Source organism: Salmo salar, chromosome ssa03, assembly GCF_905237065.1.
Source record: "Salmo salar chromosome ssa03, Ssal_v3.1, whole genome shotgun sequence".
In the NCBI taxonomy this organism is placed as follows: domain Eukaryota; kingdom Metazoa; phylum Chordata; class Actinopteri; order Salmoniformes; family Salmonidae; genus Salmo; species Salmo salar.
Genome location: NC_059444.1, coordinates 102,638,893 through 102,710,981, shown reverse-complemented (window position 1 = coordinate 102,710,981; position 72,089 = coordinate 102,638,893). Strand labels below are relative to the sequence as shown.

At 37.8% G+C, this 72,089-nt stretch overlaps 2 protein-coding genes across 2 annotated transcripts in view; both read left to right on the top strand.

The window, feature by feature from the left end:
- Positions 1 to 28,699: 28,699 nt before the first annotated feature.
- Positions 28,700 to 49,316, top strand: LOC123741869 (zinc finger protein 271-like; the record flags this gene model as incomplete). The annotated part of the gene is made up of 4 exons (XM_045716098.1): positions 28,700 to 29,426; positions 37,211 to 37,891; positions 48,223 to 49,043; positions 49,113 to 49,316. Coding segments are annotated over exons 1-4 (2,085 nt in total), but the record flags the coding sequence as incomplete, so codon positions are not given.
- A 17,956-nt stretch (positions 49,317 to 67,272) lies between these two features.
- LOC123741868 (zinc finger protein 239-like) overlaps positions 67,273 to 72,089 on the top strand; it is a 7,958-nt gene continuing 3,141 nt past the window's right edge. The window contains exon 1 of the mRNA XM_045716097.1: positions 67,273 to 67,322. Within this exon, the coding sequence (XP_045572053.1) occupies positions 67,273 to 67,322 (50 nt within the window). The remainder of the gene's footprint in view (positions 67,323 to 72,089) is intronic.

Sequence of the window (72,089 nt, the reverse complement as noted above, 5' to 3'; positions counted from 1 at the left end):
AACCACTAGTTATGGATGTAGTATATCTGGTAATGAGGAAACCACTAGTTATGGATGTAGTATATCTGCTAATGAGGAAACCACTAGTTATGGATGTAGTATATCTGGTAATGAGGAAACCACTAGTTATGGATGTAGTATATCTGCTAATGAGGAAACCACTAGTTATGGATGTAGTATATCTGGTAATGAGGAAACCACTAGTTATGGATGTAGTATATCTGCTAATGAGGAAACCACTAGTTATGGATGTAGTATATCTGCTAATGAGGAAACCACTAGTTATGGATGTAGTATATCTGCTAATGAGGAAACCACTAGTTATGGATGTAGTATATCTGCTAATGAGGAAACCACTAGTTATGGATGTAGTATATCTGCTAATGAGGAAACCACTAGTTATGGATGTAGTATATCTGCTAATGAGGAAACCACTAGTTATGGATGTAGTATATCTGGTAATGAGGAAACCAATAGTTATGGATGTAGTATATCTGGTAATGAGGAAACCACTAGTTATGGATGTAGTATATCTGCTAATGAGGAAACCACTAGTTATGGATGTAGTATATCTGGTAATGAGGAAACCACTAGTTATGGATGTAGTATATCTGGTAATGAGGAAACCACTAGTTATGGATGTAGTATATCTGGTAATGAGGAAACCACTAGTTATGGATGTAGTATATCTGGTAATGAGGAAACCACTAGTTATGGATGTAGTATATCTGGTAATGAGGAAACCACTAGTTATGGATGTAGTATATCTGGTAATGAGGAAACCACTAGTTATGGATGTAGTATATCTGGTAATGAGGAAACCACTAGTTATGGATGTAGTATATCTGGTAATGAGGAAACCACTAGTTATGGATGTAGTATATCTGGTAATGAGGAAACCACTAGTTATGGATGTAGTATATCTGGTAATGAGGAAACCACTAGTTATGGATGTAGTATATCTGCTAATGAGGAAACCACTAGTTATGGATGTAGTATATCTGGTAATGAGGAAACCAATAGTTATGGATGTAGTATATCTGGTAATGAGGAAACCACTAGTTATGGATGTAGTATATCTGCTAATGAGGAAACCACTAGTTATGGATGTAGTATATCTGGTAATGAGGAAACCACTAGTTATGGATGTAGTATATCTGGTAATGAGGAAACCACTAGTTATGGATGTAGTATATCTGGTAATGAGGAAACCACTAGTTATGGATGTAGTATATCTGGTAATGAGGAAACCACTAGTTATGGATGTAGTATATCTGGTAATGAGGAAACCACTAGTTATGGATGTAGTATATCTGCTAATGAGGAAACCACTAGTTATGGATGTAGTATATCTGGTAATGAGGAAACCACTAGTTATGGATGTAGTATATCTGGTAATGAGGAAACCACTAGTTATGGATGTAGTATATCTGGTAATGAGGAAACCACTAGTTATGGATGTAGTATATCTGGTAATGAGGAAACCACTAGTTATGGATGTAGTATATCTGGTAATGAGGAAACCACTAGTTATGGATGTAGTATATCTGGTAATGAGGAAACCACTAGTTATGGATGTAGTATATCTGATAATGAGGAAACCACTAGTTATGGATGTAGTATATCTGGTAATGAGGAAACCACTAGTTATGGATGTAGTATATCTGGTAATGAGGAAACCACTAGTTATGGATGTAGTATATCTGGTAATGAGGAAACCACTAGTTATGGATGTAGTATATCTGCTAATGAGGAAACCACTAGTTATGGATGTAGTATATCTGCTAATGAGGAAACCACTAGTTATGGATGTAGTATATCTGGTAATGAGGAAACCACTAGTTATGGATGTAGTATATATGCCTGGAGCAAAAAATAGTGAGCAAAGATTTTAGTTTTCACAATGTATTCTGAATAATACAGCGCAAGATCAGGAGTGCTACTCAAGGAAACTCACATTAAGCTCTGTGTCTATTCACTACTTCACCACCATGGGGGAAAACTCAGGGGAGTTCTCATAGGCTGACAGTAAAAATAGCCTCCATTTACAGGTTGCTTATGAGTGCATTTCACATTAAATATGGATTATAATTGTAAGACTCGCTTGAATCACCTGCTTAATATGTTTGTGTTATTGTCGCATATCAACTGATTTATACTTAAAAAACACTTCAACCAGTAAAATGCTCTTTGGCTAGCTTTAACATCAGCCTGACAATGAGGGTTTGTACACTAAGTGTTTAACAAATTGGCCCATAACTTCACCTAACAATAACATAGACCAACTGTAAGACCCATAACTTCACCTAACAACATAGACCTACTGTAGGACCCATAACTTCACCTAACAACAACATAGACCTACTTCACCTAAGACTATATATAATTTAATATTTCAGGTGAAACATGGAAACTAAAATGTCTTTGTCATGACATTTCATAACCTGATCACCAGATAATTTTGTGAATAATCCCACTAGGCTACTCTGTAATGTGTTGTCATTCTAAATGTCCTGAATAAAGGAAAATAGCTCTGTGTGTTGTACAATAGCCTATCCATCAAGGAACAGTTCTCTACACATTATGAGCTAAGTATCTCCGTTTCCAAACGGACTAACAAGACCCTACTGTAAATCAAGCAGACAATAACACATTATAAACATCAATTTGTTAGGGATGTTGGATCCAACATGGAGAACGTCTTTACCAGAGTAATGAATGAAGAAGCACTTTGGTTGTTGTTGCATGTCGTGATGTTTGTCATGTGACTGTCATTCAGAAAATGATTTCCTGGATCAGCTGATGATAGTTGAACATGTGACTGTAACTAAACAGCTACAGTATTAAGTATTATGTGTAATTATTGAAGAACGACGTTAATGACAGTATCTATTTGGGTGTTGTCAATAAAGTTAAGGTGACTCTCGGTTAGAACCATTGGATTTAGCAAACTCTGAAATTATTTAGGATTTCTGTGCCCATAAAAACTGTTTTGCCAGCGTAACATAAGGAGACACTAAATGTTACGTAGGTAGAGTGCATTTCAGAGATCTGAATACAGAAAAACGTCCTAACAGGACAATAACCTAAACCACAAGGCCAAATCTACACTGGAGGAGCTTACCAAGATGACATTGAATGTTCCTGAGTGGCCTAGTTACAGTTTGGACTTAAATCATCTTGAAAGTCAATGCAAGACTTGAAAACGGCTTTCTAGCAATGATCAACAACCAACTTGACAGAACAGGAAGGATTTTAAAAAGAATAATGAATATTCACATGAAGATCAGTCTCCTATTGGATGACATCACGACTTCCCATCAAGCCAACTCCTTGGAGGCCTTACTATGACATCACTAACTCCTTCTAGTTTGCAGTTGTTAAAAAAACACTATTTTGCTCAAAACATTTATTTGTTTCCCATTAGTGTGTTTATACTTTACTGCATTTATATCACTTTTCAACAGGAAAAGTTTAAAAATCCCTGGAGGACGTCATGAACAATTCATACAGTACAAAAACATATTTGAGTGTAGAATGCCCTTTTAAAAATCACACATTAGTTCAACAACTGCAGAGTTTGTGTCCCTGTTTTATAAGATAGCACTCACTGTATTTACTGGTGTTAATCAGATCAATGTCCCTGTTTTATTAGATAGTACTCACTGTATTTACTGGTGTTAATCAGATCAAGGTCCCTGTTTTATTAGATAGTACTCACTGTATTTACTGGTGTTAATCAGATCAATGTCCCTGTTTTATTAGATAGTACTCACTGTATTTACTGGTGTTAATCAGATCAATGTCCCTGTTTTATTAGATAGTACTCACTGTATTTACTGGTGTTAATCAGATCAATGTCCCTGTTTTATAAGATAGTACTCACTGTATTTACTGGTGTTAATCAGATCAATGTCCCTGTTTTATTAGATAGTACTCACTGTATTTACTGGTGTTAATCAGATCAATGTCCCTGTTTTATTAGATAGTACTCACTGTATTTACTGGTGTTAATCAGATCAATGTCCCTGTTTTATTAGATAGTACTCACTGTATTTACTGGTGTTAACCAGATCAATGTCCCTGTTTTATTAGATAGTACTCACTGTATTTACTGGTGTTAATCAGATCAATGTTCCTGTTTTATTAGATAGTACTCACTGTATTTACTGGTATTAACCAGATCAATGTCCCTGTTTTATTAGATAGTACTCACTGTATTTACTGGTGTTAATCAGATCAATGTCCCTGTTTTATTAGATAGTACTCACTGTATTTACTGGTGTTAATCAGATCAATGTTCCTGTTTTATTAGATAGTACTCACTGTATTTACTAGTGTTAATCAGTTCTCCAGTCTTCTCTTCTTCGTCCTCCTCTAATGTGACAGTAATCTCCCCCTCTTCATCTTTCACTCCAAAAACTGCATCTTCCTCCTTTTCTTTCACAGTAACATCCTCCTCCTCTTTCACTCTGAAGGCGTCTTCCTCTTCTTTCACTGTAACGTCTTTCTCTTCTTCTTTCACGGTAACAGCCTCACCCTCTACTTGTTTTTGTATTGTAACAGCCTCCTCTTCCTCCTCCTCTTTCACGAGAGCTTCTTTCTCAGTCCAACAGACCTCTTCTTTAGCAGGAGGAGAGTAGATTAGTGAACTCATGGTCGGGGATGTTAGCTAGCTAGGCTAGTGCTAACTTAACCAGCCAGCTAGTTGACTTACAACGTAAATATTAAATTAAATGGGGTAGCTAGTTGTTTCCACATAAGTATGTTTAAATCATAGTGACAAATAAACCACGAAATTGTCCAAAGAACTTGAATGTTCAGACTTTGTCGGCTAGCGAGCTACCGAGGTGGCTGCAGTTGTTGAAGAAGCGTTCCGTCCACTAGATTATACGTCACACTAGAAACATCGCCTGAAAGACACATATCGCCATCTGCTGTCTGGAGGGAGGAAACGCAGTTGAGGAGGGAAAACTATTTTTATTCTTCATTGAATTATAATATTATAAAGCAGTTTAGGGAAACGTTTTTTTCTCTCCATTAAATATTAATATTATATCAACACGTCCAAAGAGCAACAAGTGTTATTTGATTAGTTCAGATTTTCTATGAGAATTTTAAACAAACTTAACCTCTACTCCACATCTGTATTTCTGATTCGGTCAAATAACTAGATATCAAAATAAGCACCTAGTTATTGATACCCTTGATAATGATGAGCTAAAATTACTGTATGAAATAAATAAATAAACTTTACCCACAACCAGGATATTTTAGCCCAAAACCTGGTTACCTCTCTGCTAGGAGGCTGAGACTTGGCCATAAGAGGATCTTCCAGCAAGACACATCAACATCCACAAAGAAATGGTTAATTGGGCACAAAATCAACATTTTCAATGGCCATCTCAGTCTTTGGACTTGAACTCCATTGAAAACCTGTGGTTTGAATTGAACAGGGCAGTCCATAAGACAGACTAAATAAATCAAGGACCTGGAGAGATTCTGTATGGAGGAAGGGTCTAAGATCCCACCCAATGTGTTCTCTAATCTCATAAAACATTTCAGTGTCGTTATTCTCCCAAGGGGAAGGTGCTGGAGTATTGAAAACATGGGTGGCAATAATTCAGACCCCTACCTTTTGAGAATTACATTTTAAACTAAATCTCTTTCTCTGAGCAATTGTATTAGTATAAAATAATATAATTTCTTTATTTTTTACATACAATATAGCTCAGTATTTTAATTATTTATTTAATAGAGTCGTTTATCTCATCTTTATCAAGGGTGTCAACAATTTTGTCCCCCACTGACCTCCATACTGCTGCTACATGGTGTAACAATACATCATGTAGATGTATATAATGAACAGACTAGGTCTATACTGCTCCTACATGGTGTAACAATACATCATGTAGATGTATATAATGAACAGACTAGGTCTATACTGCTCCTACATGGTGTAACAATACATCATGTAGATGTATATAATGAACAGACTAGGTCTATAATGCTCCTACATGGTGTAACAATACATCATGTAGATATATATAATGAACAGACTAGGTCTATACTGCTCCTACATGGTGTAACAATACATCATGTAGATGTATATAATGAACAGACTAGGTCTATACTGCTGCTACATGGTGTAACAATACATCATGTAGATGTATATAATGAACAGACTAGGTCTATACTGCTGCTACGTGGTGTAACAATACATCATGTAGATGTATATAATGAACAGACTAGGTCTATACCACTCCTACATGGTGTAACAATACATCATGTAGATGTATATAATGAACAGACTAGGACTATACTGCTCCTACATGGTGTAACAATACATCATGTAGATATATATAATGAACAGACTAGGTCTATACTGCTCCTACATGGTGTAACAATACATCATGTAGATGTATATAATGAACAGACTAGGTCTATACTGCTCCTACATGGTGTAACAATACATCATGTAGATGTATATAATGAACAGACTAGGTCTATAATGCTCCTACATGGTGTAACAATACATCATGTAGATATATATAATGAACAGACTAGGTCTATACTGCTGCTACATGGTGTAACAATACATCATGTAGATGTATATAATGAACAGACTAGGTCTATACTGCTCCTACATGGTGTAACAATACATCATGTAGATATATATAATGAACAGACTAGGTCTATACTGCTCCTACGTGGTGTAACAATACATCATGTAGATGTATATAATGAACAGACTAGGTCTATACTGCTCCTACACGGTGTAACAATACATCATGTAGATGTATACTACCGTTCAAAAGTTTGGGGTCACTTAGAAATGTCCTTGTTTTTGAAAGAAAAGCACATTTTTGTAGACAGTGTGGTGGCTTTCTTGTTCTTTAACAAAGCTTTTGTAAACAGTGTTTTTGCATGCAGCAATTCAACCATGAAGGCCTGATTCAAGCAGTCTCTGAACAGTTGATGTTGATATGTGTCTGTTACTTGAACTCTGTGAAGCATTTATTTGGGCTGCAATCTGAGGTGCAGTTAACTCTAATGAACGTATCTTCTGCAGCAGAGGGAACTCTGGGTCTTCCTTTCCTGTGGCAATCCTCATGAGAGCCACCCATACCTTGTCACAACACAACTGATTGGCTCAAATGCATTAAGATGGAAAGAAATTCCACAATTAACATTTAACAAGGCACACCTGTTAATTGAAATGAATTCCAGGTGACCACCTCATGAAGCTGGTTGAGAGAATGCCAAGAGTGTGCAAAGCTGTCATCAAGGCAAAGGGTGACTGCTTTAAAATATCTCAAATATAAAATACATTTTGATTTGTTTAACCCTTTTTTGCTTACTACATGATTCCATATGTGTTATTTCATAGTTTTGATGTCTTCATTATTATTCTACAATGTAGAAAATAGTAAAAATAAAAACCCTTGAATGAGTAGGTGTGTCCATACCCTTGAATGGTACTGTATGTAAATGTGATATTTCAGTTGATGTTTTTGTTACATTTGAAACATTTATAAAAACCAGTTTTTGCTTTGTCATTATGGGGTATTGTGATGTCATTCTGGGGTATTGTCATGTCATTATGGGCTATTGTGATGTCATTATGGGCTATTGTGATGTCATTATGGGGTATTGTGTGTAGATTGAGGGTAAAATATTGATTTAATTCATTTTCGAATAACGGAGCAAAATGTGGAAAAAGTGAAGGGGTCTGAATACTTTCCGACTGCACTGTATATATAGGGGCAGTACTTAGTGACATCACTTCCTGAAACAGGAGGTGCAAATATATAACAGGTTCACAATATCAACATTCAATGTATCAAAATATATGACCAAGCTGGAAGTGTAAACGCCAGCCCAGCCACAATCCTAGAGGTTCACTGATGATCAACCTCCTCCTTCACATCTGACTCCTGATGATCAACCTCCTCCTTCACATCTGACTCCTGATGATCAACCTCCTCCTTCACATCTGACTCCTGATGATCAACCTCCTCCTTCACATCTGACTCCTGATGATCAACCTCCTCCTTCACATCTGACTCCAGTGATCAATCCAGAGCATCTTCGTTTTGGGGGGAATCCCGATAGAGGACGTAATCCAATAGGCCGTCATCACCACCACCGCCCACTAGTTAATTGTCATTCAGGTTATCAATGGGAAGAGCATTAGCAATATGTCCTGTCTGGTAACTTGTCTCGTTCAAAGGATTTACATTGGCAGGTGCACAGGGAGAAACCCCATTAAAACACTTTTGGAAGTCTTTAACTGTATCAAAGTCTGTTGCCTGTGATGTTGGGACAGATGATAGTCCCTTATTATACAAGAGACAAAATCCCCTAATTCTACAGCACAACGGCAGAGTCATGTCTTCAGTGTAAAACTAACAATGACTCAATAATCCTTCTGGGAATGTGATGATGTCATAAAGTTATGGGAGGAGTTAGAAAGTTGTCTGTCAGAAGTACAGGATTATAATGTAAACTTACTTTTAATCCGTCTGTCTGCATATTTCAAGACATGGCATTTGAGGGTGCAGTGAGATACCCCCAGAGTTGGACGATACTTTTCTCGTCAATCATCCTAAATATTATACTTAATTAAAACCTGGAAATCAACCAATCCTCTGTTGTTAATTCAATAGAAAGGTATAATGCTTTATTATCTAAAAGATGAAAGTGACGGAGAGAAATAAAATGGTGCTGATTCGGGCGCTGGAGATGGGGGTGTTCTAGTGGGTCTGGGCAGGTGTGATGTAGTTAATGGAGATGGAGGTGTGTTCTAGTGGGTCTGGGCAGGTGTGATGTAGTTAATGGAGATGGAGGTGTGTTCTAGTGGACAGGTGTGATGTAGTTAATGGAGATGGAGGTGTGTTCTAGTGGGTCTGGACAGGTGTGATGTAGTTAATGGAGATGGAGGTGTGTTCTAGTGGGTCTGGGCAGGTGTGATGTAGTTAATGGAGATGGAGATGTGTTCTAGTGGGTCTGGACAGGTGTGATGTAGTTAATGGAGATGGAGGTGTGTTCTAGTGGACAGGTGTGATGTAGTTAATGGAGATGGAGGTGTGTTCTAGTGGGTCTGGGCAGGTGTGATGTAGTTAATGGAGATGGAGATGTGTTCTAGTGGACAGGTGTGATGTAGTTAATGGAGATGGAGATGTGTTCTAGTGGGTCTGGACAGGTGTGATGTAGTTAATGGAGATGGAGGTGTGTTCTAGTGGACAGGTGTGATGTAGTTAATGGAGATGGAGATGTGTTCTAGTGGACAGGTGTGATGTAGTTAATGGAGATGGAGATGTGTTCTAGTGGACAGGTGTGATGTAGTTAATGGAGATGGAGGTGTGTTCTAGTGGACAGGTGTGATGTAGTTAATGGAGATGGAGATGTGTTCTAGTGGACAGGTGTGATGTAGTTAATGGAGATGGAGATGTGTTCTAGTGGACAGGTGTGATGTAGTTAATGGAGATGGAGATGTGTTCTAGTGGACAGGTGTGATGTAGTTAATGGAGATGGAGGTGTGTTCTAGTGGGTCTGGGCAGGTGTGATGTAGTTAATGGAGATGGAGGTGTGTTCTAGTGGGTCTGGACAGGTGTGATGTAGTTAATGGAGATGGGGGTGTGTTCTAGTGGACAGGTGTGATGTAGTTAATGGAGATGGAGATGTGTTCTAGTGGACAGGTGTGATGTAGTTAATGGAGATGGAGGTGTGTTCTAGTGGACAGGTGTGATGTAGTTAATGGAGATGGAGATGTGTTCTAGTGGGTCTGGGCAGGTGTGATGTAGTTAATGGAGATGGAGGTGTGTTCTAGTGGACAGGTGTGATGTAGTTAATGGAGATGGAGGTGTGTTCTAGTGGACAGGTGTGATGTAGTTAATGGAGATGGAGGTGTGTTCTAGTGGGTCTGGGCAGGTGTGATGTAGTTGATGGAGATGTGTTCTAGTGGACAGGTGTGATGTAGTTAATGGAGATGGAGGTGTGTTCTAGTGGGTCTGGGCAGGTGTGATGTAGTTAATGGAGATGGAGGTGTGTTCTAGTGGACAGGTGTGATGTAGTTAATGGAGATGGAGGTGTGTTCTAGTGGACAGGTGTGATGTAGTTAATGGAGATGGAGGTGTGTTCTAGTGGGTCTGGGCAGGTGTGATGTAGTTAATAGAGATGGAGGTGTGTTCTAGTGGGTCTGGACAGGTGTGATGTAGTTAATGGAGATGGAGGTGTGTTCTAGTGGACAGGTGTGATGTAGTTAATGGAGATGGAGGTGTGTTCTAGTGGACAGGTGTGATGTAGTTAATGGAGATGGAGATGTGTTCTAGTGGACAGGTGTGATGTAGTTAATGGAGATGGAGGTGTGTTCTAGTGGACAGGTGTGATGTAGTTAATGGAGATGGAGGTGTGTTCTAGTGGACAGGTGTGATGTAGTTAATGGAGATGGAGGTGTGTTCTAGTGGGTCTGGACAGGTGTGATGTAGTTAATGGAGATGGAGGTGTGTTCTAGTGGGTCTGGGCAGGTGTGATGTAGTTAATGGAGATGGAGGTGTGTTCTAGTGGGTCTGGACAGGTGTGATGTAGTTAATGGAGATGGAGGTGTGTTCTAGTGGACAGGTGTGATGTAGTTAATGGAGATGGAGGTGTGTTCTAGTGGGTCTGGGCAGGTGTGATGTAGTTAATGGAGATGGAGATGTGTTCTAGTGGACAGGTGTGATGTAGTTAATGGAGATGTGTTCTAGTGGACAGGTGTGATGTAGTTAATGGAGATGTGTTCTAGTGGACAGGTGTGATGTAGTTAATGGAGATGGAGATGTGTTCTAGTGGACAGGTGTGATGTAGTTAATGGAGATGGGGTGTGTTCTAGTGGGTCTGGGCAGGTGTGATGTAGTTAATGGAGATGGAGATGTGTTTAACGTTTGCAAGCTTGAGCTAGATATCGACCTAGTGTGACCTTCCTGGTCCCTCAAGTCAGTGAGTCAACACAGGAAGGAGCAATGGATGGATAGTTCATTTATTTCCAAAGCTGCAATGATGGGACACACACAGTATGGATGAATGATCAGTAGTGACGGGATATAAATAGCACTCCCATAGCAATTCTCCACAAATCTGCCCTATAATATACTAACAAAAAACAATCAAGATGTCTGTCAAAGTTATTATGATCATATAGTGGATTTAACAGTTCCTAATAATTCCTAATTTACTATAATAAAATAAATACATTGTTTCCATGTGTAATCTCATATTCACAACATCAGAATAAACTGTCATCCATTTTAGTATTAAAATATATCAAATTAACCTGGAATATTACTCAACGTCCCCCTCTGGTGGTGAAGAAGTATAATCCACCTAAACTAACAGAACCGGGCTGATAAACTGGCTGGTGTTCATGAGTTTATAAAACACATACTTTATACATGTCATAAATTAACTGCATTGATGAGACACACAGTGTGGATGAATGATCAGTAGTGACAGGATATAAATAGCACTCCTAAAGAAGATGCAGTATGGATGAATGATCAGAATATAAATAGCACTCCTAAAGAAGATGCAGTGTGGATGAATGATCAGGATATAAATAGCACTCCTAAGGAAGATGCAGTGTGGATGAATGATCAGGATATAAATAGCACTCCTAAAGAAGATGCAGTGTGGATGAATGATCAGTAGTGACAGGATATAAATAGCACTCCTAAAGAAGATGCAGTGTGGATGAATGATCAGGATATAAATAGCACTCCTAAAGAAGATGCAGTGTGGATGAATGATCAGGATATAAATAGCACTCCTAAAGAAGATGCAGTGTGGATGAATGATCAGGATATAAATAGCACTCCTAAAGAAGATGCAGTGTGGATGAATGATCAGTAGTGACAGGATATAAATAGCACTCCTAAAGAAGATGCAGTGTGGATGAATGATCAGGATATAAATAGCACTCCTAAAGAAGATGCAGTGTGGATGAATGATCAGGATATAAATAGCACTCCTAAAGAAGATGCAGTGAGGATGAATGATCAGGATATAAATAGCACTCCTAAAGAAGATGCAGTGTGGATGAATGATCAGGATATAAATAGCACTCCTAAAGAAGATGCAGTGTGGATGAATGATCAGGATATAAATAGCACTCCTAAAGAAGATGCAGTGAGGATGAATGATCAGGATATAAATAGCACTCCTAAAGAAGATGCAGTGTGGATGAATGATCAGGATATAAATAGCACTCCTAAAGAAGATGCAGTGTGGATAAATGATCAGGATATAAATAGCACTCCTAAAGAAGATGCAGTGTGGATGAATGATCAGGATATAAATAGCACTCCTAAAGAAGATGCAGTGTGGATGAATGATCAGTAATGACAGGTTTTAAATAGCACTCCTAAAGAAGATGCAGTGTGGATGAATGATCAGGATATAAATAGCACTCCTAAAGAAGATGTAGTGTGGATGAATGATCAGTAGTCGACAGGATATAAATAGCACTCCTAAAGAAGATGCAGTGTGGATGAATGATCAGGATATAAATAGCACTCCTAAAGAAGATGCAGTGTGGATGAATGATCAAGATATAAATAGCTCTCCTAAAGAAGATGCAGTGTGGATGAATGATCAGTAGTGACAGGATATAAATAGCACTCCTAAAGAAGATGCAGTGTGGATGAATGATCAGGATATAAATAGCACTCGTAAAGAAGATGCAGTGTGGATGAATGATCAGTAGTCGGCAGGATATAAATAGCACTCCTAAAGAAGATGCAGTGTGGATGAATGATCAGGATATAAATAGCACTGCTAAAGAAGATGCAGTGTGGATGAATGATCAGGATATAAATAGCACTCCTAAAGAAGATGCAGTGTGGATGAATGATCAGTAGTGACAGGATATAAATAGCACTCCTAAAGAAGATGCAGTGAGGATGAATGATCAGGATATAAATAGCACTGCTAAAGAAGATGCAGTGTGGATGAATGATCAGGATATAAATAGCACTTCTAAAGAAGATACAGTGTGGATGAATGATCAGGATATAAATAGCACTCCTAAAGAAGATGCAGTGTGGATGAATGATCAGGATATAAATAGCACTCCTAAAGAAGATGCAGTGTGGATGAATGATCAGTAGTGACAGGATATAAATAGCACTCCTAACGAAGATGCAGTGTGGATGAATGATCAGGATATAAATAGCACTCCTAAAGAAGATGTAGTGTGGATGAATGATCAGGATATAAATAGCACTCCTAAAGAAGATGCAGTGTGGATGAATGATCAGGATATAAATAGCACTCCTAAAGAAGATGCAGTGTGGATGAATGATCAGGATATAAATAGCACTCCTAAGAAGATGCAGTGTGGATGAATGATCAGGATATAAATAGCACTCCTAAAGAAGATGCAGTGAGGATGAATGATCAGGATATAAATAGCACTCCTATAGAAGATGCAGTGTGGATGAATGATCAGGATATAAATAGCACTCCTAAAGAAGATGCAGTGTGGATGAATGATCAGGATATAAATAGCACTCCTAAAGAAGATGCAGTGTGGATGAATGATCAGGATATAAATAGCACTCCTAAAGAAGATGCAGTGTGGATGAATGATCAGTAGTAACAGGATATAAATAGCACTCCTAAAGAAGATGCAGTGTGGATGAATGATCAGGATATAAATAGCACTCCTAAAGAAGATGCAGTGTGGATGAATGATCAGGATATAAATAGCACTCCTAAAGAAGATGCAGTGAGGATGAATGATCAGGATATAAATAGCACTCCTAAAGAAGATGCAGTGTGGATGAATGATCAGGATATAAATAGCACTCCTAAAGAAGATGCAGTGTGGATGAATGATCAGGATATAAATAGCACTCCTAAAGAAGATGCAGTGTGGATGAATGATCAGGATATAAAGAGCACTCCTAAAGAAGATGCAGTGTGGATGAATGATCAGTAGTGACAGGATATAAATAGCACTCCTAAAGAAGATGCAGTGTGGATGAATGATCAGGATATAAATAGCACTCCTAAAGAAGATGCAGTGTGGATGAATGATCAGGATATAAATAGCACTCCTAAAGAAGATGCAGTGAGGATGAATGATCAGGATATAAATAGCACTCCTAAAGAAGATGCAGTGTGGATGAATGATCAGGATATAAATAGCACTCCTAAAGAAGATGCAGTGTGGATGAATGATCAGGATATAAATAGCACTCCTAAAGAAGATGCAGTGAGGATGAATGATCAGGATATAAATAGCACTCCTAAAGAAGATGCAGTGTGGATGAATGATCAGGATATAAATAGCACTCCTAAAGAAGATGCAGTGTGGATGAATGATCAGGATATAAATAGCACTCCTAAAGAAGATGCAGTGTGGATGAATGATCAGGATATAAATAGCACTCCTAAAGAAGATGCAGTGTGGATGAATGATCAGTAATGACAGGTTTTAAATAGCACTCCTAAAGAAGATGCAGTGTGGATGAATGATCAGGATATAAATAGCACTCCTAAAGAAGATGTAGTGTGGATGAATGATCAGTAGTCGACAGGATATAAATAGCACTCCTAAAGAAGATGCAGTGTGGATGAATGATCAGGATATAAATAGCACTCCTAAAGAAGATGCAGTGTGGATGAATGATCAGGATATAAATAGCACTCCTAAAGAAGATGCAGTGTGGATGAATGATCAAGATATAAATAGCTCTCCTAAAGAAGATGCAGTGTGGATGAATGATCAGTAGTGACAGGATATAAATAGCACTCCTAAAGAAGATGCAGTGTGGATGAATGATCAGGATATAAATAGCACTCCTAAAGAAGATGCAGTGTGGATGAATGATCAGTAGTCGGCAGGATATAAATAGCACTCCTAAAGAAGATGCAGTGTGGATGAATGATCAGGATATAAATAGCACTGCTAAAGAAGATGCAGTGTGGATGAATGATCAGGATATAAATAGCACTCCTAAAGAAGATGCAGTGTGGATGAATGATCAGTAGTGACAGGATATAAATAGCACTCCTAAAGAAGATGCAGTGAGGATGAATGATCAGGATATAAATAGCACTGCTAAAGAAGATGCAGTGTGGATGAATGATCAGGATATAAATAGCACTCCTAAAGAAGATGCAGTGTGGATGAATGATCAGGATATAAATAGCACTCCTAAAGAAGATGCAGTGTGGATGAATGATCAGTAGTGACAGGATATAAATAGCACTCCTAAAGAAGATGCAGTGTGGATGAATGATCAGGATATAAATAGCACTCCTAAAGAAGATGCAGTGTGGATGAATGATCAGGATATAAATAGCACTCCTAAAGAAGATGCAGTGTGGATGAATGATCAGGATATAAATAGCACTCCTAAAGAAGATGCAGTGTGGATGAATGATCAGGATATAAATAGCACTCCTAAAGAAGATGCAGTGTGGATGAATGATCAGGATATAAATAGCACTCCTAAAGAAGATGCAGTGAGGATGAATGATCAGGATATAAATAGCACTCCTATAGAAGATGCAGTGTGGATGAATGATCAGGATATAAATAGCACTCCTAAAGAAGATGCAGTGTGGATGAATGATCAGGATATAAATAGCACTCCTAAAGAAGATGCAGTGTGGATGAATGATCAGGATATAAATAGCACTCCTAAAGAAGATGCAGTGTGGATGAATGATCAGTAGTAACAGGATATAAATAGCACTCCTAAAGAAGATGCAGTGTGGATGAATGATCAGGATATAAATAGCACTCCTAAAGAAGATGCAGTGTGGATGAATGATCAGGATATAAATAGCACTCCTAAAGAAGATGCAGTGAGGATGAATGATCAGGATATAAATAGCACTCCTAAAGAAGATGCAGTGTGGATGAATGATCAGGATATAAATAGCACTCCTAAAGAAGATGCAGTGTGGATGAATGATCAGGATATAAATAGCACTCCTAAAGAAGATGCAGTGAGGATGAATGATCAGGATATAAATAGCACTCCTAAAGAAGATGCAGTGTGGATGAATGATCAGTAATGACAGGTTTTAAATAGCACTCCTAAAGAAGATGCAGTGTGGATGAATGATCAGGATATAAATAGCACTCCTAAAGAAGATGTAGTGTGGATGAATGATCAGTAGTCGACAGGATATAAATAGCACTCCTAAAGAAGATGCAGTGTGGATGAATGATCAGGATATAAATAGCACTCCTAAAGAAGATGCAGTGTGGATGAATGATCAGGATATAAATAGCACTCCTAAAGAAGATGCAGTGTGGATGAATGATCAAGATATAAATAGCTCTCCTAAAGAAGATGCAGTGTGGATGAATGATCAGTAGTGACAGGATATAAATAGCACTCCTAAAGAAGATGCAGTGTGGATGAATGATCAGGATATAAATAGCACTCCTAAAGAAGATGCAGTGTGGATGAATGATCAGTAGTCGACAGGATATAAATAGCACTCCTAAAGAAGATGCAGTGTGGATGAATGATCAGGATATAAATAGCACTGCTAAAGAAGATGCAGTGTGGATGAATGATCAGGATATAAATAGCACTCCTAAAGAAGATGCAGTGTGGATGAATGATCAGTAGTGACAGGATATAAATAGCACTCCTAAAGAAGATGCAGTGAGGATGAATGATCAGGATATAAATAGCACTGCTAAAGAAGATGCAGTGTGGATGAATGATCAGGATATAAATAGCACTTCTAAAGAAGATGCAGTGTGGATGAATGATCAGGATATAAATAGCACTACTAAAGAAGATGCAGTGTGGATGAATGATCAGGATATAAATAGCACTCCTAAAGAAGATGCAGTGTGGATGAATGATCAGGATATAAATAGCACTCCTAAAGAAGATGCAGTGTGGATGAATGATCAGGATATAAATAGCACTCCTAAAGAAGATGTAGTGTGGATGAATGATCAGGATATAAATAGCACTCCTAAAGAAGATGCAGTGTGGATGAATGATCAGTAGTAACAGGATATAAATAGCACTCCTAAAGAAGATGCAGTGTGGATGAATGATCAGGATATAAATAGCACTCCTAAAGAAGATGCAGTGTGGATGAATGATCAGGATATAAATAGCACTCCTAAAGAAGATGCAGTGAGGATGAATGATCAGGATATAAATAGCACTCCTAAAGAAGATGCAGTGTGGATGAATGATCAGGATATAAATAGCACTCCTAAAGAAGATGCAGTGTGGATGAATGATCAGGATATAAATAGCACTCCTAAAGAAGATGCAGTGAGGATGAATGATCAGGATATAAATAGCACTCCTAAAGAAGATGCAGTGTGGATGAATGATCAGTAATGACAGGTTTTAAATAGCACTCCTAAAGAAGATGCAGTGTGGATGAATGATCAGGATATAAATAGCACTCCTAAAGAAGATGTAGTGTGGATGAATGATCAGTAGTCGACAGGATATAAATAGCACTCCTAAAGAAGATGCAGTGTGGATGAATGATCAGGATATAAATAGCACTCCTAAAGAAGATGCAGTGTGGATGAATGATCAGGATATAAATAGCACTCCTAAAGAAGATGCAGTGTGGATGAATGATCAAGATATAAATAGCTCTCCTAAAGAAGATGCAGTGTGGATGAATGATCAGTAGTGACAGGATATAAATAGCACTCCTAAAGAAGATGCAGTGTGGATGAATGATCAGGATATAAATAGCACTCCTAAAGAAGATGCAGTGTGGATGAATGATCAGTAGTCGACAGGATATAAATAGCACTCCTAAAGAAGATGCAGTGTGGATGAATGATCAGGATATAAATAGCACTGCTAAAGAAGATGCAGTGTGGATGAATGATCAGGATATAAATAGCACTCCTAAAGAAGATGCAGTGTGGATGAATGATCAGTAGTGACAGGATATAAATAGCACTCCTAAAGAAGATGCAGTGAGGATGAATGATCAGGATATAAATAGCACTGCTAAAGAAGATGCAGTGTGGATGAATGATCAGGATATAAATAGCACTTCTAAAGAAGATGCAGTGTGGATGAATGATCAGGATATAAATAGCACTCCTAAAGAAGATGCAGTGTGGATGAATGATCAGGATATAAATAGCACTCCTAAAGAAGATGCAGTGTGGATGAATGATCAGGATATAAATAGCACTCCTAAAGAAGATGCAGTGTGGATGAATGATCAGGATATAAATAGCACTCCTAAAGAAGATGCAGTGTGGATGAATGATCAGGATATAAATAGCACTCCTAAAGAAGATGCAGTGAGGATGAATGATCAGGATATAAATAGCACTCCTAAAGAAGATGCAGTGTGGATGAATGATCAGGATATAAATAGCACTCCTAAAGAAGATGCAGTGTGGATGAATGATCAGGATATAAATAGCACTCCTAAAGAAGATGCAGTGAGGATGAATGATCAGGATATAAATAGCACTCCTAAAGAAGATGCAGTGTGGATGAATGATCAGTAATGACAGGTTTTAAATAGCACTCCTAAAGAAGATGCAGTGTGGATGAATGATCAGGATATAAATAGCACTCCTAAAGAAGATGTAGTGTGGATGAATGATCAGTAGTCGACAGGATATAAATAGCACTCCTAAAGAAGATGCAGTGTGGATGAATGATCAGGATATAAATAGCACTCCTAAAGAAGATGCAGTGTGGATGAATGATCAGGATATAAATAGCACTCCTAAAGAAGATGCAGTGTGGATGAATGATCAAGATATAAATAGCTCTCCTAAAGAAGATGCAGTGTGGATGAATGATCAGTAGTGACAGGATATAAATAGCACTCCTAAAGAAGATGCAGTGTGGATGAATGATCAGGATATAAATAGCACTCCTAAAGAAGATGCAGTGTGGATGAATGATCAGTAGTCGACAGGATATAAATAGCACTCCTAAAGAAGATGCAGTGTGGATGAATGATCAGGATATAAATAGCACTCCTAAAGAAGATGCAGTGAGGATGAATGATCAGGATATAAATAGCACTCCTATAGAAGATGCAGTGTGGATGAATGATCAGGATATAAATAGCACTCCTAAAGAAGATGCAGTGTGGATGAATGATCAGGATATAAATAGCACTCCTAAAGAAGATGCAGTGTGGATGAATGATCAGGATATAAATAGCACTCCTAAAGAAGATGCAGTGTGGATGAATGATCAGTAGTAACAGGATATAAATAGCACTCCTAAAGAAGATGCAGTGTGGATGAATGATCAGGATATAAATAGCACTCCTAAAGAAGATGCAGTGTGGATGAATGATCAGGATATAAATAGCACTCCTAAAGAAGATGCAGTGAGGATGAATGATCAGGATATAAATAGCACTCCTAAAGAAGATGCAGTGTGGATGAATGATCAGGATATAAATAGCACTCCTAAAGAAGATGCAGTGTGGATAAATGATCAGGATATAAATAGCACTCCTAAAGAAGATGCAGTGAGGATGAATGATCAGGATATAAATAGCACTCCTAAAGAAGATGCAGTGTGGATGAATGATCAGTAATGACAGGTTTTAAATAGCACTCCTAAAGAAGATGCAGTGTGGATGAATGATCAGGATATAAATAGCACTCCTAAAGAAGATGTAGTGTGGATGAATGATCAGTAGTCGACAGGATATAAATAGCACTCCTAAAGAAGATGCAGTGTGGATGAATGATCAGGATATAAATAGCACTCCTAAAGAAGATGCAGTGTGGATGAATGATCAGGATATAAATAGCACTCCTAAAGAAGATGCAGTGTGGATGAATGATCAAGATATAAATAGCTCTCCTAAAGAAGATGCAGTGTGGATGAATGATCAGTAGTGACAGGATATAAATAGCACTCCTAAAGAAGATGCAGTGTGGATGAATGATCAGGATATAAATAGCACTCCTAAAGAAGATGCAGTGTGGATGAATGATCAGTAGTCGACAGGATATAAATAGCACTCCTAAAGAAGATGCAGTGTGGATGAATGATCAGGATATAAATAGCACTGCTAAAGAAGATGCAGTGTGGATGAATGATCAGGATATAAATAGCACTCCTAAAGAAGATGCAGTGTGGATGAATGATCAGTAGTGACAGGATATAAATAGCACTCCTAAAGAAGATGCAGTGAGGATGAATGATCAGGATATAAATAGCACTGCTAAAGAAGATGCAGTGTGGATGAATGATCAGGATATAAATAGCACTTCTAAAGAAGATGCAGTGTGGATGAATGATCAGGATATAAATAGCACTCCTAAAGAAGATGCAGTGTGGATGAATGATCAGGATATAAATAGCACTCCTAAAGAAGATGCAGTGTGGATGAATGATCAGTAGTGACAGGATATAAATAGCACTCCTAAAGAAGATGCAGTGTGGATGAATGATCAGGATATAAATAGCACTCCTAAAGAAGATGCAGTGTGGATGAATGATCAGGATATAAATAGCACTCCTAAAGAAGATGCAGTGTGGATGAATGATCAGGATATAAATAGCACTCCTAAAGAAGATGCAGTGTGGATGAATGATCAGGATATAAATAGCACTCCTAAAGAAGATGCAGTGTGGATGAATGATCAGGATATAAATAGCACTCCTAAAGAAGATGCAGTGAGGATGAATGATCAGGATATAAATAGCACTCCTAAAGAAGATGCAGTGTGGATGAATGATCAGGATATAAATAGCACTCCTAAAGAAGATGCAGTGTGGATGAATGATCAGGATATAAATAGCACTCCTAAAGAAGATGCAGTGAGGATGAATGATCAGGATATAAATAGCACTCCTAAAGAAGATGCAGTGTGGATGAATGATCAGTAATGACAGGTTTTAAATAGCACTCCTAAAGAAGATGCAGTGTGGATGAATGATCAGGATATAAATAGCACTCCTAAAGAAGATGTAGTGTGGATGAATGATCAGTAGTCGACAGGATATAAATAGCACTCCTAAAGAAGATGCAGTGTGGATGAATGATCAGGATATAAATAGCACTCCTAAAGAAGATGCAGTGTGGATGAATGATCAGGATATAAATAGCACTCCTAAAGAAGATGCAGTGTGGATGAATGATCAAGATATAAATAGCTCTCCTAAAGAAGATGCAGTGTGGATGAATGATCAGTAGTGACAGGATATAAATAGCACTCCTAAAGAAGATGCAGTGTGGATGAATGATCAGGATATAAATAGCACTCCTAAAGAAGATGCAGTGTGGATGAATGATCAGTAGTCGACAGGATATAAATAGCACTCCTAAAGAAGATGCAGTGTGGATGAATGATCAGGATATAAATAGCACTGCTAAAGAAGATGCAGTGTGGATGAATGATCAGGATATAAATAGCACTCCTAAAGAAGATGCAGTGTGGATGAATGATCAGTAGTGACAGGATATAAATAGCACTCCTAAAGAAGATGCAGTGAGGATGAATGATCAGGATATAAATAGCACTGCTAAAGAAGATGCAGTGTGGATGAATGATCAGGATATAAATAGCACTTCTAAAGAAGATGCAGTGTGGATGAATGATCAGGATATAAATAGCACTCCTAAAGAAGATGCAGTGTGGATGAATGATCAGGATATAAATAGCACTCCTAAAGAAGATGCAGTGTGGATGAATGATCAGGATATAAATAGCACTCCTAAAGAAGATGCAGTGTGGATGAATGATCAGGATATAAATAGCACTCCTAAAGAAGATGCAGTGTGGATGAATGATCAGGATATAAATAGCACTCCTAAAGAAGATGCAGTGAGGATGAATGATCAGGATATAAATAGCACTCCTAAAGAAGATGCAGTGTGGATGAATGATCAGGATATAAATAGCACTCCTAAAGAAGATGCAGTGTGGATGAATGATCAGGATATAAATAGCACTCCTAAAGAAGATGCAGTGAGGATGAATGATCAGGATATAAATAGCACTCCTAAAGAAGATGCAGTGTGGATGAATGATCAGTAATGACAGGTTTTAAATAGCACTCCTAAAGAAGATGCAGTGTGGATGAATGATCAGGATATAAATAGCACTCCTAAAGAAGATGTAGTGTGGATGAATGATCAGTAGTCGACAGGATATAAATAGCACTCCTAAAGAAGATGCAGTGTGGATGAATGATCAGGATATAAATAGCACTCCTAAAGAAGATGCAGTGTGGATGAATGATCAGGATATAAATAGCACTCCTAAAGAAGATGCAGTGTGGATGAATGATCAAGATATAAATAGCTCTCCTAAAGAAGATGCAGTGTGGATGAATGATCAGTAGTGACAGGATATAAATAGCACTCCTAAAGAAGATGCAGTGTGGATGAATGATCAGGATATAAATAGCACTCCTAAAGAAGATGCAGTGTGGATGAATGATCAGTAGTCGACAGGATATAAATAGCACTCCTAAAGAAGATGCAGTGTGGATGAATGATCAGGATATAAATAGCACTCCTAAAGAAGATGCAGTGAGGATGAATGATCAGGATATAAATAGCACTCCTATAGAAGATGCAGTGTGGATGAATGATCAGGATATAAATAGCACTCCTAAAGAAGATGCAGTGTGGATGAATGATCAGGATATAAATAGCACTCCTAAAGAAGATGCAGTGTGGATGAATGATCAGGATATAAATAGCACTCCTAAAGAAGATGCAGTGTGGATGAATGATCAGTAGTAACAGGATATAAATAGCACTCCTAAAGAAGATGCAGTGTGGATGAATGATCAGGATATAAATAGCACTCCTAAAGAAGATGCAGTGTGGATGAATGATCAGGATATAAATAGCACTCCTAAAGAAGATGCAGTGAGGATGAATGATCAGGATATAAATAGCACTCCTAAAGAAGATGCAGTGTGGATGAATGATCAGGATATAAATAGCACTCCTAAAGAAGATGCAGTGTGGATGAATGATCAGGATATAAATAGCACTCCTAAAGAAGATGCAGTGAGGATGAATGATCAGGATATAAATAGCACTCCTAAAGAAGATGCAGTGTGGATGAATGATCAGTAATGACAGGTTTTAAATAGCACTCCTAAAGAAGATGCAGTGTGGATGAATGATCAGGATATAAATAGCACTCCTAAAGAAGATGTAGTGTGGATGAATGATCAGTAGTCGACAGGATATAAATAGCACTCCTAAAGAAGATGCAGTGTGGATGAATGATCAGGATATAAATAGCACTCCTAAAGAAGATGCAGTGTGGATGAATGATCAGGATATAAATAGCACTCCTAAAGAAGATGCAGTGTGGATGAATGATCAAGATATAAATAGCTCTCCTAAAGAAGATGCAGTGTGGATGAATGATCAGTAGTGACAGGATATAAATAGCACTCCTAAAGAAGATGCAGTGTGGATGAATGATCAGGATATAAATAGCACTCCTAAAGAAGATGCAGTGTGGATGAATGATCAGTAGTCGACAGGATATAAATAGCACTCCTAAAGAAGATGCAGTGTGGATGAATGATCAGGATATAAATAGCACTGCTAAAGAAGATGCAGTGTGGATGAATGATCAGGATATAAATAGCACTCCTAAAGAAGATGCAGTGTGGATGAATGATCAGTAGTGACAGGATATAAATAGCACTCCTAAAGAAGATGCAGTGAGGATGAATGATCAGGATATAAATAGCACTGCTAAAGAAGATGCAGTGTGGATGAATGATCAGGATATAAATAGCACTTCTAAAGAAGATGCAGTGTGGATGAATGATCAGGATATAAATAGCACTCCTAAAGAAGATGCAGTGTGGATGAATGATCAGGATATAAATAGCACTCCTAAAGAAGATGCAGTGTGGATGAATGATCAGTAGTGACAGGATATAAATAGCACTCCTAAAGAAGATGCAGTGTGGATGAATGATCAGGATATAAATAGCACTCCTAAAGAAGATGCAGTGTGGATGAATGATCAGGATATAAATAGCACTCCTAAAGAAGATGCAGTGTGGATGAATGATCAGGATATAAATAGCACTCCTAAAGAAGATGCAGTGTGGATGAATGATCAGTAATGACAGGTTATAAATAGCACTCCTAAAGAAGATGCAGTGTGGATGAATGATCAGGATATAAATAGCACTCCTAAAGAAGATGTAGTGTGGATGAATGATCAGTAGTCAACAGGATATAAATAGCACTCCTAAAGAAGATGCAGTGTGGATGAATGATCAGGATATAAATAGCACTCCTAAAGAAGATGCAGTGTGGATGAATTATCAGGATGTAAATAGCACTCCTAAAGAAGATGCAGTGTGGATGAATGATCAGGATATAAATAGCACTCCTAAAGAAGATGCAGTGTGGATGAATGATCAGGATATAAATAGCACTCCTAAAGAAGATGCAGTGTGGATGAATGATCAGTAGTGACAGGATATAAATAGCACTCCTAAAGAAGATGCAGTGAGGATGAATGATCAGGATATAAATAGCACTGCTAAAGAAGATGCAGTGTGGATGAATGATCAGGATATAAATAGCACTTCTAAAGAAGATGCAGTGTGGATGAATGATCAGGATATAAATAGCACTCCTAAAGAAGATGCAGTGTGGATGAATGATCAGGATATAAATAGCACTCCTAAAGAAGATGCAGTGTGGATGAATGATCAGTAGTGACAGGATATAAATAGCACTCCTAAAGAAGATGCAGTGTGGATGAATGATCAGGATATAAATAGCACTCCTAAAGAAGATGCAGTGTGGATGAATGATCAGGATATAAATAGCACTCCTAAAGAAGATGCAGTGTGGATGAATGATCAGGATATAAATAGCACTCCTAAAGAAGATGCAGTGTGGATGAATGATCAGTAATGACAGGTTATAAATAGCACTCCTAAAGAAGATGCAGTGTGGATGAATGATCAGGATATAAATAGCACTCCTAAAGAAGATGTAGTGTGGATGAATGATCAGTAGTCAACAGGATATAAATAGCACTCCTAAAGAAGATGCAGTGTGGATGAATGATCAGGATATAAATAGCACTCCTAAAGAAGATGCAGTGTGGATGAATGATCAGGATATAAATAGCACTCCTAAAGAAGATGCAGTGTGGATGAATGATCAGGATATAAATAGCACTCCTAATGAAGATGCAGTGTGGATGAATGATCAAGATATAAATAGCACTCCTAAAGAAGATGCAGTGTGGATGAATGATCAGGATATAAATAGCACTCCTAAAGAAGATGCAGTGTGGATGAATAATCAGGATATAAATACACTCCTATAGAAGATGCAGTGTGGATGAATGATCAGGATATAAATAGCACTCCTAAAGAAGATGCAGTGTGGATGAATGATCAGGATATAAATAGCACTCCTAAAGAAGATGCAGTGTGGATGAATGATCAAGATATAAATAGCTCTCCTAAAGAAGATGCAGTGTGGATGAATGATCAGTAGTGACAGGATATAAATAGCACTCCTAAAGAAGATGCAGTGTGGATGAATGATCAGGATATAAATAGCACTCCTAAAGAAGATGCAGTGTGGATGAATGATCAGTAGTCGACAGGATATAAATAGCACTCCTAAAGAAGATGCAGTGTGGATGAATGATCAGGATATAAATAGCACTGCTAAAGAAGATGCAGTGTGGATGAATGATCAGGATATAAATAGCACTCCTAAAGAAGATGCAGTGTGGATGAATGATCAGTAGTGACAGGATGTAAATAGCACTCCTAAAGAAGATGCAGTGTGGATGAATGATCAGGATATAAATAGCACTCCTAAAGAAGATGCAGTGTGGATGAATGATCAGGATATAAATAGCACTCCTAAAGAAGATGCAGTGTGGATGAATGATCAGGATATAAATAGCACTCCTAAAGAAGATGCAGTGTGGATGAATGATCAGGATATAAATAGCACTCCTAAAGAAGATGCAGTGTGGATGAATGATCAGTAATGACAGGTTATAAATAGCACTCCTAAAGAAGATGCAGTGTGGATGAATGATCAGGATATAAATAGCACTCCTAAAGAAGATGTAGTGTGGATGAATGATCAGTAGTCAACAGGATATAAATAGCACTCCTAAAGAAGATGCAGTGTGGATGAATGATCAGGATATAAATAGCACTCCTAAAGAAGATGCAGTGTGGATGAATGATCAGGATATAAATAGCACTCCTAAAGAAGATGCAGTGTGGATGAATGATCAGGATATAAATAGCACTCCTAAAGAAGATGCAGTGTGGATGAATGATCAGGATATAAATAGCACTCCTAAAGAAGATGCAGTGTGGATGAATGATCAGTAGTGACAGGATATAAATAGCACTCCTAAAGAAGATGCAGTGAGGATGAATGATCAGGATATAAATAGCACTGCTAAAGAAGATGCAGTGTGGATGAATGTTCAGGATATAAATAGCACTCCTAAAGATGATGCATTTTCCAGTTTGCTACCAACTTGAAAGAGGGAACTTTAGCATAAAACCCACATGGAAAACTGAGATTCGGCAAATAACATATAAAGAGAGGCCAAACCAACAACAGAAGTTACTAAAACATAAATTGCTAATTTATGATGTAAAAGGTGGATTTTATGATGTAATGTCAACTTTATACATTTGTATCCCAGGACCACTCAATTTCCAATTTCTCCAGAAATCTGCTGTGGGTTACCCAGAATCACATTGGGTTACCCAGAATAACATCCTTTATCACTGACTGTAATGTAAACACACGAGCAGCGCTCTAAGGTACTGCATCTCAGTGCTAGAGGCGTCACTACAGACCCTGGTTCAAAACTAGGCTGTATCATAACAGGCCGTGATAGGGAGTCCCATAGGGCAACGCACAGTGGCCCAGCATCGTCTGGGTTAGGGTTTGGCCGGGGTTTGGCAGTGGTTTGGCCGTCATTGTAAATAATAATTTGTTCTTAGCTGGCTTGCCTGGTTAAATAATGGTTAAATACATTTTTTAAATGTAACTTCATTACACCGTTACACTGGCATACAAACTCGGTAGCATAGAGTTGATAATACATATGACGTTAAGAAATAGTGCATTGTGGGTAGTTTAGAAGATTTCCATAAATAAGTGAATAAATATGTAATAACACAAAAACATAACTGTTTGTACTTATAGGTAACCATATCGTGACTACAACTAGCTTACTAAGTCTTTAACCACACTGTGTTGTTACACTGGTGAGTAAAAACTTATGCTTCCTACAATTAAACTTGTCTGAAACTAAAATAAACATTTTACTCTACTGCGTTACCCACTCCAGTCAGCAGATGGCGGTCTGGGAATTTAAGGCGATGCTGTTGGTGTGACGTATAATCTAGTGGACGGAACGCTTCTTTCAACAGCAACAACAGTTATTCACAAGCAGGCTTTAATGTGCTGGGCTTTGTTGTATAAACACAACTTTTCACCTCATAAATGTTTTATTTGGAACAATGGGTCAATATTACATAGAAATAAGATGTTATTTAACCATAAATGGTTCTCGAAAAACATTGTTCTTGTCAGCCAATTGGTTAATAACAGTGGGAATCTATTTACACAGAGAGAATTTATGGAAATATACAACTTTGAGGTTTCAAGCAAGGAATATGACACTGTTATTAAAGCTATACCTAGTGGGATAAAAACTTTACTTCAGAATAATGCATATTTTGGAATATCTCCGATTGTAAGCGATATTCAGGTGAATGGCATTGGTCTACTAGATACGGAAATTCAACAATCGTTTAATAAGGGATATTTTCTACAGGAAGTCTATTCCCTCTGCTATATTTTGTTGGGCTTCATCGTTTGATGTAAACTGGCGCCGTGCTTGGCTCACTCCACACAGATTTATGGTGACCAATAAAGTAAAGGAGATCTCCTTTAAGATAATCCATAGATGCTATCCGTGTAATAGCATGATTTCTAAATATATATTTGACGTTACCAGTGAATGCAGTTTTTGTGAACTAGAAACTGAATCTATTGAACACTTATTCTGTAATTGTTTATATAGTGAAGTGTTTTGGACTGATGTAAAACTATATCTTAGCCGCAAATTGCATACAACCATTGATATTACTAAGTTTGACATATTATTTTACTACACTGATTCCACAATTGAACGTGAGTATGTCATAAATCTCTTTATTTTATTAGGAAAATCTTTTATCCACAAATCAAAATTTATGAAGAAAAAGCCCCTTTTCTTAATTTTTTTATCTGATTTGGAACAGTACGTAGAATCTTTAAAACGTATACAAAACAATATGTCAAAAAAATGTATTCGATATATGTCTGTATTTGATTTGATATAATAGTTTTTATTTATTTTTCTCTAATTTCTTTGGATTCCCTCTGGCTGTTATGTTATGTTATGTTTATGTTTTGCATGTTACTGTTATTTACAACAAGTTAAATAAAGATCTGTGCAAACTAAAAAACTACAAAAAAAAATAATAATAGTTAGCGAATACATTACTGTAAACTAAAAAAAAAAAAAAAAATTTAATAATAATCAAATAAAAATAAATATGAATATGAAACTGCCTTAAATACAATGATAGTATGTTTTAAATTCTCACTTAAAATATGCAGTGCTCTATTTGAACGTCTCAATATAATATTATTATTTCATGAAAGGAATGAAAAATAAATTTGTGTGCAACAACAATTGCGTTTCCCTCCAGTCAGCAGACGGCGATGTGCGTCTTTCAGGCGATGCTGCAGCGTGACGTATAATCTAGTGGACGGAACGGATCAACAACAGCGAGTCAGCCACCTTGGTAGCCAACAGCCGAAACATTTAGACTGTTTCTGTGCATATTTGCCTCTGTGTTTTAAATATACTTCTGACATCTAGTTAATTGCCCCCATTTAAATGTTATAGGTACATTGTTAGTCAACTAGCTGGCTTGATAAGTTAGCCTAGCACTAAACTAGTCGCTCATGCTAACTAGCTAGCTAGCTAACATGCCCGAACATGAGCTCCCTAAACTACTCCCCTCCTGTTAAAGAAGAGGAGGTCTGCTGGACGGAGAAAGAAGCTCTGGGGCTGAACATTGTCGTGAAAGAGGAGAAGGAAGAGGAGGCTGTTACAGTAAAAGAAGAGGAGGAAGAGGAAGAGGAGGATGTTACAGTAAAACAAGAAGTAGAGGGTGAGGCTGTTACAGTGAAAGAAGAAGAGAAAGACGTTTCAGTGAAAGAAGAAGATGCGTTCAGAGTGGAAGAGGAGGAGGATGTTACAGTAAAAGAAGAGGAAGAGGTGAAAGAGGAGGATGTAGTTTTTGAAGTGAAGGAGGGGAAACAGGGAGAGAGAACTGTCATATTGACAGAGGAGTCAGGAGATCTGATTACCACCAGTAAGTACTGTCTTAAAAACGAGCTCTAACTGCAAAGGTTTTGAACGAATGTGTTGTTTTAAAGCAGCATGCTACTGAAATTCTATACTTGAAGATGTTGTTCTGTACTATAGGAATTTATGTTATAATATAATGTTGAAGCTACATTTTAAAATGGGTGATTAAAGCCCTGAATGCTGATTGGCTTACAGCCGTGGTATATCAGGCCGTATACCATGGGTATGACAACATGTATTTTTACTGTTCTGATTACGTTGGTAACCAGTTTATAATAGCAATAAGACACCTCAGTGATATATGGCCAATATACCACGGCTAAGGGCTGTATCCAGGTACTCTGTGTTGTGTTGTACATAAGGACAGTCTTTAACCGTGCTATATTGGCCATATACCACACTTCCTCTGGTCTTATTGCTTAACTGTGACATGTGTATACCATCAGAGTCCCTCCCACCACAAAATCACAACTTAATTGTCTCACAGAATGGCAAACAAGTTATAAATGAAACTTTTGACGTGTGTCTATTGTAGGCCTTGTGTGGAGTGTGTATACCAACAAAAAGCAGATTTCTAAATAATGTTGGAGAAATACATAAAATAAGATGCATTATTGACATGAAATGGACATGTGTTATGGGGAGACTGAACATATTAGCAAAAGGACAAGCGTTTTGGGGAGACTGAACATATTAGCAAACGTTTGTAAGTCTACAAAAAAACATAAAATAAAATAGCCATTTCAAGGAAAGGCTGAACTAAAGAATTATCATTTAGAAAGTATGGTAATTATTACTTTAGAGATGAAGTGGGACACCAACAAAATGTTATTTACATTGGATCAACTACAGCCTATAACATGACATTATCTATTATTATAGAGCTCTGATCAGCCTATAAACATGACATTATCTATTATTATAGAGCTCTGATCAGCCTATAAACATGACATTATCTATTATTATAGAGCTCTGATCAGCCTATAAACATGACATTATCTATTATTATAGAGCTCTGATCAGCCTATAAACATGACATTATCTATTATTATAGAGCTCTGATCAGCCTATAACATGACATTATCTATTATTATAGAGCTCTGATCAGCCTATAAACATGACATTATCTATTATTATAGAGCTCTGATCAGCCTATAACATGACATTATCTATTATTATAGAGCTCTGATCAGCCTATAAACATGATCTATTATTATAGAGCTCTGTTCAGCCTATAACATGACATTATCTATTATTATAGAGCTCTGATCAGCCTATAAACATGATCTATTATTATAGAGCTCTGATCAGCCTATAAACATGACATTATGTATTATTATAGAGCTCTGATCAGCCTATAAACATGACATTATCTATTATTATAGAGCTCTGATCAGCCTATAACATGACATTATCTATTATTATAGAGCTCTGATCAGCCTATAAACATGACATTATCTATTATTATAGAGCTCTGATCAGCCTATAACATGACATTATCTATTATTATAGAGCTCTGATCAGCCTATAAACATGACATTATCTATTATTATAGAGCTCTGATCAGCCTATAAACATGACATTATCTATTATTATAGAGCTCTGATCAGCCTATAAACATGACATTATCTATTATTATAGAGCTCTGATCAGCCTATAAACATGACATTATCTATTATTATAGAGCTCTGTTCAGCCTATAACATGACATTATCTATTATTATAGAGCTCTGATCAGCCTATAAACATGATCTATTATTATAGAGCTCTGATCAGCCTATAACATGACATTATCTATTATTATAGAGCTCTGTTCAGCCTATAACATGACATTATCTATTATTATAGAGCTCTGATCAGCCTATAACATGACATTATCTATTATTATAGAGCTCTGATCAGCCTGTAAACATGACATTATCTATTATTATAGAGCTCTGATCAGCCTATAACATGACATTATCTATTATTATAGAGCTCTGTTCAGCCTATAAACATGACATTATCTATTATTATAGAGCTCTGATCAGCCTATAACATGACATTATATATTATTATAGAGCTCTGTTCAGCCTATAAACATGACATTATCTATTATTATAGAGCTCTGCTCAGCCTATAAACATGACATTATCTATTATTATAGAGCTCTGACCAGCCTATAAACATGACATTATCTATTATTATAGAGCTCTGATCAGCCTGTAAACATGACATTATCTATTATTATAGAGCTCTGATCAGCCTATAAACATGACATTATCTATTATTATAGAGCTCTGATCAGCCTATAACATGACATTATCTATTATTATAGAGCTCTGATCAGCCTATAAACATGACATTATCTATTATTATAGAGCTCTGCTCAGCCTATAAACATGACATTATCTATTATTATAGAGCTCTGATCAGCCTATAACATGACATTATCTATTATTATAGAGCTCTGATCAGCCTATAAACATGACATTATCTATTATTATAGAGCTCTGATCAGCCTATAACATGACATTATCTATTATTATAGAGCTCTGATCAGCCTATAAACATGACATTATCTATTATTATAGAGCTCTGATCAGCCTATAACATGACATTATCTATTATTATAGAGCTCTGATCAGCCTATAAACATGACATTATCTATTATTATAGAGCTCTGATCAGCCTATAACATGACATTATCTATTATTATAGAGCTCTGATCAGCCTATAAACATGACATTATCTATTATTATAGAGCTCTGATCAGCCTATAAACATGATCTATTATTATAGAGCTCTGATCAGCCTATAAACATGACATTATCTATTATTATAGAGCTCTGATCAGCCTATAACATGACATTATCTATTATTATAGAGCTCTGATCAGCCTATAAACATGACATTATCTATTATTATAGAGCTCTGATCAGCCTATAACATGACATTATCTATTATTATAGAGCTCTGATCAGCCTATAAACATGATCTATTATTATAGAGCTCTGTTCAGCCTATAACATGACATTATCTATTATTATAGAGCTCTGATCAGCCTATAAACATGATCTATTATTATAGAGCTCTGATCAGCCTATAAACATGACATTATGTATTATTATAGAGCTCTGATCAGCCTATAAACATGACATTATCTATTATTATAGAGCTCTGATCAGCCTATAACATGACATTATCTATTATTATAGAGCTCTGATCAGCCTATAAACATGACATTATCTATTATTATAGAGCTCTGATCAGCCTATAACATGACATTATCTATTATTATAGAGCTCTGATCAGCCTATAAACATGACATTATCTATTATTATAGAGCTCTGATCAGCCTATAAACATGACATTATCTATTATTATAGAGCTCTGATCAGCCTATAAACATGACATTATCTATTATTATAGAGCTCTGATCAGCCTATAAACATGACATTATCTATTATTATAGAGCTCTGTTCAGCCTATAACATGACATTATCTATTATTATAGAGCTCTGATCAGCCTATAAACATGATCTATTATTATAGAGCTCTGATCAGCCTATAACATGACATTATCTATTATTATAGAGCTCTGTTCAGCCTATAACATGACATTATCTATTATTATAGAGCTCTGATCAGCCTATAACATGACATTATCTATTATTATAGAGCTCTGATCAGCCTGTAAACATGACATTATCTATTATTATAGAGCTCTGATCAGCCTATAACATGACATTATCTATTATTATAGAGCTCTGTTCAGCCTATAAACATGACATTATCTATTATTATAGAGCTCTGATCAGCCTATAACATGACATTATATATTATTATAGAGCTCTGTTCAGCCTATAAACATGACATTATCTATTATTATAGAGCTCTGCTCAGCCTATAAACATGACATTATCTATTATTATAGAGCTCTGACCAGCCTATAAACATGACATTATCTATTATTATAGAGCTCTGATCAGCCTGTAAACATGACATTATCTATTATTATAGAGCTCTGATCAGCCTATAAACATGACATTATCTATTATTATAGAGCTCTGATCAGCCTATAACATGACATTATCTATTATTATAGAGCTCTGATCAGCCTATAAACATGACATTATCTATTATTATAGAGCTCTGCTCAGCCTATAAACATGACATTATCTATTATTATAGAGCTCTGATCAGCCTATAACATGACATTATCTATTATTATAGAGCTCTGATCAGCCTATAAACATGACATTATCTATTATTATAGAGCTCTGATCAGCCTATAACATGACATTATCTATTATTATAGAGCTCTGATCAGCCTATAAACATGACATTATCTATTATTATAGAGCTCTGATCAGCCTATAACATGACATTATCTATTATTATAGAGCTCTGATCAGCCTATAAACATGACATTATCTATTATTATAGAGCTCTGATCAGCCTATAACATGACATTATCTATTATTATAGAGCTCTGATCAGCCTATAAACATGACATTATCTATTATTATAGAGCTCTGATCAGCCTATAAACATGACATTATCTATTATTATAGAGCTCTGATCAGCCTATAAACATGACATTATCTATTATTATAGAGCTCTGATCAGCCTATAAACATGACATTATCTATTATTATAGAGCTCTGTTCAGCCTATAACATGACATTATCTATTATTATAGAGCTCTGATCAGCCTATAAACATGATCTATTATTATAGAGCTCTGATCAGCCTATAACATGACATTATCTATTATTATAGAGCTCTGTTCAGCCTATAACATGACATTATCTATTATTATAGAGCTCTGATCAGCCTATAACATGACATTATCTATTATTATAGAGCTCTGATCAGCCTGTAAACATGACATTATCTATTATTATAGAGCTCTGATCAGCCTATAACATGACATTATCTATTATTATAGAGCTCTGTTCAGCCTATAAACATGACATTATCTATTATTATAGAGCTCTGATCAGCCTATAACATGACATTATATATTATTATAGAGCTCTGTTCAGCCTATAAACATGACATTATCTATTATTATAGAGCTCTGCTCAGCCTATAAACATGACATTATCTATTATTATAGAGCTCTGACCAGCCTATAAACATGACATTATCTATTATTATAGAGCTCTGATCAGCCTGTAAACATGACATTATCTATTATTATAGAGCTCTGATCAGCCTATAAACATGACATTATCTATTATTATAGAGCTCTGATCAGCCTATAACATGACATTATCTATTATTATAGAGCTCTGATCAGCCTATAAACATGACATTATCTATTATTATAGAGCTCTGCTCAGCCTATAAACATGACATTATCTATTATTATAGAGCTCTGATCAGCCTATAACATGACATTATCTATTATTATAGAGCTCTGATCAGCCTATAAACATGACATTATCTATTATTATAGAGCTCTGATCAGCCTATAACATGACATGATCTATTATTATAGAGCTCTGATCAGCCTATAAACATGACATTATCTATTATTATAGAGCTCTGATCAGCCTATAACATGACATGATCTATTATTAAAGAGCTCTGATCAGCCTATAACATGACATTATCTATTATTAAAGAGCTCTGATCAGCCTATAACATGACATTATCTATTATTATAGAGCTCTGCTCAGCCTATAAACATGATCTATTATTATAGAGCTCTGATCAGCCTATAACATGACATTATCTATTATTATAGAGCTCTGATCAGCCTATAAACATGACATTATCTATTATTATAGAGCTCTGTTCAGCCTATAAACATGATCTATTATTATAGAGTTCTGCTCAGCCTATAAACATGATCTATTATTATAGAGCTCTGCTCAGCCTATAAACATGATCTATTATTATAGAGCTCTGTTCAGCCTATAATCATGACATTATCTATTATTATAGAGCTCTGTTCAGCCTATAACATGACATTATCTATTATTATAGAGCTCTGATCAGCCTATAAACATGACATTATCTATTATTATAGAGCTCTGATCAGCCTATAAACATGACATTATCTATTATTATAGAGCTCTGTTCAGCCTATAAACATGACATTATCTATTATTATAGAGCTCTGATCAGCCTATACACATGACATTATCTATTATTATAGAGTTCTGCTCAGCCTATAAACATGATCTATTATTATAGAGCTCTGATCAGCCTATAAACATGACATGATCTATTATTATAGAGCTCTGTTCAGCCTATAAACATGACATGATCTATTATTATAGAGCTCTGTTCAGCCTATAAACATGACATTATCTATTATTATAGAGCTCTGTTCAGCCTATAAACATGACATTATCTATTATTATAGAGCTCTGCTCAGCCTGTAAACATGACATTATCTATTATTATAGAGCTCTGATCAGCCTGTAAACATGACATTATCTATTATTATAGAGCTCTGATCAGCCTGGAAACATGACATTATCTATTATTATAGAGCTCTGATCAGCCTGTAAACATGACATTATCTATTATTATAGAGCTCTGATCAGCCTGTAAACATGACATTATCTATTATTATAGAGCTCTGCTCAGCCTATAAACATGACATTATCTATTATTATAGAGCTCTGATCAGCCTGAAGACATGACATTATCTATTATTATAGAGCTCTGATCAGCCTATAAACATGACATTATCTATTATTATAGAGCTCTGTTCAGCCTATAAACATGACATTGTCTATTATTATAGAGCTCTGCTCAGCCTATAAACATGACATTATCTATTATTATAGAGCTCTGTTCAGCCTATAAACATGACATTATCTATTATTATAGAGCTCTGATCAGCCTATAAACATGATCTATTATTATAGAGCTCTGTTCAGCCTATAAACATGACATTATCTATTATTATAGAGCTGTGCTCAGCCTATAAACATGATCTATTATTATAGAGCTCTGCTCAGCCTATAAACATGATCTATTATTATAGAGCTCTGCTCAGCCTATAAACATGACATTATCTATTATTATAGAGCTCTGCTCAGCCTGTAAACATGACATTATCTATTATTATAGAGCTGTGCTCAGCCTGTAAACATGACATTATTTATTATTATAGAGCTCTGTTCAGCCTATAAACATGACATTATCTATTATTATAGAGCTCTGCTCAGCCTATAGACATGACATTATCTATTATTATACAGCTCTGCTCAGCCTATAAACATGATCTATTATTATACAGCTCTGCTCAGCCTATAAACATGACATTATCTATTATTATAGAGCTCTGCTCAGCCTAAAATACGACATTATGTAGCCTGGCAGGTAGGAGCCAGTAACCGAAAGGTTGCTGGATCAAATCCCCGAGCTGACAAGGTAAAAACGCTGTCATTCTGCCCCTGAGCAAGGAAGTTAACCCACTGTTCCCTGGCTGCCGATGACGTGGATGTCTATTAAGGCAGCCCCCCACACCTCTCTGATTCAGAGGGGTTGGGTTAAATACGGGACACACATTTCAGTTGAATCCATTCAGTTGACTAGGTATCCCCCTTTCCCTATTGTAGAGCTCTGCTCAGCCTATAAACATGAGAGAAAGATTAGATTTTATGTTCTACATTATTATTATTATTAGGCGGCCACCAAGTTTTTATTAAATTATGTAATGTTCTGAAAACTGACTTCAGGTTTTTGAGGAATCTAGCCTCACAGGAAGACAGTTTTATTTCATGGAGGTTTAATTCAGTTCTCTGTTTAATATTTAACTAAATACTCTGTCTTTGGTAGGAGAGGGACCAGACTCTCACTCTGACAGCAGGGAGACTCCTTTAGGGGAACCAGACCCAGAGACGCCCAAACCAGCGAGACAACACCACTGTTCCCAGTGTGGAAAGAGTTTTAAGTGGTTAAGGAACCTGAAAGTACATGAGAGAACGCATACAGGAGAAAACCCTTACGAATGCTCCCACTGTGGAAAGAGTTTTACCAAGTTAGGGAACCTAAAAGAGCATGAGAGGACACACACAAGAGAAAAGAGTTTCCAATGTTCCCAGTGTGGAAAGAGGTTTACCCAGTTACGGTACCTGAAACAACATGAAGAAATACACACAGAAGATAGGAAGACCTACCACTGCTCTCAGTGTGGAAAGATATTTACTGGGTTAGGGAACCTGAAAATACATATGAGAAGACACTCTGGAGAGAAGCCGTACCACTGTTCCCACTGTGTAAAGAGTTTTACTCAGTTAGGGAGCCTGAAACCACATGAGAGGGGACACACTGGAGAGAAGCCTTATCACTGTTCCCACTGTGGAAGGAATTTTAGGTGGTATGCGAGCCTGAAGGAGCATGAGAGAATACACACAGGAGAAAAGCCTTACCACTGTTCCAATTGTGAAAAGAGTTTTACCCATCGAGGGAGTCTGAAAGCGCATGAGAGAATACACTCAGGAGAAAAGCCTTACAAATGTTCCCCGATGTGAAAAGAGTTTTACCCGGTTAGGGAGCTTGAAAAAGCATGAGAGAACACACACAGGAGAAAAGCCTTTCCAACATACTAATACACAGGAGGAGAAGACATACCACTGCTCTCATTGTGAAAATACATTTTCCCAGTCAGAGGACCTGAAATCACATGAGAGAATAGAGAGGCTGTGTTCTGACTTATGTTTTTGATTGAGAAATTGTGTTTTTGTTCATTCTACATTAAATAATATTGTATGAATGAAATCATACTGAAAAATAGGTCTACATGTTTTTCCCAGCTCAAGACATGATCATGTCGAAAATCGGATTAAAAGAGTAAAAAAAAATGTTTTGATTATGAACTTAAGATTGATTGAATGCAAGTGTAAACCCCTAAATGTTGTTCACTATATCATTGGGATATTTCAAACATGTTAATTATTAAATAGATTGATATTAGTATTTCTTCATTCAGATTGTCATTGTAAATGCGTATTGGTTCTCAATTGACATATCTGATTAAATAAATGTGAAATAAAGTAAATGCCATATTATTTTTGGGAAGTCTATTTGGTTCTATGTTGGGACTATAAGAATATTTTGAAGATAAATACACAAGGCAGAGTACGAGAGAGACAGAGGACGAGAGGTCAGTACAGTACTAACAACCAATGGAAATAGTGTTTTTTCCTGTAATAGGGACTTATTGATCAGTGGTTCAGCAACATGGGAGGATGTAGATGTACACTACCGTTCAACAGTTTGGGGTCACTTAGAAATAACCTTGTTTTTAAAAGAAAGCCATTTTTTGTCCATTAAAATAGCATCAAATTGATCTGAAATACAGTGTAGACATTGTTAATGTTGTAAATGACTATTGTAGCTGGAAACAGATGATTATTAATGGAATATCTACATAGGCGTACAGAGGCCCATTATCAGCAACCATCTCTCCTGTGTTCCTATGGCACGTTGTGTTAGTTAATCCAAGTTTATCATTTTAAAAGGCTAATTGATCATTAGAAAACCCTTTTGCAATTATGTTAGCACAGCTGAAAACTGTTGTTATGATTAAAGAAGCAATAAAACTGGTCTGCTTTAGACTAGTTGAGTATCTGGAGCATCAATGTAACCTCTCAAATTCATAGACAGGTGTCGCGTCTATTTTTACCCAAAAGTAGTTTTTTACCTGGAGACTGTAGTGCTACTTTCTCAAAATGAACATAAATGCTGTAGGGGGAGGGTTCTGGTGTTTTACCAGGAGACTGGGGCCGATCCCCATTTAGGAATGTATGTCTTGCTTACTCACACTCTGCATGTGTTGATACCTGGCTGAAAACCCTCACAGTTGTTGGCCAACAGATTTTGTCATGGAGTTTTCATTCAATAGGGTTTAGAGTCCATTTCATCTTAAGCCATTCTTTTAAATACGGTAATACCTTTAATTAGAATGTTGTGCCTTTAAATACCTTTTCATTCTAATTTTGTTGACGGACTCAATAGAATACACGGAGTCAGAAACTAGGGATCAATTCAAGAAAGTCATCATTCGTCTCTGTTTCAACACCAACTGGTAGATTTAAAAATACTCTGATCTTGTAGATTATTTAGGTACATTTTTGGGTTAGGAAAGTATGTATGAATCATAAAAACAATAGTCCTATAAATCTACCCTAATTCTTACTAATCATGGAAGTTTGATGACAACGGCCCAATCCTACATTTACATAAGTGTTCAGACCCTTAACTCAGTACTTTGTTGAAACACCTTTGGCAGCGATTACAGCCTTGAGTCTTCTTGGGTATGACACTAGAAGCTTGGCACACCTGTATTTGGGTAGTTTCTTCCATTCTTCTCTGCAGATCCTCTCAAGCTCTGTCAGGTTGGATGGGGAGCATCGCTGCACAACTATTTTCAGGTCTCTCCAGAGATGTTTGATCGGGTTCAAGTCCGGGCTCTGGCTGGACCACTCAAGGACAACAGTGCAATAATATGTAACAACTTCACAACAAATACACACATCTAAAGTAAAGGAATGGAATTAAGAATATATAAATATTTGGACGAGCAATGTCAGAGTGGCATAGACTAAAATACAGTAGAATAGTATAGAATACAGTATATACATATGAGATGAGTAATACATAGACAGATACAGTAGAATAGTATAGAAGACAGTATATACATATGAGATGAGTAATACATAGACTAAGATACAGTAGAATAGTATAGAATACAGTATATACATATGAGATGAGTAATACATAGACTAAGATACAGTAGAATAGGATAGAATACAGTATATACATATGAGATGAGTAATGCATAGAGAGATACAGTAGAAAAGGATAGAATACAGTATATACATATGAGATGAGTAATACATAGACAGATACAGTAGAATAGGATAGAACCTAGTCTGTTCATTATATACTTCTACATTATGTATTGTTACACCATGTAGGAGCAGTATAGACCTAGTCTGTTCATTATATATATCTACATGATGTATTGTTACACCACGTAGGAGCAGTATAGACCTAGTCTGTTCATTATATACATCTACATGATGTATTGTTACACCATGTAGGAGCAGTATAGACCTAGTCTGTTCATTATATACATCTACATGATGTATTGTTACACCATGTAGGAGCAGTATAGACCTAGTCTGTTCATTATATACATCTACATGATGTATTGTTACACCATGTAGGAGCAGTATAGACCTAGTCTGTTCATTATATACATCTACATGATGTATTGTTACACCATGTAGGAGCAGTATAGACCTAGTCTGTTCATTATATACATCTACATGATGTATTGTTACACCAACACAAAAAAAGGAAATTATATTATTTTATACTAATACAATTGCTCAGAGAAAGAGATTTAGTTTAAAATGTAATTCTCAAAAGGTTGGGGTCTGAATTATTGCCTCCCATGTTTTCAATACTCCAGCACCCTCCCCTTGGGAGGATAATGACACTGAAATGTTTAATGAGATTAGAGAACACATTGGGTGGGATCTTAGACCCTTCCTCCATACAGAATCTCTCCATGTCCTTGATTTATTTTGTCTGCGCTTGTGGACTGCCCTGTTCAATTCAAACCACAGGTTTTCATTGGAGTTCAAGTCCGAAGACTGAGATGGCCATTAAAAATGTTGATTTTGTACCCAATTAACCATTTCTTTGTGGATGTTGATGTGTCTTGCTGGAAGATCCCCTTATGGCCAAGTCTCAGCCTCCTAGCAGAGAGGTAACCAGGTTTTTGGCAAAAATATCCTGGTAGTGGGTAAAGTTAATTTATTTATTTCATACAGTAATTTTTGCTCATCATTATCAAGGGTACCAATAACTAGGTGCTTATTTTGATATCTAGTTATTTCACTGAATCAGAAATACAGATGTGGAGTAGATGTAGAGTTTGTTTTAAATTCTCATAAAAAATCTGAACTAATCAAACACTTGTTGCTCTTTGTACTTGTTGATATAATATTCATATTTAATGGAGAGAAAAAAAACGTTTCCCTAAACTGCTTTATAATATTATAATTCAATGAAGAATAAAAATAGTTTTCCCTCCTCAACTGCGTTTCCTCCCTCCAGACAGCAGATGGCCATATGTGTCTTTCAGGCGATGTTTCTAGTGTGACGTATAATCTAGTGGACGGAACGCTTCTTCAACAACTGCAGCCACCTCGGTAGCTCGCTAGCCGACAAAGTCTGAACATTCAAGTTCTTTAGACACTTTCCTGGTTTAACTGTAACTGTGATTTAAACATACTTATGTGTAAACAACTAGCTACCCCATTTAATTTAATATTTACGTTGTAAGTCAACTAGCTGGCTGGTTAAGTTAGCACTAGCCTAGCTAGCTAACATCCCCGACCATGCGCTCACTAAGTTACTCTCCTCCTGCTAAAGAAGAGGGCTGTTGGACGGAGAAAGAAGCTCTCGTGAAAGAGGAGGAGGAAGAGGAGGCTGTTACAATACAAAAACAAGTAGAGGGTGAGGCTGTTACCGTGAAAGAAGAAGAGAAAGACGTTTCAGTGAAAGAAGAGGAAGACGCCTTCAGAGTGAAAGAGGAGGAGGATGTTACTGTGAAAGAAAAGGAGGAAGATGCAGTTTTTGGAGTGAAAGATGAAGAGGGGGGAGATTACTGTCACATTAGAGGAGGACGAAGAAGAGAAGACTGGAGAACTGATTAACACTAGTAAATACAGTGAGTACTATCTAATAAAACAGGGACATTGATCTGATTAACACCAGTAAATACAGTGAGTACTATCTAATAAAACAGGGACATTGATCTGATTAACACCAGTAAATACAGTGATTACTATCTAATAAAACAGGGACATTGATCTGATTAACACCAGTAAATACAGTGAGTACTATCTTATAAAACAGGGACACAAACTCTGCAGTTGTTGAACTAATGTGTGATTTTTAAAAGGGCATTCTACACTTGAATATATTTTTGTACGGTATGAATTGTCCATGAAGTCCTCCAGGGATTTTTAAACTTTTCCTGTTGAAAAGTGATATATAAATACAGTAAAGTATAAACACACTAATGGGAAACAAATAAATGTTTTGAGCAAAATAGTGTTTTTTTAGACAACTGCAAACTAGAAGGAGTGAGTGATGTCATAGTGAGGCCTCCAAGGAGTTGGCTTGATGGGAAGTCGTGATGTCATCCAATAGGAGGCTGATCTTCATGTGAATATTCATTATTCTTTTGAAAATCCTTCCTGTTCTGTCAAGTTGGTTGTTGATCATTGCTAGAAAGCCATTTTCAAGTCTTGCTATAGACTTTCAAGACGATTTAAGTCCAAACTGTAACTAGGCCACTCAGGAACATTCAATGTCATCTTGGTAAGCTCCTCCAGTGTAGATTTGGCCTTGTGGTTTAGGTTATTGTCCTGTTAGGACAGTTTTTTGTATTCAGATCTCTGAAATGCTCTCTAACTACGTAACATTTAGTGTCTCCTTATGTTACGCTGGCAAAACAGTTTTTATGGGCACAGAAATCCTAAATAATTTCAGAGTTTGCTAAATCCAATGGTTCTAACCGAGAGTCACCTTAACTTTATTGACAACACCCAAATAGATACTGTCATTAACGTCGTTCTTCAATAATTACACATAATACTTAATACTGTAGCTGTTTAGTTACAGTCACATGTTCAACTATCATCAGCTGATCCAGGAAATCATTTTCTGAATGACAGTCACATGACAAACATCAGGACATGCAACAACAACCAAAGTGCTTCTTCATTCATTACTCTGGTAAAGACAGTTATGCCGTTCTCCATGTTGGATCCAACATCCCTAACAAATTTATGTTTATAAAGTGTTATTGTCTGCTTGATTTACAGTAGGGTCTTGTTAGTCTGTTTGGACACAGAGATACTTAGCTCATAATGTGTAGAGAACTGTTCCTTGATGGATAGGCTATTGTACAACACACAGAGCTATTTTCCTTTATTCAGGACATTTAGAATGACAACACATTACAGAGTAGCCTAGTGGGATTATTCACAAAATTATCTGGTGATCAGGTTATGAAATGTCATGACAAAAACATTTTAGTTTCCATGTTTCACCTGAAATATTAAATGATTTATAGTCCTAGGTCTATGTTATTGTTAGGTGAAGTTATGGGTCTTACAGTAGGTCTACGTTATTGTTAGGTGAAGTTATGGGTCCTATAGTAGGTCTATGTTGTTGTTAGGTGAAGTTATGGGTCCTACAGTAGGTCTGTGTTGTTGTTAGGTGAAGTTATGGGTCCTACAGTAGGTCTATGTTATTGTTAGGTGAAGTTATGGGCCAATTTGTTAAACACTTAGTGTACAAACCCTCATTGTCAGGCTGATGGAAAAGCCAAAGAGCATTTTACTGGTTGAAGTGTTTTTAAGTATAAATCAGTTGATATGCGACAATAACACAAACATATTAAGCAGGTGATTCAAGCGAGTCTTACAATTATAATCCATATTTAATGTGAAATGCACTCATAAGCAACCTGTAAATGGAGGCTATTTTTACTGTCAGCCTATGAGAACTCCCCTGAGTTTTCCCCACGGTGGTGAATTAGTGAATAGACACAGAGCTTAATGTGAGTTTCCTTGAGTAGCACTCCTGATCTTGCGCTGTATTATTCAGAATACATTGTGAAAACTAAAATCTTTGCTCACTATTTTTTGCTCCAGGCATATATACTACATCCATAACTAGTGGTTTCCTCATTACCAGATATACTACATCCATAACTAGTGGTTTCCTCATTAGCAGATATACTACATCCATAACTAGTGGGTTCCTCATTACCAGATATACTACATCCATAACTAGTGGTTTCCTCATTACCAGATATACTACATCCATAACTAGTGGTTTCCTCATTAGCAGATATACTACATCCATAACTAGTGGTTTCCTCATTAGCAGATATACTACATCCATAACTAGTGGTTTCCTCATTACCAGATATACTACATCCATAACTAGTGGTTTCCTCATTACCAGATATACTACATCCATAACTAGTGGTTTCCTCATTACCAGATATACTACATCCATAACTAGTGGTTTCCTCATTATCAGATATACTACATCCATAACTAGTGGTTTCCTCATTACCAGATATACTACATCCATAACTAGTGGTTTCCTCATTACCAGATATACTACATCCATAACTAGTGGTTTCCTCATTACCAGATATACTACATCCATAACTAGTGGTTTCCTCATTACCAAATATACTACATCCATAACTAGTGGTTTCCTCATTACCAGATATACTACATCCATAACTAGTGGTTTCCTCATTACCAGATATACTACATCCATAACTAGTGGTTTCCTCATTAGCAGATATACTACATCCATAACTAGTGGTTTCCTCATTACCAGATATACTACATCCATAACTAGTGGTTTCCTCATTACCAGATATACTACATCCATAACTAGTGGTTTCCTCATTACCAGATATACTACATCCATAACTAGTGGTTTCCTCATTACCAGATATACTACATCCATAACTAGTGGTTTCCTCATTAGCAGATATACTACATCCATAACTAGTGGTTTCCTCATTACCAGATATACTACATCCATAACTATTGGTTTCCTCATTACCAGATATACTACATCCATAACTAGTGGTTTCCTCATTACCAGATATACTACATCCATAACTAGTGGTTTCCTCATTACCAGATATACTACATCCATAACTAGTGGTTTCCTCATTACCAGATATACTACATCCATAACTAGTGGTTTCCTCATTACCAGATATACTACATCCATAACTAGTGGTTTCCTCATTACCAGATATACTACATCCATAACTAGTGGTTTCCTCATTACCATATATACTACATCCATAACTAGTGGTTTCCTCATTAGCAGATATACTACATCCATAACTAGTGGTTTCCTCATTACCAGATATACTACATCCATAACTAGTGGTTTCCTCATTAGCAGATATACTACATCCATAACTAGTGATTTCCTCATTACCAGATATACTACATCCATAACTAGTGGTTTCCTCAGCAGATATACTACATCCATAACTAGTGGTTTCCTCATTAGCAGATATACTACATCCATAACTAGTGGTTTCCTCATTACCAGATATACTACATCCATAACTAGTGGTTTCCTCATTAGCAGATATACTACATCCATAACTAGTGGTTTCCTCATTACCAGATATACTACATCCATAACTAGTGGTTTCCTCATTACCAGATATACTACATCCATAACTAGTGGTTTCCTCATTACCAGATATACTACATCCATAACTAGTGGTTTCCTCATTATCAGATATACTACATCCATAACTAGTGGTTTCCTCATTACCAGATATACTACATCCATAACTAGTGGTTTCCTCATTACCAGATATACTACATCCATAACTAGTGGTTTCCTCATTACCAGATATACTACATCCATAACTAGTGGTTTCCTCATTACCAAATATACTACATCCATAACTAGTGGTTTCCTCATTACCAGATATACTACATCCATAACTAGTGGTTTCCTCATTACCAGATATACTACATCCATAACTAGTGGTTTCCTCATTAGCAGATATACTACATCCATAACTAGTGGTTTCCTCATTACCAGATATACTACATCCATAACTAGTGGTTTCCTCATTACCAGATATACTACATCCATAACTAGTGGTTTCCTCATTACCAGATATACTACATCCATAACTAGTGGTTTCCTCATTACCAGATATACTACATCCATAACTAGTGGTTTCCTCATTACCATATATACTACATCCATAACTAGTGGTTTCCTCATTAGCAGATATACTACATCCATAACTAGTGGTTTCCTCATTACCAGATATACTACATCCATAACTAGTGGTTTCCTCATTAGCAGATATACTACATCCATAACTAGTGATTTCCTCATTACCAGATATACTACATCCATAACTAGTGGTTTCCTCAGCAGATATACTACATCCATAACTAGTGGTTTCCTCATTAGCAGATATACTACATCCATAACTAGTGGTTTCCTCATTACCAGATATACTACATCCATAACTAGTGGTTTCCTCATTAGCAGATATACTACATCCATAACTAGTGGTTTCCTCATTACCAGATATACTACATCCATAACTATTGGTTTCCTCATTACCAGATATACTACATCCATAACTAGTGGTTTCCTCATTACCAGATATACTACATCCATAACTAGTGGTTTCCTCATTACCAGATATACTACATCCATAACTAGTGGTTTCCTCATTACCAGATATACTACATCCATAACTAGTGGTTTCCTCATTACCAGATATACTACATCCATAACTAGTGGTTTCCTCATTACCAGATATACTACATCCATAACTAGTGGTTTCCTCATTACCATATATACTACATCCATAACTAGTGGTTTCCTCATTAGCAGATATACTACATCCATAACTAGTGGTTTCCTCATTACCAGATATACTACATCCATAACTAGTGGTTTCCTCATTAGCAGATATACTACATCCATAACTAGTGATTTCCTCATTACCAGATATACTACATCCATAACTAGTGGTTTCCTCAGCAGATATACTACATCCATAACTAGTGGTTTCCTCATTAGCAGATATACTACATCCATAACTAGTGGTTTCCTCATTACCAGATATACTACATCCATAACTAGTGGTTTCCTCATTAGCAGATATACTACATCCATAACTAGTGGTTTCCTCATTACCAGATATACTACATCCATAACTAGTGGTTTCCTCATTACCAGATATACTACATCCATAACTAGTGGTTTCCTCATTACCAGATATACTACATCCATAACTAGTGGTTTCCTCATTATCAGATATACTACATCCATAACTAGTGGTTTCCTCATTACCAGATATACTACATCCATAACTAGTGGTTTCCTCATTACCAGATATACTACATCCATAACTAGTGGTTTCCTCATTACCAGATATACTACATCCATAACTAGTGGTTTCCTCATTACCAAATATACTACATCCATAACTAGTGGTTTCCTCATTACCAGATATACTACATCCATAACTAGTGGTTTCCTCATTACCAGATATACTACATCCATAACTAGTGGTTTCCTCATTAGCAGATATACTACATCCATAACTAGTGGTTTCCTCATTACCAGATATACTACATCCATAACTAGTGGTTTCCTCATTACCAGATATACTACATCCATAACTAGTGGTTTCCTCATTACCAGATATACTACATCCATAACTAGTGGTTTCCTCATTACCAGATATACTACATCCATAACTAGTGGTTTCCTCATTAGCAGATATACTACATCCATAACTAGTGGTTTCCTCATTACCAGATATACTACATCCATAACTATTGGTTTCCTCATTACCAGATATACTACATCCATAACTAGTGGTTTCCTCATTACCAGATATACTACATCCATAACTAGTGGTTTCCTCATTACCAGATATACTACATCCATAACTAGTGGTTTCCTCGTTAGCAGGGAGGAGTTTCTACAATCAAATTGTGTGTGCATTGCTCTCGTGCTGCAATTTTAGCAAACACAGAAAAGGCCTTTATTGGAGACCAAAAGTCGTCTGGCACACTGCTTAGAGTTTCAACAACTTGAATAACTTATTTCTAGCCTACAATCATCAATGTTACTACTAATGTGAAAACAAGACTAAATATGACTATTGTTGCTATCTTGACTGTCTTAATTTTCAAATTTAACAGATGACAATTGTTGTACAGTTTCATGGGTATGCTCTGGACATCACCCTTTACCTCAAATAAATAGTGGATTTCTGCTGTTGTGGGCCTTTAATCATCTGTCTGACTTTGTTGTTCACACAGGAGAGAGACGGGACTATCGTGGATCCTCTGGGGAGCCTCAACAACCTCATGATGCTGACGAGGCAGAGAAGAGTCTCTCCAGATCAGAACACCTCAAGAAACACCAGCAGAGACCCACAGGGAAGAGAACTCACCGCTGCTCTGACTGTGGGAAGAGATTCAACTCTTCATCAAACCTTAAAATACATAAAAGAATTCACACAGGAGAGAAATCTTATAGCTGTGATCAATGTGGGAAGAGTTTTACTACATCTAGCTATCTAACAATACACCAGAGAACACACACAGGAGAGAAACCTTACGGCTGTGATCAATGTGGGAAGAGATTTATTCTGCTACAAACCCTGAAATCACACCAGAGAATACACTCTGGAGAGAAACCTTATGGCTGTGATCAATGTGGGAAGAGTTTTACTCAGCTAAGCAACCGGATAGTACACCAGCGAGGACACACAGGAGAGAAACCTTATAGCTGTAGTCAATGTGGGAAGAGTTTTACTCAGCTAAACAGCCTGATAGTACACCAACGGACACACACAGGAGATAAACCTTATAGCTGTAGTCAATGTGGGAAGAGTTTTTCTACATCTAGCTATCTAACTATACACCAGAGAACACACACAGGAGAGAAACCTTATGGCTGTGATCAATGTGGGAAGAGTTTTATTCGGCTACAAACCCTGAAATCACATCAGAGAATACACACAGGAGAGAAATCTGTAATCAATGTGGGAAGAGTTTTAATCAGCTAAACAGCCTGATAGTACACCAGAGAACACACACAGGAGAGAAAAGCTTTTAAATGTGATCAATGTGGGAAGAGTTTTGGTACATCTGGATGTCTGACGACACACCAGAGAACACACACAGGAGAGAAACCTTATAACTGTAGTCAATGTGGGAAGAGTTTTACTACATCTAGCCAGCTGACTTTGCACCAGAGAACACACACAGGACATAATCCTTATAGCTGTACTCAATGTGGGAAGACATACTCTGATAAAAGTTATCTGATCAAACATCAGAAACTACATGAAGGAGTTGTTTCATGATATCAATGAAATAATGTCACAATGTAGAATGTTTTAACATTGTAGTAGGAGTATTTTAATGATGTCACAATGTAGAATGTTTTAACATTGTAGTAGGAGTATTTTAGTGATGTCACAATGTAGAATGTTTAACATTGTAGAAGGAGTATTTTAATGATGTCACAATGTAGAACCCTAAACGTTTGTCCCCTGTTCTATTGATTTCAACATGAAATGGATATTAGCCTCAGGGGGAAAATCCAGGCTCTGAAATGGAAGAGTACTATTTATGAGATTTAACAAAAGTGACGAACACAAAAATAGTTTTGTTGGTGACCCACTTGAATCACAATTCAACACTTCAAAATGTAGCGAGCTGTTTTCTACAAATTCTCCTCTAACCAGGGATGTACACATTATTCCCAGATTCCGTGTGATTTTTGAGCTGTTAGTTTTAACAGGACGTGCAACCTCATCTCCCTCCTCTCACCCAAATGATTTCAACATGATATCGATGAGTTATGACAAATAAGTGTTGTGTTCCTTTGTTTAGTGACCCCTACATTTAAATGCATCACTCCAAAATGTAGCTGACTGTCTTCTGCAGGTTGTCCTCTAATCAGTGAGGTAAAATATATCTCCCATTTCCATGTGTTTTTTTAGTTCTGTTAGTTTCAACAGCACGTACAACCTGATTTCCCCCCTAATCGATATCAGTGATTTATTGCTACTTGTCAAAACAACAGCGTTTCTGGTGCTTGTGTCCATGGCGAGGACAATTTAGTTTCTGATTGTCTCAAGGTTGGACAGTCAAAAGATTTGTGTTTTGCGTTTAGCCAGTGAGTTGCCATGGATCACAAAAAAGATGAGTTTTGTTCGTGCTCGTTCCAAGGGGACGAGAGTTCTAGAAGCTAGTGGGGAAAAAATACGTTTTTTTCTTGTTTTTAATTGTTGACAGCCAGTAGACACCATGTTGGTGGTAAGCATTCTCTTACGGTGTTACAGTCTTTGATTTTTCCATATATGTTTTGAGGTTTGGATTTTTGCACGTCTAGCTCGTTAGCACGTCTAGCTCGTTAGCCCGTTAGCACGTCTAGCTTCGTTAGCACGTAGGACGCACTGATTGGTGTCACCTCGTTAGTCAGTATGTGTTACACCTGTGCTGGCTTGTCCATCTCGTTAGTGGGAAGGTGTTTCACCTGAGCTGGTCCAGGTTCTATTTAAGAGTGTCTGGCCCAGTGCTCCAGTTGTCTTGATACATGTGGAGAGTCAACACCTTTAGTTGCTCCACCTTTTGGTTTACTTCCTGTCTTTAAGTTTGGTGTGGGATTTTCTTTTGTTTTCCTCTTCTTGGGCAGATTTAGTGGGTCTCATGGTGGGTGTCTTTTAGGTCCCAGTTCTTGTTACTAGTCAACTTTCAGTGGACACTGAGAGCAAAATTGCAAGATTATGTTATAATACTTTTATTGCATCAAATGGTTGTTTTATGCAACAGAATAGAGGGTTCTTATAACTATTATGTCTGTGTTCTACTGAGGATGGGCCTCTGGGAGAAAACACTGACAGGAGATTTACAATGTCTTTTGGGTGATTAAACCTAAAGAGACCGCATTCCAGAGCATGAGTTAATGTTTCTGTTCTATATGGTACCAGGGAGAGATGACCTCAGGGCCAGACCCTGGTCTCTACACACAGAGTACTGTTTTTACAGCAGATACTGTCTGCTGAGAATTAGAAGCATCTTTCATACAAATCTTAAGCTTGTGACCCATTCTATTCATCGGTTGTTTGTCATGTAGGTTGAAAGGGGTGTATCTTGGCTTTAAAATACCTTTGTACTTTTGTATCGTGGTTCTCAACGAGTCATCTGGGGGTGATTCATCTCTCAACGAATCATCTGGGAGTGATTCGTCGACCAGCCATCATTATCGTAGAGCACTCAATTGATTCACCCTATATTTGCGTGTTGTATTGACCTGCTCCCTTATTAATAAGTTAATAAAGATTTAGTTTAAGTATAACTCTGACTTGTGTGATAAGTTTGTCTCCTCATTTGATGTTAAAGAAATTAATCACCACATTTGGGGATGTGAATCTTCACTTGGTGACTGCTCCTGGTGACCTGGGTAAATGGTGCACCAGGGATCCCTCTAACTTGGGATCTCAGGGAGACCACACTTCAGGAACGGAGCAGATGGTCCCACCTTTGATCTGAGAGGCAGTGAGCTGAGTGGATACCACATCTCGAACGTAGTTAAAAAAAAAAAAGAATGTGAGCGAAGCACGCAAAGTGGAGTTTTTAGGCTCTGAGTGTGTATTCCTGTGTGGGGGTGTGGGGGGGCGCCGCCCGCCTTGGAGGTGTAAAGCCCAGCCAGCCATCTGTGAACTGAATGAAAACTAGAATCTGTGTTTACTAGTTAAGACCATTTATGATATAGTATAAGCTAGTAAGGTGCACCTGTAATTATTTTAAACATATACTTGATTTAAACCTGTAATAGTTAACGTTAGCTAGTTCATTATCACAAAAGTGAGAACTGCTCTAGATTGGAAACTTACGTTAATGAGAGTAAAGCCATGTTGGCTTTATGGAAACTTGTTTTAAACCTGTACTTATTCTAAACCTGTAATTATTTTAAACCTGTACCCCATTTTACAAGTAATGAAAAATGTATGAGTTGCATTATCCTAGGAACTAACCATGAGATAGAAATGTGAAAATATTCCTGCAGGTTAAAATATTGTTGAAAAACAACTAATTGATTAGTTATGTTTGAGAATAGCATTGTGTGACAGGCTGACTTGAAAGATTATACTCAACATTTTGCTGCGTGGCAATACTGTGTTTGGATTCTGAAGGGCATTTATACAAATGAGGTAGTCTAGACACTGTATTAATACCATTATGCATTTGAATCCCATCTACAGCTACCATCTAAGATATTAATTTCCCTCCACAAGGGGGCGGACATGTAACGTTTCCCAAATGGGATAGTATTGTACATGTAACGTTTCCAAAATGGGATAGTATTGTACATGTAACGTTTCCTAAATGGGATAGTATTGTACATGTAATGTTTCCAAAATGGGATAGTATTGTACATGTAACGTTTCCAAAATGGGATAGTATTGTACATATAACGTTATGCCCCCTTGTGAGTTAATAGTATTGCATGCTGTAGCAGGCTATATAAAGAGGAAGACCTCCATTGACGATTCAGTTCGTTGTAACATCTCGTCTGGACAAGTCACCGTCCTTAGTTAGTTAGTTAGTTAATGAACTAGCTAACGTTAGCTTCGTTATCACAAAAGTGAAACTGCTCTAGATTGGAAACTTACGTTAATGAGTGTAAAGCCATGTTGGCAGTATGGAAACGATATACAATATATGGGAATGAATAAAGTTGAGGAAATAATCCAAACCTAGTTGTGCCTAGTTAGGACATAACGTTAGCTAGCTAGCTAACGGTACTGTACTGTAGCTCATACAACGCCGACGGTCAAACCCTGCTTTCTAATATTTACGTTCATTAACTATCGTAACGTTATGGAAGATATTCACAGAAAACCATCATTGTCATTCATTATTAGTATGTTATATTATTATAATAAATTATATCGAGACATATTCAGAGCCAAACATCAACACAACTTAACCTTTTTAACTGTTGTCGCATCCAAACTTGTCACCATCGTTTTCAGTTGTAATTGCGAAGTTCCCGGAAGAAGTCCAGCAACAACGGAGGTTCCTCGATGAACCCACCTTCTAACAAGTTCTTTGAAGAACCTTTTGGGGCTGTTTTTCATTGACCAAGAACCCTACGGTTCTTAGGGGATCTGAGAACAACTCCAGTTGAACCCTTCATTTTTAGAGTGTAGTCGGCTCTATTTACTCTCAGATTCAAACATGATGATTAGTATCAACGATCAAGTCAGCTGCTGCTGCTCCAATACAGTATGAGGTGAGACTGTGAACTGATGTTGAACCGGGCAGTCAGCTGCTGCTGCTCCAATACAGTATGAGGTGAGACGGTGAACTGATGTTGAACCGGGCAGTCAGCTGCTGCTGCTCCAATACAGTATGAGGTGAGACGGTGAACTGATGTCGAACTGGGCAGTCAGCTGCTGCTGCTCCAATACAGTATGAGGTGAGACGGTGAACTGATGTTGAACCGGGCAGTCAGCTGCTGCTGCTCCAATACAGTATGAGGTGAGACGGTGAACTGATGTTGAACTGGGCAGTCAGCTGCTGCTGCTCCAATACAGTATGAGGTGAGACGGTGAATATGTACATGTAGGTAGAGTTATTAAAGTGACTATGCATAGATGATAACAGAGAGTGGGGGGGGGCTTCCTCTGACACCGCCTGGTAAAGAGGTCCTGGATGGCAGGGAGCTTGGCCCCAGTGATGTACTGGGCTGTACGCACTACCCTCTGTAGTGCCTTGCGGTCAGAGGCAGAGCAGTTGCCATACCAGGCAGGGATGCAACCAGTCAGGATGCTCTCGATGGTGCAGCTGTAGAAGATTTTGAGGATCTGAGGACCCATGCTAAATCTTTTCAGTCTCCTGAGGAGGAATAGGTTTTGTCGTGCCCTCTTCACGATTATCTTGGTGTGCTTGGACCATGATAGTTTGTTAGTGATGTGGACACCAGGGAACCTGAAGCTCTCAACCTGCTCCACTACAGCCCCGTCGATGAGAATGGGGGCGTGCTGTCTTCCTTTTCCTGTAGTCCACAATCATCTCCTTTGTCTTGATCACGTTGAGGGAGAGGTTGTTTTCCTTGCACCACACGGCCAGGTCTCTGACCTCCTCCCTATAGGCTGTCTCATCGTTGTTGGTGATCAGGCCTACCACTATTGTGGCATGGGCAAACTTAATAATGGTGTTGGAGTCGTGCCTGGCCGTGCAGTCATGAGTAAACAGGGAGTACAGGAGGAGACTGAGCAGCACCCCAGAGGGGCCCCTGTGTTGAGGATCAGCGTGGCGGGTGTGTTGTTACCTACCCTTAAAAAACCTCTCTGGGCTACGCAACAGCCAGTGTAATCCCGTGGTGGGATATTCAAATACCTTAGAAATGCTATTACTTCAATTTCTCAAACATATGACTATTTTACACCATTTTAAAGACAAGACTCTCGTTAATCTAACCACACTGTCCGATTTCAAAAGGCTTTACAACGAAAGCAAAACATTAGATTATGTCAGCGGAGTACCCAGCCAGAAATAATCAGACACCCATTTTTCAAGCTAGCATATAATGTCACATAAACCCAAACCACAGCTAAATGCAGCACTAACCTTTGATGATCTTCATCAGATGACAATCCTAGGACATTATGTTATACAATACATGCATGTTTTGTTCAATCAAGTTCATATTTATATCAAAAACCAGCTTTTACATTAGCATGTGACGTTCAGAACTAGCATTCCCACCGAACACTTCCGGTGAATTTACTAAATTACTCACGATAAACGTTCACAAAAAACATAACAATTATTTTAAGAATTATAGATACAGAATTCCTTTATGCACTCGCTATGTCCGATTTTAAAATAGCTTTTCGGTGAAAGCACATTTTGCAATATTTTGAGTAGATAGCCCAGCATCACAGGGCTAGCTATTTAGACACCCACCAAGTTTAGCCCTCACCAAAGTCAGATTTACTATACGAAAAATGTTATTACCTTTGCTGTTCTTCGTCAGAATACACTCCCAGGACTTCTACTTCAATAACAAATGTTGGTTTGGTTCAAAATAATCCATAGTTATGTTCAAATATCCTCTGTTTTGTTCGATGCGTTCAAGACACTATCCGAAGGGTAAATAAGGGTGACGCGCCCGACACGTTTCGGTGACAAAACATTTCTAAATATTCCATTACCGTACTTCGAAGCATGTCAACCGCTGTTTAAAATCAATTTTGATGCCATTTTTCTCGTAAAAAAGCGATAATATTCCGACCGGGAAAGCGTGTTTAGTTCAAAGACAGAGAAAATAAAAACATGGGGTCGCCTCGTGCATGCGCCTCAGTCTCATTGTCCTCTGATAGACCACTTACCAAAGGCGCTAATGTTTTTCAGCCAGGGGCTGCAAAGACATCATTCAGCTTTTTCCCGAGTTCTGAGAGCCTATGGGAGCCGTAGGAAGTGTCACGTTACAGCAAAGATCCTAAGTTTTCAATAAAGAGAGTCAAGAAGCCCTAGGAATGGTCAGAGAGGGCACTTCCTGTACAGAATCTTCTCAGGTTTTTGCCTGCCATATGAGTTCTGTTATACTCACAGACACCATTCAAACAGTTTTAGAAACTTTAGGGTGTTTTCTATCCAAAGCCAATTATATGCATATTCTAGTTTCTGGGCAGCAGTAATAACCAGATTAAATCAGGGGCGTTTTTTATCCGGCCGTGTAAATACTGCCCCCTACCCCTAACAGGTTAAAAAACATGAGCTGGCGCACACCCAGAAAAATAGTTTGTGAGGAGGTGCTGACTAACGGCGAATAAACTATAAACTATCAAAATAAATAAAGTCGCACACTCCATGTTTAAACTCCCAGCAATTGAATGGGTATTTACCAACGTTTCAGCATCACTGTGCCTTCCTCAGGGTGATGTCATGAATACTTGAACCAGGTTATGTAGACAACCAGTGCAATTAGTGCAACCAATGATAATAGAGAGGGGTGTGTCATAATGATTAAGTTCATTAAAATGAATTAGTGAAATTGTTAAAAAATATGACATATTAAATATATTACTGTATTGTTATCATATAGAAACATCATGGAATATTGTACATCATATTAAATATATTACTCTATTGTTATCATATAGAAACATCATGGAATATTGTACATCATATTAAATATATTACTCTATTGTTATCATATAGAAACATCATGGAATATTGTACATCATATTAAATATATTACTCAATTGTTATCATATAGAAACATCATGGAATATTGTACATTATATGACCATCAACATACATTATTGTTTCATTCAATTTCACATAATAAGGATATTTAATATTTTCAAGTTCAGAAGTCAGAACCCATCACCTGCTATGTAAAAGAGACAGAAGAATGCACAATGGTCAATGCTATCTGGGATCCTTGGGACATCCCTACCCTAAACCCTAACCTTAACCCCTACCTTAACCATTTTAAATGTCAACTTCAACGGGCTATGGACGTCCCAAGGATGTATCTCTACCTGAAAATACATGATCTAAGTGATTGATAGTTGGTATTCAGCAGTCATAAAGCCTTATTTACTTTAACGAACTACTAAAATAGTGATTTTGTCAGACAGCATAGACAGCAGCTCTACACTTTATTGACTGACTGATCCATTCATCCTTCCATCCCTCCTCAGCCTTCCTCTCCTCTGAAGACCCAGTGAGGGTGGAGCTCAGTCAGAGAGCTGTTGAGGGACTGGTTAGGAAGAACACTTCTACAGCCAGAGAGGTGAGAGGTCACACATGGTTTAGATGGTAAATATTTATGTCCCCTTAGTGGTTCATCACGTCAGCAAAAGGGAATCTATGTTTATTTACATTAGTGCAAATTGTCCGCTGATATTGGTGTAATTTCTCACCCCTTTTGGCTGTATGAAAGTTCATTTTCCCTCAGACACACACATTTGTTCTTTGATATTATGAAGGTAATTTGTGTCAAATGTACTTTTCCCGTCATTCACCCCATCTCTTTACATTGCTTATGCATATTCAGTGGCCTGACTGCATCCAGACTATGTCAAATTTTTGTGTTTGCTAAAATTGCAGCACGAGGGCAAAGATTTGTGTGTATTAGGTATTTGTTGTGAAATTGTTAGATATTACTTGTTAGATATTACTGCACTGTGGGAACTAGAAGGACAAGCATTTCACTACACCTGCAATAACATCTGCTGAACACCTGTATGTGACCAACAACATTTGATTTATTATGAAGGTAATTTGTGTCAAATTTACTTTTCCCCTCATTCACCCCACCTCTTTACATTGCTGATGCATAATCAGTGGCCTGACTGTGTCAAAGGCCCATCCTGGTAGATCTGAACCTAATGCAGCTTGGAGTGATCAGATGACAGAAGTCACATTTAGGTGCCAGGTGTAACTGAGGCCATAGATGCTCCATATCCATTACATTGAGTGTTTTATATAATATAACTAAATGTGTTTCTGTGTTGCAGGGGCAGTCAGAAATGGAACAGCAAGGCCACAGAACATGACATAAGCAGAGCTGTGGGAGACCACCTCAAGCCCCTGGTAGAGCCGGGGGTGGTGTTTACCACTCCACCACGCCTTCAGCAGGCTGGAAAAGTGGGATTGATACAGTTTTTCATACTAAGGTGGACCAATAGTTTGTTGATTGGTCGGTCATCGGGTTAATTTGTTTTACAATTTGTTCAAATCAAATCAAGCTTTATTTATACAGCACATGTCAGACATGGATGCAACACAATGGCTTCACAGGAAAAAACTATGAAAATAATCAGAAATATTTAGTACACAAATATGAGGATAAAAAAACAATAATAACAACTGAAAGACTAATGAGCATTGTAAGGAAACGCCATTGATTAAAATATCAACAATATGATGCAACATCTAACCCAAAATATAACTTGTTTTTTAGGAGGGGCTCTGAAAGACACTATGGGGGTGTCCACTGGAAGTTGACTAGTAACAACAACTGGGACCTAAAAGACACCCACCATGAGACCCACTAAATCTGCCCAAGAAGAGGAAAACAAAAGAAAATCCCACACCAAACTTAAAGACAGGAAGCAAACCAAAAAGGTGGAGCAACTAAAGGTGTTGACTCTCCACATGTATCAAGACAACTGGAGCACTGGGCCAGACACTCTTAAATAGAACCTGGACCAGCTCAGGTGAAACACCTTCCCACTAACGAGATGGACAAGCCAGCACAGGTGTAACACATACTGACTAACGAGGTGACACCAATCAGTGCGTCCTACGTGCTAACGAGCTAGACGGGATAACGAGCTAGACGGGCTAACGAGCTAGACGGGCTAACGAGCTAGACGTGCTAACGAGCTAGACGGGCTAACGAGCTAGACGGGCTAACGAGCTAGACGTGCTAACGAGCTAGACGTGCTAACGAGCTAGACGTGCTAAAGTCCAACCTCAAAACATAAATGGAAAAACCAAAGCCTGTAACACCTTAAGACAACAAATATATCCTATATTTATGTTGGACAAGTTTGCTCACCACCAACAGAAAACAACTTCCATTTCACATTATAATCAACTACAATGCTTCACCTTCACCAATATAAACATGGTGTCTACTGGATGTCAACAATTAAAAACAAGAAAAAACACGTATTTCTAAATAATAATATACAATAGTATTATTTGTTTCTCCTTTTTCTTTCTATAGAATCCTAAATCCCACTAGCTTCTAGAACTCTCGTCTTCCTAAATCTCACTAGCTTCTAGAACTCTCGTCTTCCTAAATCTCACTAGCTTCTAGAACTCTCGTCTCCTTGGAACGAGCCCAAACAAAACTCATCTCCAATACGGAAAAACGTGCAGCCAAAATAAATAAAGATCCATAGCAACGCACTAGCTAAACGCAAAACACAAATCTTATATCCATTTGGGGGGGAAATCAGGTTGAACCTGCTCTTGAAACTAACACAACAAAACAAAAAACACATGGAAATGGAGATATATTTCACCTCACTGGTTAGAGGACAACCTGCAGAAGACAGTCAGCTACATTTTGGAGTGATGCAGTTAAATTTAGGGGTCCCTAAACAAAGGAACACAACACTTATTTGTCATAACTCATCGATATCATGTTGAAATCAATTGTGCCGCGAGGAAGGAGATGAGGTTGCACGTCCTGTTAAAACTAACAGCTCAAAAACCACACAGAATCTGGGAATAGTGTGTACATCCCTGGTTAGAGGACAATTTGTAGAAAACAGCCAGATACATTTTGATTCCAGTGGGTCACCAACATGGTAAGTGTAACACAGCTCTTTTTTTGTTAGTCACTTTTTGTTAAATCTCATAAATAGTAACTCTTTCAATTCAGAGCCTAGATTTTCCCCCTGAGGCTAATATCCATATCATGTTGAAATCAATAGAACAGGGGACAAACGTTTAGGGTTCTACATTGTGACATCATTAATATACACCTACTACAATGTTAAAACATTCTACAATGTGACATTAATTCATTGATATCATGAAACAACTCCTTAATGTATTTTCTGATGTTTGATCAGAGGTCTTTTATCAGAGAATCTCTTGTCACATTGACCACAGCCAAAATATTTCTCTCCTGTGTGTGTTCTCTGGTGCACTGTCAGATATCCAGATAGACCAAAACTCTTCCCACATTGACCACAGCTATAAGGTTTCTCTCCTGTGTGTGTTCTCTGGTGCACTGTCAGATTGCTAGATTGACCAAAACTCTTCCCACATTGATCACAGCTATAGGGTTTCTGTCCTGTATGTATTCTCTGGTGCACTGTCAGATTGCTAGATTGACCAAAACTCTTCCCACATTGACCACAGCTATAAGGTTTCTCTCCTGTGTGTGTTCTCTGGTGTAATGTCAGAGAGCCAGATGTAGTAAATCTCTTCCCACATTGAGTACAGCTAAATGGTTTCTCTCCTGTGTGTGTTCTCTGATGAATTTTAATGCCTGATGGGGAGGTGAATCTCTTCCCACAGTCAGAGCAGCAGTGAGTTCTCTTCCCTGTGGATCTCTGCAGGTGTTTCTTGAGGTGTTCTAATGTGGAGAGACTCTTCTCTGCCTCTTCAGCATCACGAGGTTGTTGAGGCTCCCCAGAGGATCCACGATAGTCCCGTCTCTCTCCTGTGTGAACAACAAAGTCAGACAGATGATTAAAGGCCCACAACAGCGGTAATCCACTGTAAAAGGTGATGCCAACAGCGTAGCCATGATGTTGTACAACAATTGACATCTGTAATGAATGTTAGAATTATTTGACAATTGTCTTAAAATGAGCAAGAATAGTCATATTTTGTCTTGTTTTCACATTCGTAGTAACATTACGATTGTAGGCTAGAAATAAGTTATTAAAGTTGATGAAACTCTAAGCAGTGTGCCAGACTACTTTTGGTCTCCAATATAGGCCCCTTTCTGTGTTTGCTAAAATTGCGGCACGAGGGCGATGCACATGCAATTTTGTTGTAGAAACCGATAGTTATGGATGTACTATATCTGGTAATGAGGAAACCACTAGTTATGGATGTAGTATATCTGGTAATGAGGAAACCACTAGTTATGGATGTAGTATATCTGGTAATGAGGAAACCACTAGTTATGGATGTAGTATATCTGGTAATGAGGAAACCACTAGTTATGGATGTAGTATATCTGGTAATGAGGAAACCACTAGTTATGGATGTAGTATATCTGGTAATGAGGAAACCACTAGTTATGGATGTAGTATATCTGGTAATGAGGAAACCACTAGTTATGGATGTAGTATATCTGGTAATGAGGAAACCACTAGTTATGGATGTAGTATATCTGCTAATGAGGAAACCACTAGTTATGGATGTAGTATATCTGCTAATGAGGAAACCACTAGTTATGGATGTAGTATATCTGGTAATGAGGAGACCACTAGTTATGGATGTAGTATATCTGGTAATGAGGAAACCACTAGTTATGGATGTAGTATATCTGCCTGGAGCAAAAATGGTGAGCAAAGATTTTAGTTTTTCACAATGTATTCTGAAAGTGAATGGGGGAAACTCAGGGGAGTAACCTCCATTTCCAGGTTGATGATGAGTTCATTTCACACTACTTTGGATTATAATTGTAAGACTCATTTGAATCTCCTGCTTAATATGTTTGTGTTATTGTCGCAAATCAACTGCTTTGTACTTAAAAAACACTTCAACCAGTAAAATGCTCTTTGGCTTTTCCATCAGCCTGACAATGAGGGTTTGTACACTCTTTGCCAAATTGGCCCATAACTTCACCTAACAACAAACATACCTATGTAATGAACGAAGAAGCACTTTGGTTGTTGTTGCATGACACACATAGTGTCCTCTAGGACCCATAACAATAACATAGACCTACTGTAGGACCCATAACTTCACCTAAAAACATAGACCTACTGTAGGACCCATAACTTCACCTATTAACAACATAGACCTATTGTAGGACCCATAACTTCACCTAACAACAACATAGACCTACTGTAGGACCCATAACTTCACCTAACAACATAGACCTACTGTAGGACCCATAACTTCACCTAACAACATAGACCTACTGTAGGACCCATAACTTCACCTAACAACATAGACCTACTGTAGGACCCATAACTTCACCTAACAACATATACCTACTGTAGGACCCATAACTTCACCTAACAACATATACCTACTGTAGGACCCATAACTTCACCTAACAATAACATAGACCTACTGTAGGACCCATAACTTCACCTAACAATAACATAGACCTACTGTAGGACCCATAACTTCACCTAACAATAACATAGACCTACTGTAGGACCCATAACTTCACCTAACAATAACATAGACCTACTGTAGGACCCATAACTTCACCTAACAATAACATAGACCTACTGTAGGACCCATCATTTATTTTTTTATTTCACCTTTATTTAACCAGGTAGGCTAGTTGAGAACAAGTTCTCATTTGCAACTGCGACCTGGCCAAGATAAAGCGTAGCAATTCGACACATACAACAACACATGGAATAAACAAAACATACAGTCAATAATACAGTAGAACAAAAGAAAACAAAAAGTCTATATACAGTGAGTGGAAATGAGGTAAGTTAAGACAATAAATAGGCGTGGTGGTGAAGTAATGAAGTAATTACAATATAGCAATTAAACACTGGAATGGTAGATGTGCAGAAGATTAATGTGCAAGTAGAGATACTGGGGTGCAAAGGAGCAAGATAAATAAATAAACACAGTATGGTGATGAGGTAGGTAGATAGATGGGCTGTTTACAGATGGGCTATGTACAGGTGCAGTGATCTGTGAGCTGCTCTGACAGCTGGTGCTTAAAGCTAGTGAGGGAGATATGAGTCTCCAGCTTCAGAGATTTTTGCAGTTCGTTCAAGTCATTGGCAGCAGAGAACTGTAAGGAAAGACGACCAAAGGAGGAATTGGCTTTGGGGGTGACCAGTGAGATATACCTGCTGGAGCGCGTGCTACAGGTGGGTGCTGCTATGGTGACCAGCGAGCTGAGATAAGGGGGGACTTTACCTAGCAGGGTCTTGTAGATGACCTGGAGCCAGTGGGTTTGGCGACGAGTATGAAGCGAGGGCCAGCCAACGAGAGCGTACAGGTCGCAGTGGTGGGTAGTATATGGGGCTTTGGTGACAAAACGGATGGCACTGTGATAGACTGCATCCAGTTTGTTGAGTAGAGTGTTGGAGGCTATTTTATAGATGACATCGCCGAAGTCGAGGATCGGTAGGATGGTCAGTTTTACGAGGGTATGTTTGGCAGCATGAGTGAAGGATGCTTTGTTGTGATATAGGACGCCGATTCTAGATTTAATTTTGGATTGGAGATGCTTAATGTGAGTCTGGAAGGAGAGTTTACAGTCTAACCAGACACCCAGGTATTTGTAGTTGTTCACGTATTCTAAGTCAGAGCCGTCCAGAGTAGTGATGCTGGACGGGCGGGCAGGTGCAGGCAGCGATCGGTTGAATAGCATGCATTTAGTTTTACTTGCGTTTTTTTTACATAGATGGCAATAAAAGTTACTTTTAGATTTGTATAATTTTCATTTAGATAGAATGTAGATTAATCACAGGCAATGATTTTGAGATACTATTATAAATGAAATGAAACTGTTCCAGTAAAATGTACATATGAAAATCACAACTGGCACACAGATTGGTAGAAATGGTCAGATAACTTGCCACTCAGCTGATGTAAGAAGGGCTATATAAATACATTTGATTTGATGATGGAATATTTGATTATTTTGACTGCCAGAGCGAGTCTACCTCTGAAAATAACATACAGTCCTTGGACCTTGAGGAGTAACGGGGGCAGCAATCAGCAGTAGAAACAATATCAAAGCGTACTCCCTGCCCGTTTCAGTAAAAAGCTGAGGGATGGAGCTGGAGAAATGTAACCATCCATGATATCAACATTATAGTTTTAACCATGTTTTGAGGATATACAGTGTTTGTTAATATTTCCTGACAAACATTGGAGTAAAAAAATGCTTATATTTTGGGTTCTGATGGGGTACGACAGTTGAACTAAGCTCATGAGGCATTTATAAGTGATTTCTTCAAGAAACAGATGGGTACATATCATTAATGTATAAGTCCCAAAATGGATGTAACAACTGCTGATTGCCCCTTTAAGAGAACATCTTGGGCTAATCTAATAGGAGATATTGAGGACTACAGTATTTCAGGCATTGTCATTGGATGCATTTGATCAATTGTTAACGTTTTGTTGATGGTCCACTCTTGATGTTCTACACGTTACAGTGTAGCTTCAGCCATTCCTACAGAACAACATTAAAGTGTAGAACCCCTTTACTGCATATTGGTTCAACGACTGCAGAGACGGTACTTACTGGTGTTAAACAGATCTCCAACCTCCTCTTCTTCCTCCAATGTGACAGTCATCTCCCCCTCCTCCTCTTTCACTCCAAAAACTGAATCCTCCTCTTTCTCTTCCTCCTCTTCTTTTACAGTAACATCCTCCTCCTCTTTCACTCTGAACGCGTCTTCCTCTTCTTTCACTGTAACGTCTTTCTCTTCTTCTTTCACTGTAACAGCCTCACCCTCTACTTGTTTTTGTATTGTAACAGCCTCCTCTTCCTCCTCCTCCTCCTCCTTCACTAGAGCTTCTTTCTCCGTCCAGCAGACCTCCTCTTCTTTATCAGGAGGTGAGTAGCTTAGTGAACTCATGGTCGGGGATGTTAGCTAGTTAGCATTAGCGACTAGCCTAGTTCTAAGCTAACTTAGCAAACCAGCTAGCTTACAAACAACGTAAATATATAATTAAATGGGTCAACAAATACATACGACAGAAGTGTGTTTAATACACAGCGACTAATATACACCAAACCAGTGTAAAGAGCGTGAATGTTGTAGCTATGTTTGCTAGAAAGCTACCGAGGTGTCTGACTAGCTGTTGTTGTTGAAGGAGCGTCCCGTCCACTAGATTATACGTCACACTGGCAGCATCGCCTGAACCTAAAAGACGCACATCGCCATCTGCTGACTGGACGAAGCAACGCAGTTGAGGAACCAAACGTTTATTTTTCATTTATTTCAGAAAAGTTTAATATTATATTAAGTCGTTCAAAGAGAAGCATGTGTTGATTGATTTGTGTTTAATGAGTGAGAATTTAAAACCAACTTTACACCCACTACATATTTGCATTGAACCATACTTCTGACATGGATCATTTTGATCCCAGAGGCATATCTTTTATCATGGCCAAAATGTGGTTTATTCAATTCTTTCAATTTTTCATGACTTTGTCAATCAACTTGTTCTTAATAAATCTAAATCATGGTTTAGTGTTTCTGTATCAAAATGGACTTTTAACAAATTCAAATCCTTTGGAGTCATTTTGACCCCAGACAAAAGCACCTTTGATAAATAGGACGTTTATTTCAAATCAAAATCACATTTTATTGGTCACATACACATGTTTAGCAGATGTTACTGCGGGTGTAGCGAAATGCTTGTGTTTCTATCTCAGACGGTGCAGTAATATCTAACAAGTAATATCTAACAATTTCACAACATAGACCCAATACACACACATCTAAGTATTTGAATCTAAGTTTCTCTGTAGACATGATCCATCCCACCAGATGGTGGAGGGGCACCTGTATCAGTGGTTTTGACCAGATAGCCGCCTGCAGACACACTGTATAGTGCCTCCCATGTACTCTCCTAAGATTGGACTTTTCTGTACCACGTATCACATGACTGTGTACAAAACTGCCAATGGTAGAAAACTCTACCAGCGGTATACAGTGCATTCGTAAAGTATTCAGACCCCTTCACTTTTCCACATTTTGTTACATTACAGCCTTATTCTAAAATGTAATAATTTTTTCCCCTCATCAATCTACACACAATACCCCATAATGACAAACCAAAAACAGTTTTTTTTTTAAAACATTTTTTCAAATGTATTTACTTGAGTATTCAGACCCTTTGCTATGAGACTCAGAATTGAGCTCAGATGCATCCTGTTTCCATTGATTATCCTTGAGATGTTTCTACAACTTGATTGGAGTCCACCTGCGGTAAATTCAATTGATTAGACATGATTTGGAAAGGCACACACCTGTCTATGTAAGGTCCCACAGTTTACAGTGCATGTCAGAGCAAAAACCAAGCCATGAGGTCCAAAGGAATTGTCCATAGAGCTCTGAGACAGGATTGTGTCGAGAAACAGATCTGGGGAAGGGTACCAAAAACTTTCTTCAGCATTGAAGGTCCCGAAGAACACAGTGGCCTCCATCATTCTTAAATGGAAGAAGTTTGGAACCACCAAGACTCTTCCTAGAGCTGGCTGCCCGGCCAAACTGAGAAATCGTGGGAGAAGGGCCTTGGTCAGGGAGGTGAACAAGAACCCGATGTTCACTCTGACAGAGCTCCAGAGTTACTCTCTGGAGAAGGGAGAACCTTCGAGAAGGACAACCATCTCTGCAGCACTCCACCAATCAGGCCTTAATGTAGCAATGATTCAATTGTCAAAATGTATTTCAATGGACAATTCAGTGAACTGTTCTGTGAAAGGTGTTGGCTAGAGATGACATGCAGGAGCTCGCAGGGATTTGTAGTCTTCCATGTCGTCTACTTTGATGCTAATTAGCTTTTTAGAATCCGAGAGTAAAGAGACACAAATATAGGCAGCAGCTACTCTTCTACTCTTCCTGGGGTTTATTATGGATCCCCATTAGTTCCTGCCAAGGCAGCAGCTACTCTTCCTGGGGTTTATTATGGATCCCCATTAGTTCCTGCCAAGGCAGCATCTACTCTTCCTGGGGTTTATTATGGATCCCCGTTAGTTCCTGCCAAGGCAGCAGCTACTCTTCCTGGGGTTTATTATGGATCCCCATTAGTTCCTGTCAAGGCAGCAGCTACTCTTCCTGGGGTTTATTATGGATCCCCATTAGTTCCTGCCAAGGCAGCAGCTACTCTTCCTGGGGTTTATTATGGATCCCCATTAGTTCCTGCCAAGGCAGCAGCTACTCTTCCTGGGGTTTATTATGGATCCCCATTAGTTCCTGTCAAGGCAGCAGCTACTCTTCCTGGGGTTTATTATGGATCCCCATTAGTTCCTGCCAAGGCAGCAGCTAGTCTTCCTGGGGTTTATTATGGATCCCCATTAGTTCCTGTCAAGGCAGCAGCTACTCTTCCTGGGGTTTATTATGGATCCCCATTAGTTCCTGTCAAGGCAGCAGCTACTCTTCCTGGGGTTTATTATGGATCCCCATTAGTTCCTGCCAAGGCAGCAGCTACTCTTCCTGGGGTTTATTATGGATCCCCGTTAGTTCCTGCCAAGGCAGCAGCTACTCTTCCTGGGGTTTATTATGGATCCCCATTAGTTCCTGTCAAGGCAGCAGCTACTCTTCCTGGGGTTTATTATGGATCCCCATTATTTCCTGTCAAGGCAGCAGCTACTCTTCCTGGGGTTTATTATGGATCCCCATTATTTCCTGTCAAGGCAGCAGCTACTCTTCCTGGGGTTTATTATGGATCCCCATTAGTTCCTGCCAAGGCAGCAGCTACTCTTCCTGGGGTTTATTATGGATCCCCATTATTTCCTGTCAAGGCAGCAGCTACTCTTCCTAGGGTTTATTATGGATCCCCATTAGTTCCTGTCAAGTAAGAAGTATGGTTAGGGAGCGGGCCAGCCTGCCTGAACCATCCCTTTCAAGCAAAAGGTATAAATGATGGGTTATGAACTAACAGGTATAAATGATGGGTTATGAATTAACAGGTATAAATGATGGGTTATGAACTAACAGGTATAAATGATGGGTTATGAACTAACAGGTATAAATGATGGGTAATGAATTAACAGGTATAAATTATGGGTTATGAATTAACAGGTATAAATGATGGGTTATGAATTAACAGGTATAAATGATGGGTTATGAATTAACAGGTATAAATGATGGGTTATGAACTAACAGGTATAAATGATGGGTTATGAACTAACACATCCCCTGCGAGCCCAGGCATTTCAATACATTCAGGATTTCTTACGGTCCATGTGCAATGTATATGGTTATCTCTGTCTCTCTCTCCATCTCTTCTTTAACAAGCAGCCATGTTGTTGTCATTCCACTAGGGACCTGTTTTCAGCATTTTAAGTCTCCAGTCAATAACCGGTGCACTGGAAATATCCCTCAACACCCTTTACACATGTACTGCACTGGGATTATCCCTCTACACATGTACTGCACTGGAAATATCCCTCAACACCCTTTACACATGTACTGCACTGGGATTATCCCTCTACACCCTTTACACATGTACTGCACTGGAATAATCCCTCAACACCCTTTACACATGTACTGCACTGGGATTATCCCTCTACACCCTTTACACATGTACTGTACTGGGATTATCCCTCAACACCCTTTACACATGTACTGCACTGGAAATATCCCTCTACACCCTTTACACATGTACTGCACTGGAATTATCCCTCAACACCCTTTACACATGTACTGCACTGGAAATATCCCTCTACACCCTTTACACATGTACTGCACTGGAATTATCCCTCAATACCCTTTACACATGTACTGCACTGGAATTATCCCTCAATACCCTTTACACATGTACTGCACTGGAATTATCCTTCTACACATGTACTGCACTGGAATTATCCTTCTACACATGTACTGTACTGGAAATATCCCTCAACACCCTTTACACATGTACTGCACTGGGATTATCCCTCAACACCCTTTACACATGTACTGCACTGGGATTATCCCTCTACACATGTACTGCACTGGAATTATCCCTCTACACCCTTTACACATGTACTGTACTGGAAATATCCCTCAACACCCTTTACACATGTACTGCACTGGGATTATCCCTCTACACCCTTTACACATGTACTGCACTGGGATTATCCCTCTACACCCTTTACACATGTACTGCACTGGGATTATCCCTCTACACCCTTTACACATGTACTGCACTGGAATTATCCCTCAACACCCTTTACACATGTACTGCACTGGGATTATCCCTCTACACCCTCTACACATGTACTGTACTGGGATTATCCCTCTACACCCTTTACACATGTACTGCACTGGAATTATCCCTTTACACATGTACTGCACTGGAATTATCCTTTTACACATGTACTGCACTGGGATTATCCCTCTACACCCTTTACACATGTACTGTACTGGAATTATCCCTTTACAGTTAGAAGCACTCCCTTTAAGAGTGTGCTCCTAATCTCAGCTCGTTACCTGTATAAAAGACACCTGGGAGCCAGAAATCTTTCTGATTGAGAGGGGGTCAAATACTTATTTCCCTCACTAAAATGCAAATCAATTTATAACATTTTTGACATGCATTTTTCTGGATTTTTTGTTGTTGTTATTCTGTCTCTCACTGTTCAAATAAACCTACTATTAAAATTATAGACTGATTATTTCTTTGTAAGTGGGCAAATGTACAAAATCAGCAGGGGATCAAATACTTTTTCCCCCACTGTACATCTACATGATGTATTGTTACACCATGTAGGAGCAGTATAGACCTAGTCTGTTCATTATATACATCTACATGATGTATTGTTACACCAAAAAAAAGGGAAATTATATTATTTTATACTAATACAATTGCTCAGAGAAAGAGATTTAGTTTAACATGTAATTCTCAAAAGGCAGGGGTCTGAATTATTGCTACCCATGTTTTCAATACTCCAGCACTCTCCCCTTGGGAGGATAATGACACTGAAATGTTTTATGAGATTAGAGAACACATTGGGTGGTATCTTAGACCATTCCTCCATACAGAATCTCTCCAGGTCTCCTGTCTTATGGACTGCCCTGTTCAATTCAAACCACAGGTTTTCAATGGAGTTCAAGTCCGAAGACTGAGATGGCCATTGAAAATGTTGATTTTGTGCCCAATTAACCATTTCTTTGTTTTGCTGGAAGATCCTCTTATGGCCAAGTTTCAGCCTCCTAGCAGAGAGGTAACCAGGTTTTGGGCTAAAATATCCTGGTAGTGGTTAAAGTTGATTTATTTGATACATTTTTGCTCATCTTTATCAAGGGTATTAATAACTAGGTGCTTATTTTGATATCTTGTTTTTTGACTGAGTCAAACAGGGACATTGATCTGATTAACACCAGTAAATACAGTGAGTACCATCTTATAAAACAGGGACATTGATCTGATTAACACCAGTAAATACAGTGGAGTAGATGTAGAGTTTGTTTTAAATTCTCATAAAAAACGGAATTAATCAAACAGCACTTGTTGCTTTTTGTACGTGTTGATATAATATTAATATTTAATGGAGAGAAAAAACGTTTCCCTAAACTGCTTTATAATATTATAATTCAATGAAGAATAAAAATAGTTTTCCCTCCTCAACTGCGTTTCCTCCCTCCAGACAGCAGATGGCGATATGTGTCTTTCAGGCGATGTTTCTAGTGTGACGTATAATCTAGTGGACGGAACGCTTCTTCAACAACTGCAGCCACCTCGGTAGCTCGCTAGCTGACAAAGTCGGAACATTCAAGTTCTTTAGACACTTTCCTGGTTTAATTGTAACTGTGATTTAGACATACTTATATGTAAACAACTAGCTACCCCATTTAATTTCATATTTACGTTGTAAGTCAACTAGCTGGCTGGTTAAGTTAGCACTAGCCTAGCTAGCTAACATCCCCGACCATGCGCTCACTAAGCTACTCTCCTCCTGCTAAAGAAGAGGTCTGTTGGACGGAGAAAGAAGCTCTGGGGCTGAACATTGTCGTGAAAGAGGAGAAGGAAGAGGAGGATGTCACAGTAAAACAAGAAGTAGAGGGTGAGGCTGTTACAGTGAAAGAAGAAGAGAAAGACGTTACAGAGAAAGAAGAGGAAGACGCGTTCAGAGTGAAAGAGGAGGAGGATGTTACAGTAAAAGAAGAGGAGGAAGTGAAAGAAAATGAAGACGTTTTTGGAATGAAGGATGAAGAGGGGGAGATTACTGTCACATTAGAGGAGGACGAAGAAGAGAAGACTGGAGATCTGATTAACATTAGTAAATACAGTGAGTACTATCTAATAAAACAGGGACATTGATCTGATTAACACCAGTAAATACAGTGAGTACTATCTAATAAAACAGGGACATTGATCTGATTAACACCAGTAAATACAGTGAGGACTATCTAATAAAACAGGGACATTGATCTGATTAACACCAGTAAATACAGTGAGTACTATCTAATAAAACAGGGACATTGATCTGGTTAACACCAGTAAATACAGTGAGTACTATCTAATAAAACAGGGACATTGATCTGATTAACACCAGTAAATACAGTGAGTACTATCTAATAAAACAGGGACATTGATCTGATTAACACCAGTAAATACAGTGAGTACTATCTAATAAAACAGGGACATTGATCTGATTAACACCAGTAAATACAGTGAGTACTATCTAATAAAACAGGGACATTGATCTGATTAACACCAGTAAATACAGTGAGTACTATCTAATAAAACAGGGACATTGATCTGATTAACACCAGTAAATACAGTGAGTACTATCTAATAAAACAGGGACATTGATCTGATTAACACCAGTAAATACAGTGAGTACTATCTAATAAAACAGGGACATTGATCTGATTAACACCAGTAAATACAGTGAGTACTATCTAATAAAACAGGGACATTGATCTGATTAACACCAGTAAATACAGTGAGTAATATCTGATAAAAGAGGGACACAATCTCTGCAGTTGTTGAACTAATGTGTGATTTTAAAAGGGCATTCTACACTTGAATATGTTGTTGTACTGTATGAATTGTTCATGACGTCCTTTCCTGTTGAAAAGTGATATAAATACAGTAAAGTATAAACACACTAATGGGAAACAAATAAATGTTTTGGGCAAAATAGTGCTTTTTTAGACAACTGCAAACTAGAAGGAGTGAGTGATGTCATAGTAAGGCCTTCAAGGAGTTGGCTTGATGGGAAGTCGTGATGTCATCCAATAGGAGGCTGATCTTCATGTGAATATTCATTATTCTTTTTAAAATCCTTCCTGTTCTGTCAAGTTGGTTGTTGATCATTGCTAGAAAGCCATTTTCAAGTCTTGCCATTGACTTTCAAGATGATTTAAGTCCAAACTGTAACTAGGCCACTCAGGAACATTCAATGTCATCTTGGTAAGCTCCTCCAGTGTAGATTTGGCCTTGTGGTTTAGGTTATTGTCCTGTTAGGACAGTTTTTTGTATTCAGATCTCTGAAATGCTCTCTACCTACGTAACATTTAGTGTCTCCTTATGTTACGCTGGGAAAACAGTTTTCATGGGCACAGAAATCCTAAATCATTTCAGAGTTTGCTAAATCCAATGGTTCTAACCGAGAGTCACCTTAACTTTATTGACAACACCCAAATAGATTCTGTCATTAACGTCGTTCTTCAATAATTACACATAATACT